Source organism: Musa acuminata, chromosome BXJ1-9 (genome assembly GCF_036884655.1).
Source record: "Musa acuminata AAA Group cultivar baxijiao chromosome BXJ1-9, Cavendish_Baxijiao_AAA, whole genome shotgun sequence".
Classification (NCBI taxonomy): Eukaryota; Viridiplantae; Streptophyta; class Magnoliopsida; order Zingiberales; family Musaceae; genus Musa; species Musa acuminata.
The window spans coordinates 18,184,326-18,256,414 of record NC_088335.1 but is presented as its reverse complement, the minus strand read 5'-3'; positions in this window follow the sequence as shown (position 1 = coordinate 18,256,414).

The following is a 72,089-nucleotide window of genomic DNA, read 5'->3' as shown; positions in this document are numbered from 1 at the left end:
TCACCGTCAAGGACAAGTACCCAATACCAGTGATGGATGAACTTCTTGATGAATTAAAAGGAGCTCGAGTCTTCACGAAGTTGGACCTCCGATCCGGTTAACACTAAATTCGGGTATGTGAAGATGACATTCCAAAAACTGCATTCTGCACACATGATGGTCATTATGAATTCTTGGTAATGCCTTTTGGACTCACTAATGCTCCTTCAACCTTTCAAAGTCTTATAAACGATATTTTTTGGAGCTTTCTTCATAAATTTGTGCTAGTATTTTTCGATGATATTCTCATTTACAACCCTTCTCTTGAGACTCACTTTCAGCATTTACGGATTGTTCTGACGATCCTTCGGGAGAATACTCTTTTTGTTAAGCAACTAAAGTGCAGCTTTATCCAGCAAAAAGTAGAGTACCTTGGGCACATAATATCAGAAGAAGGAGTGGCGGTAGACCCAACAAAAATTGAGATAATGCAAGGCTGGCCGAAACCTACAAACGTGAAATTACTATGTGGGTTCCTTGGACTAACAGGCTACTACCAAAAATTTGTTAAGGACTGTGGGAAGATCAGTGCACCACTCACTTCTCTACTGAAAAAAGATGCTTTCCAATGGTCGGACAAAGCCTCTGCTGTCTTCGACAAACTTAAGGTAGCCATGACAACGACGCCGGTGCTAGCTCTACCAGATTTCAACTGACCCTTCATCATTGAGACCGACGCAACTGGAGTCGGAATTGGAGCCATTCTCATGCAAGATGGTCGACCACTCACATACACTAGCAAGGCATTATCTCCCTCCCATCAAAACATGTCAGTATATGATAAGGAGATGCTCGCCATTGTACATGTAGTAATGAGGTGGAGACCCTATTTGATCGGCCGACGATTTCAAATTAAAACCGACCATAAAAGCCTCAAGTATTTTTTGGAGCAAAATATATCATCCCCTGAGCAACAAAAATGGGTAACCAAACTTTTTGGATTTGATTATGAAATTATTTACAAAAAGGGGAAAGAAAACGTTGTTGTAGATGCACTCTCACAGCTAAGGTTTCAGCCATCTCCCTTCCTACCACCGGTCTCCTCGAGGATATTAGAGAAGAATGGAAGAAGGATCCAGAGATCAGCAATATCATAAAAAAATTGGAGGAGGATCCAAGTGCAATAGCCCACTACACTTGGGATTCGAGGGATCTACGCTACAAAGGTCGCATTGTGCTTATACCTGACTCCCCTTGCATCACAATTATTTTGCATGAAATGCACTCCATACCTTCAGTAGGGCACTCTGGATTCCTAAGAACCTACAAAAGAGTGAAGCAAAATTTTTATTGGAGAGGATGAAAAAAATTATTGTTGAATATGTGGCACAATGTGATGTATGTCAACAGCACAAGGGTGAAATTGTGGCAAATCCAGGGAAACTACAACCACTACCTATACCGGACTCGGTGTGGACTGACATCTCCATAGACTTCATTGAAGGGCTGCCACTTGCCAAAGGTAAAAGCACAATTCTCGTGGTGGTTGATCGACTTACGAAATATGCTCATTTTTGTGCTATGAGAAGTCCCTACACTACTACTAGTATTGCCCAAGTTTTCATAGAAAATATTGTTAAACTGCACGAGATGCCAAGGTTCATTGTAAGTGATCATGATAGGATATTCACTAGTAAATTTTGGACCGAGTTATTCCAGTTACAAGGCACCAAACTCAAGATGAGCACAGCATATCATCCATAAACTGACGGCCAAACAGAGGTGGTAAACAGGTGTTTAAAGATGTACCTTCGATGTTTCGCTAGCGATCGACCAAAAGAGTGGGCAAAATGGCTTCTTTGGGCCGAATGGTGGTATAATACTACATATCATTTCATCTATAAAATGTGCCCCTTATGAAGCATTGTATGGTCGACCGGCCCCTATGATTCCAAAGTATGTAATTAGCTCGGCCAAGGTAGATCAGGTTGAACAAGAATTGATTGATAGGGACAAACTCCTACAATTGTTAAAAGATAATCTCTCTACAGCTCAAGCTAGAATGAAGCAGCAAGCCGACACACGACGAAGCGAAAGAGAATTTTCAGTAGGAGATTGGGTTTATCTTTGCCTACAACCATACAAGCAACTCTCCATCAACACTCGAGCCTCCATGAAGCTATCTCCATGATTTTTTGGGCCCTATCAGATCACAGAGTGTATTGGAGCAGTGGCGTATAGACTTAAATTACCTGAGGATGCCAAAATTCATCCTGTCTTCCACGTGTCATGCCTGAAGCCCAAATTGGGAGAACACGAGTCACCCCAGATCCAACTGCCCAACACTACTGAGGATGGAGTTATTCATGCTCAACCACAAGCCATCCTCGATCGTAAGATCGTGAAGCATCACCGACGTCCCTCTACTGAAGTACTAGTGCATTGGAATAATTTACCACTTGAAGACACCACATGGGAAACATATGAGGAGCTGAAGACCCGGTTCCCTGAGTTCATGGAATCTCAGCCTTAAGGACAAGGCTAATTTGAAGAGGGCGGGTCTGTTAGGACTCTAGCTAGAAGAGTCCTAATTGAGAAGGACATTCATGTAAAACCTACCTAAGCCGACCCCTATTAAAGAGATGAAGAGGCCGGCTAGGGTTAGGAGGTTTTTTCTTAGAGAAGAATTAGGAGTTGTAAGGGAATAGGAGTCTTGAGTAGGAGTCCTATTAGGAGTTGGTTAGAAATAAGAGTCTTAAGTAGGAGTCCTATTAGGAGTTAGGGTTTAGAAGCCCTATAAATATACATGTATTCCTCCTCTTTTCTTAAGCAATAGATGAATCTTTTCTGCAGCCATTGAGCAGCAACTTGGAGGGAGGAACCCCTGTAGAGTTCCAAGGAGGTCGATCCTCTAAAGAGATCAACCCCAATTTTAGAATCTGCAAGGGTTCTAACAGTATGCCATTGTTTTCTTAGTCAAAACCGTGCATTATCGTTTAAACTCGAAAAACAAGATTTATCATAAAAATCATCAAGATCAAAAGTGTAACCCATAATTCCAAAACATAAGATTTCAAATCATTATTACTTCAAATCCTCATGCATGATACCAAACCTTTTGACATTTTCATTATATTATTACATCATTATGCATCATTAAATCATCAAGCATGATTTTATTAAACATAAAGCATCTTCAATCAAAATTGAAAAGCAATATGAAAATCATTAATATACACATTATTGCTTCTTAAAAACATACATAGGATTAATCTCATTAGGTGTATAAGCATTAGATTTAAATCTAATATTTTGTTCCTTTATCATAAAGAAATACAATTGTCATGAATAATTTTTTTAATTTTCTTCAAAAACACTAAAAAAAAGTTATTAAGGCGTTGAAATGCATCAAGTAATTTCATAGTAAACTAAGGAGGTTTTGGTTACCTCGTCGTTGAAAGTCATTAAGGCATAGTTCGCCACCTTGTCTTTGTTGGTTTGCTTCTCGTCTTCGGATAAGCTTGATTCGTCCTAAGCGACCTTGAATACTTTTTTCTTTTTTGGTAGCTTCTTATTTTTAAGTTTATTTTTATTCTTTGATTCTTATTTTAGGAAACTTTTTAAGCTTTCTTGCGAGAAGTTTAAGGTCATCATCATCATCACTTGAGTTTTCACTCAAGTGATATTCTATTATTCGAAGTGTCAAATCCTTCATGTTCTTTGGAAGGTTATTATCATGTTTATCAAGTTCATCAAGTGCCTTACATATCATTTCATAGGTCATCAAAGACCCAATAAGTTCTTCAATCGGAAAGTGGTTCAAGTTCTTTGATTCTTGAATAGTCGTTACTTCAGGATCCTAATTTTTAGGAAGGGATCTTAGTATTTTGTTAATAAGTTCAAGGTTAAAAAAACTTTTACCAAGTGCTTTTAAACTATTCACAACATCCGTAAAATGGGTGTACATGTCAATAATAATTTCGCCCAGTTTCATTCGAAATAATTCAAAATCATACATCAAAAGATTAATTTTCATAATCTTTAACTCTACTAGTACCTTCATGTGTCATTTCAAGTGTGTGCCAAATCTCACAAGCCGTTTCATAAATAGAAACTTGATTCAATTCATTTTTATCCAAAGCACAAAATAGAGCGTTCATATATCTAGCGTTTAAAGAAAACATTTTTTTCTCTAGATCAATCCAATCATTCAATCTTCTAGAGGATTTTTGAAAGCCATTTTCAATAATACACTATAAATTTAAATCCAAAGAAAGTAAGAAAACTCTCATTCGAGTTTTCTAATATTGTGTAGTCTGTCCCATTGAACAAAGGAGGACGAATGATAAAGTGGCCATTTTGAAAGCTGAAAAGAGTCATTTTTCTTAAGTGTTAAGCCAAATGAGGGAAATGTGGCTCTGATACCAACTATTAGGATCGAGTCAGCACTAAGAGAGGGGGGGGGGGAGAATTAGTGCAGCAATAAAAACAACGTCGGTTCGATAATCTTTCATTCGATAAAAGCTCATATCAAAAATATGAGTTTAACTTGAAAGCGTTTGTAAGCATAGTGAAAGTATTAAGCAAGTAAGGCAGTTTGCAGTAAGGGAATGCAAATCAAAATAGAAATACAAACTGAGTTTTATAGTGGTTCGGTCATCGTGACCTACATCCACTCCTGATTCCTCTTCCGTCAAGGCCACTAGCATCCACTAACGATCTTCCTTTGATGGACGAAGATCAACTACCCTTTTACACTCTTTCTTCTTTTCATGGGTTTAGAAGACAACCCTTACAAGTCTCTCTTTCTTAGACCTCACTTCTCCCTTTAGACGAACTTTTAAATACTAGGAAGAAGTGATCCTAAATCCTAAGAGAGTTTCCTAATTTTTTTCAAGTATTCTTTCCCCATTTTTTAACTCAATTTCATGCTCAATTCTTGCTTTTCTATGCAGGAATAGCTAGGATATTTATAGACCCCAAATGGCTTCAAAATTGGAGCCAAAAGAGGTCTCATCCTAGGTTTTCCGGGTACTAGTGGTACCAACGCCTTGTTGGATAGTACCACTGCCTGTAGCACTAACATTAGGCAGTACCACCACCTGACACAATCTTGAAGACTATGTCTGGGTGGTACCACTGCCTAGTTTGGCGGTACCACTATTTGACACAATCTTGAAGATTTTGTCTGGGTGGGCGGTACCACCGCCAAGTCTGGGTGGTACCACCGCCAGACCTTATTATTGGACACTAAATGAGCTAAACAATAGGCCTAATTTAGCCCTAATTTAGGCCCAATTGTCCCCTAATTGAGTTGATATTGTTTTACCCCAATACCGACTCAATTAGACCTAAACTGACTCGATCTAGACAAATTATTACAAGCATGAATTTTATGTTGTCCAATATGTCATTGGTTCATTTGGTGCTTTGTCTGATCCTTCAGCGTGTTAGGATTAATAGCCTAAGAGGGGGGGTGAATTAGTGCAGCGGAGAAAATTATTTGTTCGTAAAATATTTCATTCATTGAAAACCAATTTCGAAAAGTGTTTGACTTTATAAAGAAAGAACTAGCAATTATATAAGAAAGTAATTACAGTAATGAAAAGTAGAAGGAAAATGAGTACACTGGAATTTATAGTGGTTCGATCGTTGTGACCTACATCCACTTCTGATTCCTTGTTTATCGAGATCACTGACGTCCACTAATAGTCTTCCTTCAATAGGCAAAGACTAACCACCTTTTTATAGCACTTTCTCCTTTTTATGGGTTTAGGAGATAACCCTTACAAGTCTCACACATCTCTTGAATGATCTCAACACTTAGAAAGGGAGGAGGGGGACTCTTTGCACTTTTACAACACTTTTAATACCCTTTGAATTCAAGAATATGTTCACACTTTCGTGCCCTTTTATGCAGAAAAGGGTGGGGCATTTATAGGCCCCAATGGCTTTACAATTGAAGCTAAAATATGTCATATCCCCGGATTTCGGGGTATTAGCGGTACCACCGTCATTATTGGACGGTATCATTGCTTGACTCTCTGACACTAGGCAGTACCATCGCCTAGTGTAGCGATACCACTACCTAACAAAGCTCTCGAAGACTACTCTGGCGGTAACACCGCCTGACAGGTGGTACCACCATTGGCAGGTAATAATTGTCGATGGTACCACCTCCCAGAGCACCTGAGAGATTGAGTCCCAAGTGGTGCCACTGTCGGCCATGACTTCAGGTGCTGAATTACCTATTCAACTAGCCTAGTTTAGCCCTATTAATGGCCCAATTGGTCCCTAACTGAACTAGTGAGATTACCTCCTAATCCTAACTCAATTTAAGGTCTAACTATAATAATTAAAACATTTAATAAGGCATTATTGTTCTTGTACGTCAATTATTCTTGTAGCGATCTTTCGATGAACTTCTGACGATCTCTAGGCAATGTTATGGTGGACTTCTGGCAAGTTGTTGGACTTCACGATGATCTTCTTGGCAAGTTCTGATGAGCTTCTTTGGCAAGTTCCTGGACTTCTCAATTAATTTTGGTAGAACTTCCGACGAACATCCAAACTTCCGATGAACTCTCAAACTCCCAACGAAATCTCGATCTTGACTCTGGTACAACATTTGCTTTATGTCTTACTACTATCGTAGTTAATCCTACATACTTTTCTTAACATATAGATTAGATCAAACAATTTACCAATTGACTTCATCATCAAAATCCGAGATTCAATAATCTTCCCTTTTTTTATGATGACAATCAATTGATGACGGAGTTAACCTTAACTCCCCCTATCTATATGCCATGCTTGAGAAAAGACATTCTTGAATTCAAGGCATTTGAATTCAAGCATCAAATCGATAAGTTATTTTCATTTAAACTTATCAACATGTACATCATGATACTTATCATGATTTACTAATTCAAAATACGATACCACGTATTTATCAATAAAAATGATGTCAAGGCATGTCCAATATTGAAAGATGATAATCAATCATCATTTTCAAATATGATATGAGTTTCGAATATAAAATTTATCAAGATGACAATTCTTAATAAAAGATAAAAATTCATCATTCCGTGGCAAGATATCAATTGTAAATAGCAAGTTAAGCTCATGATATCTTATCATAATGAAAGACATTTATTAAGCATTTATGAAACATTTCAAATATCTACGAAACATATGATGCATATGTAATACATTTTGATATGTTTCAAGTATTTGTAATGTATTTGATGATTCTAATTATATTTGAAGCATTCGTAAAACATTCAAGCATTTATGACAAGATATATTTTATACATTTGTCTCAAGCATTCATCATTCTAATTTGTCATCAATTTATCATGTTTCTCCCTCTTTGTTATCAACAAAGAAGAGAATAATTCAACAATGCAAGTGTGGTAAAAATTCAAGCAAGTTCCACACCTATTTTTCCAAGCCATAAAGGAAGGTAGGCAAAAACTTTGCATGATAACTTTTTGAAAAGCTAATATTTTTACTCAAGGGCTTTTTGGTTCTTTGTTAGTTGTGCAAGTTTCTTTCTTCCTTTGTCATAGAAAAATCAGAAAAGGAAGAAGAGTAAGGAAAGAATCCATCAAGAACCAAATGAAAAGGATCAAAATATCCATACGAAATCAAATCCCCATTCTTGCTAGTGATCATTGTTGAATCTCATATTTTGATGATGAAACTACTTGATATATGTTTATGATTTAATCTTCATTTTGAGTGACGCAGGATGCTTCGATCAGGATGAGACAATTAAAGCAGAAAAATCATGTTGTGCTAGAGGAACATGTCAGAAGATTGGACGTCGGGCCGGTGGATTAGTCGACGTATCGACAGAAGGCTTCGGGCCGTGGACTCGGGCATCGGGCTAAGAAGAGTGGGTATTGTGCCAAGGATATCGGAGTTACAAAGTCAAATGGCCGATTGGGTAATAGGCTGCAAGAGATGACGATGCGCCGAAGAATCGAACGAAGCATCGAGGGATCAATAACATGCCGGACAACTTGGTTAATTGCTTAGGATTAATTGTCTCGATCGAAGTTTTGTTTTAAGTGTGCAGGATTAACTACGATGGAAGAAAGACATGCAGCAGGAGTTGCACCGGAATCAAGACAATGATCACATTGGGAGTTCGAGAGTTCGATGGAAGTTTAGACAGTCGTCGGAGGTTCTGCGGGAACAAATCCGAGATGTTAGGATCGGAGCGGCACTAAGAGGGGGGGGTGAATTAGTGTAGCGGCTTAAAACGTTAGTTTCGACAAATCTTTCGTACAATAAAAATCGGAATCGGAAGTGCTTAACTTGAAAGCGTATTAGCAAAGTTGTGCAGTAAATGTAATGAGGAAATAAAGCAAGTAAGAGGGTTTGCAGTAATGTAAATAGCAGTAATGAAATGCAAACCAGAGATTACGCCGTTTTTAAAGTGGTTCGGTCAAGTGACCTACATCCACTTGCGAGGCCCCTCTTCGATGAGGCTCCCACCTTCCACTAGCAAATCTCTTGAAAGGGAAGAGTAAATACCCCTTTTACAACTTTTACAAGCGGTTCACTCTCTTACAGATTTTCAGCAAGAAAGAAGGAGGTGAACACTAGCAAATTGAAAACAAGAAAGGCAAAGACTCTTCTAAGACTTTTCTCTCAATCACTTGCTGCTCAAAAAGTTGTCTTCTCAGCTGAGACTTGAGGGGTATTTATATGCCTTAAGAGGATTCAAATTTGGGCTCCAAAAATTTGAATTCTCTTATGTTCCCGATGCTGGCGGTGCCACCGCCCAGCGCTCGGGTGCTAGGCGGTGCCACCGCCCAGCTCTCGGGTGATGGGAGGTGCTACCGCCCAGCCAGGCGGTGCAACCGCCTGGCTCTCCGATTCACTGGTTTAGCTTAATTTTAGCCCAAACCAAATCTGACTTTGGGCCTAGTTGGCCCCTAACCAGGATATAGGATTATCTCTTAATCCTAATCCTAATTAACATACTAACTATAAATTTAAAGACATTTTCTAAGCTATTACAAAGTCCGTAAGTCAAGACTTCTTCCGGTGAGCTTACGGCGAACTTCCAGCGGTCTTCCGTTAAACTCTCGGAAACCATTCTACGGACTCCCGGCAAGCTCCTAGATTTCACGATTTGATCTTGGCGAGTTCCGATGAGCTTCTTCGGCAAGCTCAGATCTTTCTCGGTGAGCTCCATGAACTTCCAATGAACCTTCCGGCGAGCTTCCTAAAAACCCTTCGGCAAGCTCCCTACTCATTTTTGTCACGCCCCTCAAAATATCCATGATTTTTAAAAATAATTCATCACAGACCAATCCAGGATCCAAACTAACGTTTGAGGACACTGAAAACATTCAATCAAATTCACATCCATAAAACCTGTGCATTTTAAAATCATATATCACATCACTCGATAATTCACATTTATGGCAACCCAAGCCAACTTGACAAACATGAACAACATTTATAAATCCACAAGCTAAATAAATTATACAATCAGAACTCTAACTATTCACCACAAGTTCATATCGTCATAAATTAGACTTAACATTCCGAAATTCCAAATAAGAGAGATCTTCTAACACTTTTACACAGTATATCCATTTCGATCATCAGAACAATTCATTACATACAAAATATGCTTATACAACAATAGCATAACAACCAACAAGACTTGCCCATAATTCTGAATAGCTATCCACTGCCTCAGCCCAAATCAAACATCTCGAAGAGTGACAAGCTGACCTGAAAGATTTATATAACAACGGAGTGAGCCAAAAACGGCTCAGCAAGTGACAAAACATATTCAGAACAAAAGGAACGGTTTCAAACGAGTAAGGTATCATAATGTAAGGCAGAATACAAGAATTCTTAAGGATACCATCTCATTAGATACAAAATCATATGTATCATGTCATTCAAACATATTTGATTCATAACAAATGGAGCACAGAGTAATTGGAACATATCAATGGCAGATAGGACATTTCAGAACATATCAGTTCATAGCAAATGGAGCACAGAGTAATTGGAGCATATCAATGGCAGATAGGACATTTCAAAACATATCAGTTCATAGCAAATGGAGCACAGAGTAATTGGAGCATATCAATGGCAGATAGGACATTTCAGAACATATCAGTTCATAGCAAATGGAGCACAGAGTAATTGGAGCATATCAATGACGTATGAAATGTTCCGGAGCATATCAACGGCATATGGAACATTTCAAAGCAAAAATCATCAATGAATGAAGCATTTCAGAGCATATCAGAAACAAATATCGTACAGAAGCTCAAACGTCGTCCTTGACGTTGCAATAATATCATACTTATCTAGAGCATGAACAGAAACAACTCACCAAAACTCTGGATGTCATATCAAACATATAGAAAGTGTAGTGGGATCTCAGTCAGAATGTGATTCATCCAGAATATCCCACATAGCGGGACCCCACATAGCGGGCAATAAGCGCATACCCTTTACCATTTCTGGCAAAGGTCCAGAATATCCCACATAGTGGGACCCCACATAGCGGGCAATAAGCGCATACCCTTTACCATTTCTGGTAAAGGTCCAGACAATCCCACACACCAGAGTACAAGAGGGTAGTTTTAACAATAAGTAGCATATAACGGAAGCACACGCGGAACAACAAGCGTACATGTGCCTTTACGAGTCAATCCGAAGTAAGCAATAATCTTTCACAAGTATATTCAGATTTGAAAGGAGTTGAAAGCAAGGGCACATATGGAATCCAAGCAATCACATATAACTCAATTCAATAAGAAGATTTGATGAATTCAATGTCCAAAGGAATGAAACTGGAATAGGCACATATCGAAAGCAAATGCAGAACAATAGGATATACATGTGCCTATATGAGTCAATACGATATAGCATAAACGTTACACAACAGTTTTCAAGAATGTAATAATTTTAAGGACAAGAGCATACAAGAATTCAAAGCAGTAATATAAAGCTCAATTGAATGAGAAAGCTAAAGGATATCAATTTCCAAAGGAATGAAACCAGAATATGAGAAATCGACCAAAGCTCGATTTCTGGCAGAATACAGAAGGCACATTGAACAAATGATTCAAACTATCAATCGTGCTCCAATTTACTCAGAAATAATCATTGGATAATACTTTCAGATAAGACAGGCTTCATATGAATTGAACTGTCCAACAGAGAGAGTTACAAATAATTTGGTAAGCAAGTGTCGTAGAACAAAATCTCTGTCGGCAGAATTCATAATGTCAGATTCAACAGATAACTGGACAGGTGTTTGGATTCCAAATCTTTCAATCCATATATCAAAGAAAGGTCTACGAGTCTAGTTTCCAATGAAATCAGTTTTGAACAAATCAGAGTTTCCAACAAAGACTTATAGGCAGCTCGGTATCCAAAGGTCAGAATCTCAGAAGTTGCATAGATTCAAATCGTTACGTCTAAACAAGAGATATATCAAATGCAAGGCTAGAACAATTCAAAGTTCCTCATATTCAAAGCAAATGTAGAGATAAAAATGACAGTGAGGAACGATCAGGGAACTTGCAAGAGAAAAGATTAGAAAGCTTGCAATAGAAAAGGTTAGAACACTTGCCTTTCAAATATTTTGATCTGAATATCCAAGGAAGGTGTCAGTCCAATCCTTCTACTTTTCCTCCGTGTCCTCTCTCTGTTTCGTTTTGTGCTCCCGTTTTCTTCCTTTCTTCGCAACTACACCACGTGTCGAACATCGAGGCACAGTCACCTGCTCTCTCTTACTCTCATTCCTTCTTTTTCTTTCCCAAACGCAGCTGCCACAGTCGTCGCCGCTGCCGCTGCCACAATCGCAGTCGCTGCCGCTGCCACAATCGCAGCCTCTTCTTCCTCCGCTACTCTATTTCCTCTCCTACTTCTCTTCCAACTGCAGCTGCCACCCCTTCTCCTCTTCCTCTCTTCTTCCTCTCCTTCCCTTTCTCTTCTTCTTCCTTTCCTTCTCTTCTTTCCCAGCCACAGCTGCAGCTGCCATCGCCGCAGCCGCAGCCCCTTCTCCTCTTCCTCTCTTCTTCCTCTCCTTCCCTTTCTCTTCTTCTTCCTTTCCTTTTTCTCTTTCCCTGCCACAGCTGTAGCTACCATCGCCGCAGCCGCAGCCCCTTCTCCTCTTCCTCTCTTCTTCCTCTCCTTCCCTTTCTCTTCTTCTTCCTTTCCTTTTTCTCTTCCTCTTTCCCTGCCATAGCTGCAGCTGCCACAACCGCAGCCGCAGCTACTTCTTTCCCTTCTCCTCTTCCTTCTCCTTCCTTTCTTCTTTTTCTCTCCCCGCTGCAACTGCTGTAGTCGCGGCCGCAGCCACGGCCGCAACCTCTCCCTCCTCCCCTGCTCATCTTCCTCTTCTTCTTCTCTTCCAGCTACAGTTGCCATCGCCGCAGCTGCAGCCCCTTCTTCCCCGGCGTCACACACACCCTCTCCTCTGTTTCCTCTGCAGGAAACAGAGGTATCACAACCTCTTCTCCTGCTTCCTCTTCTTCTTCTCTTCCTCTTCTTCTTCTTCTCCTCTTCGAACGCCCCACACCTCTCCTCTGTTTCCACCTGCAGGAAATAGAGGTGCTGCAGCCCTAGCTGCTGCCACCTCTCGCTCCTCTCCCCCGTCCCTCTCTTTTCCCTCTTCTTCTCCTTCTCTTCTTCTCCTCTTCCCTTTTCCTCCCCAACGCCACACACCTCCTCGCTGCAGCCTTGCCGCAGCTATCTTCTTCTTCTTCTTCCCTTTTCATCCTCAACGACCCACACATCCTCTCCTCTGTTTCCACCTGCGGGAAACAGAGGTGCTGCAGCTGCCTCTCTTTCTCCTCTCCATCTTCCCTCTCTTCTACTTCTTCTTTTCTTCTCTTCTCCCTCTTCTTCCTCTTCTTCCTCTCTTCTTTTCCCTCTTCTTCTCTTCTCCCTCTACTTCTCTTGTTCTTCTCCCCACGCCCCACCGCTTCTCTCTGTTTCTCGAAGAAACAGAGAGAGCGTGGGAGGCGGTGGGATAAAACCGAAATTTTCGATTTTCTTTATTTTCTTCTTTTTACAACTTAACAGTTTAGTCCTTGAAATTTTCATATTTACATATAGGTCCCCCGATTTATAAATAAATCTTTATTAATAATTTTCAAAAGCGAGGGATATTACATTCTTGGCTACTTCCGGCAGCATTCCCGATGAACCTTCGGACTTCCGTCGAACTCTCGAACTCGCAATGAATCCTTCGTGCTTGACTCCGACACTTTGTTTTGCTTTATGTATTCGTCGTTATCGTAGTTAATCCTGCACACACAAGCAAAAACTCTACTCTGATCTAGACAATTATTATAAAGCGAATTGACATTCTATTGCCCGACATGTCATTGGTTGGCGCTTCGTCCGATTCTTCGGCGCATCGTCCTCTCTTGCGGCTTGTTGCCCAATCGGCGGTTGACCTCCGCAATGCCGATATCCTTGGCGCAATTCCGCTCTTGGCCCGATGCCCGACGTCCGAAGCCTTCTGCCATCCAATATCCTAATGTGATCTCCTTCGGCGCAACGTCAATTCCTCCTGCCTTAATTGTCTAATCCTGATCGAGTAGACCTGCATCACTCAAAATGCAGTTAAACATAAACATAATTATCAATTGGTTTCATCATCAAAATACGAGATTCAACAATCTCCCCCTTTTTGATGATGACAACCAATTGATGACGGAGTTAAACTTGACTCCCGGAGTTTAAACAAACTCCCCCTATCAATATGCCATATTGATAGAACCTTGAATTCAAACTGAATTCAAATCATTGCAATATTCATCATGAATACTTGCAACACGTCATTATGAACTCATGCATAGACTTATACATATCATGTCATCAACATACTTCTCCCCCTTTGTCATCAACAAAAAGGAGAAGTACAACTATTCTTTGTGTTTGTAATATAAGTTCAACTCATTGCATGAAAAAAAACATAATATTAAGTTTTATCATCATGTAGTTTTGAAGCTAGAAAATTTAGCAAGTAATGCATCATGCTTAGGACATTCAAGCTATCAAGTTTTAGATATGCAAGTTTTACAGCATACAAGATAGCACTTTTGGTAATGTTCAAATAGCAAGTTCTACATCATGCAAGCTAGCAATATTGAGATGTTCAAGAAAGCAACTCTTGCTTCTTGAAATATGCAAATTTGTCAAGTTTTGCTAGATGTGCAAGTTAGCATTTTTGCCTCTTAAGATAGGCAAGATAGCACATTTGCTTCTTTTGAGATAGCAACTTTTTGCTTCTCTTTAGACTACAAGCTAGCAATTTTTACGATATGTAAGTTTCACAATATACAAGCTAGCAAAAATTTCGAAAGCAAATGCAAGATAGCTTTCTTGTGTAAGCTCATAATTCTTGCTTCCTATTGCAATGTGCAAGTTGCAAGTTTTGCTTCTTGAGATAGGCAAGATAGTACTTTTGTAATTTTTGTTTCTTAAGATAGGCAAGCTTGTGATGTTCAAAATAACAAGCTCTTTCTTCTAGAAGTGTCATTTTTGCTTTCTTTGCAAAGTGTAAGCTAGCAAAATGTTTGAAAAAGTGATCAAGTTTTGCAACATACAAGCTAGCAAAAATGCCAAACTAGCAAGAGATAATGTTTTATATGAGGCACGCAAACAATTTGGCAAATGTTACATTTGCATCTTCTCTTTTGAGAAGTGCAATTTTTGCTTTCATCTTGAATTGTGCAAGCTAGTTAGTTTGCCTCTTTTCATGATGTCCACGCTAGAAATTCTTGCTCCCTCTTTGTCATTGTCAAAAAGAAGGGAAGATCCTTATATCAATTTTCATATTATGACAAAGGTAAGTATCATTCTTATTTATGCAACATTATATATTCAAATTAAAACATATACAATTTCAATAACCTTATTTTTCATGCACGATACCGAAAAATAAATCAATCATCATTAATAAGCATATCATACATGATACTCAAACATTAAAATTTTTAAGCATTTATCAACATGTTGATCATGATACCAAACATTCATCATTTAACGTATTCATGATACACATCATATGCAATAAATACATCATGTACATTATTATCATAAGTATTACATACATCATTTTAACTTTATGAATATTTCATCATTGCATGCATTATACCAAAACATTTCAAGCCATGCAAGCCATAAATACAAAGAAATCATGTCATGAAGGATAAAATCATTTGAATACCAAAAGACATGATTCATATAGTAAATATCTTCTTTAAATAAAATATCAAGAAAAATCATAGGAGTACAAAGAAGAGATCTTGTTTTAAAAGAAAAATCAAGTAATAACTCCAAGAACTCACAAGGAAAAATCATGATTCATTTAGAAAATCTCCTCTCAAGAGAATAGCAAGTAAAATCGTAGAAGATCGATTAATGAGAAATTTTGATTTATAATAAAATCTCATGTATCGAATGTTGAGAAATCAAAATGATGATTTATGTAAAAAATATCACAAGTTATATTCAAGAGAAAAATCATCATTCATTTTCAACTTATTCAAATTGTCACATCAATATTTCTTAGATATGCATGATACCAAAACATGGTTTTAAATCTTTAACATATAACATGCATAAATTGAAAGGAGAAGGGAAGAATTCAAATATACAAAGATTTCAACCATCTCATAAACAAATGTAAGACCAAGTCATTAATCCAAAATTCCATGAATCAAAATGATCATCAAAGGTAATCTCATGTTATTCCAAGAAATCAATATCATGATTTTGATAAAACTCATTTCAAATTTAAATCATCAAAATCATCAAAATATCAACATTACTTTCAAGAGATTCAAAATGGTATACATAGATTTATCATAATAAACATCAAGATCAATAGGATAGAGAAAAATAATTTTTCAAGGAAAAAATATTTTCCTCTTTTTAGTTGTTTCAATTCATATGATTTTATTTCACTTATGCCAAATAAAAACATGTATAATGTTTAAAACCGAAAGTGTAAGATTTATTACAACAAAGATTAATAAGGCACTTTCATTATGGTAAAAATCAATAATCCATAAATCACAAGATTCATATGCATAATTTCGAAATTTATTAAGCATGATCATTATGCATGACACTAAAATATGGTTTCAAAATGTTTAATATTTTCATTACATCATTATGCAATGGTTTCATTGAACATAATTTTGAATGATACTTATAGATAACTAAGACTTCTTTAGTTTTAATTTATGTGATTGACTTTATATTAGCATGCTCAAGTTTTGTTCTTATGTCAAATGTTGAATCTCATATTTTGATAATGAAACTACTTGATATATGTTTATGATTTAATCTGCGTTTTGAGTGACGCTGGATGCTTTGATCAGGATGAGACAATTAAAGCAGGAAAATCATGTTGTGCCGGAGGAACATGTCAGAAGATTGGACGTCGGGCCGGTGGATCGGTCGACGTATCGACAGAAGGCTTCAGGCCGTGAACTCGGGCATCGGGCCAAGAAGAGTGGGTATTGTGCCAAGGATATCGGAGTTGCAGAGTCAACTGGCCGATTGGGCAATAGGTTGCAGGAAAGGATAATACGCCGAAGAATCGGACGAAGCGTCGAGTGACCAATGACATGCCGGACAACTTGGTTAATTGCTTGGGATTAATTGTCTCGATCGAAGTTTTTGTTTTAAGTGTGCATGATTAACTACGATGAAAGTTAGACAAGTAGCAGGAGTTGCGCCGGAGTCAAGTTCATGATCACGTTGGGAGTTCGAGAGTTCGACGGAAGTTCGGACGGTCGTCGGAGGTTCTGCGAGAACAGATCCGAGAAGTCCAGAAGCTTGCCAAGCGAAGCTCGTCGGAACTCGCCAAGTGGATCGTCGCAAAGTGCAGGAGTTTGCCGGAAGTCTGCAGGAGCATCACCGAGGATTCATCGGATGATCGACGGAAGTTCGCCGGAAACTTGCCGGAAGAAGCGATTGACGCACCGAAGCAAAGCTGCAGAAATTGTCTTAGATTTAATCGTAGTTAGCACGTTGATTAAGTTGGAAAATGGGAGGTGATCCCATTGGCTTAATCTTGGTGCAATTGAGCCCCTGAAAGTTTGAAATTGGGCCGAATGGAGCTAACCATTCGGACCCTGATTGCACCAAGAGGTGCAACCGCCCAGGCCAGGAGGTGGCACCGCCTGGGCTAAGCCTCCCAGCGAGACTGGGCGGTGCAACCTCCCCAGCCAGGAGGTAGCACCGCCTGAGCTCAGTCTTCGAGCAAGACTGGGCGGTGCAACCTCCCTGACAGAGAGGTAGCACTACCTGAGCTCAGTCTTCGAGCAAGACTGGGCGGTGCAACCTCCCTGACAGAGAGGTGGCACCGCCTGAGCTCGGTCTTCGAGCTCTGGCAGAGAGGTGCAACCGCCTCGATCAAGAGGTGGCACCGCCTGGGCTCAGTCTTCGAGCTCTGCCAGGCGGTGCAACCTCTCCAGTCAGGAGGTACAACCGCCTGATCCCGGAATTCCGAGATTTGATTGTTTTGAGCTCCAAATTTGAACTGGGTTGGGGCCTATAAATACCCCACCCATTCAGCACTGAAAGCACAGAACACACATTCGAAATCTTGCTATCTTTCTGTGTTTCTTAGAGCTCAAAACTGCTAGTTCTCCTCTTTCTATTCTTCAAGTTTGAGTTGTAAAGAGAGGAGAGAAAACTTCTATAAGGGTTGTCTCCTAAGCCCATCAAAAGGAGTGAATCTGTAAGAGGGTAGTTGGCCTTCGCCTATTGAAGGAAGGCTTCTAGTTGACGTCGGTGACCTCGTCGGTGGAGGAAGCCAAAAGTGGAGTAGGTCAAGACTGACCGAACCACTCTAAATCTCTGGTTTGCTTTCATTTTGAGCACTTTATCATTACTGCAAACCTCCTACATAGCTACTGCTCTCTGCGCTTTTACGAACAAGTTTCTAAGTTCTGTTCTTTTCAAATCTGCATTCAGACGTAAATCGGTGTTTTCGTACGATCTCTACATTGCGGTTTACACTTACGTTTTGATTCTATTTATAACTGTAAACTGTCTTCTGCGCTTTTACGAACGAGTTTCTTTGTAGTTTACGTTTACGTCTTGATTCTGTTTATAACTGCAAACTGATTTCTGCGAACGAGTTTCTTTGCAGTTTACGTTTACGTCTTGATTCTGTTTATAACTACAAACTGATTTCTGCGAACAAGTTTCTTTGCAGTTTACATTTACGTCTTGATTCTGTTTAGACGTAAAACTGTGTTTTAGACGTAAACTACTTTTAGACGTAAAACTGCGTTTAGACGCAAACTGCACTGCGCTCAGACGCAATCCGATCTTAGACGCAAACTTCGCTTAAACGCAATCTGCGCTTAGACACAAACTGCGGTTAGACACAAACTGCGCTTAGACGCAATCTGAGTTTAGACGTAAACTGCGCTTAGACGCAAACTGCGCTTAAACGCAATCTGAGCTTAGACGCAAACTGCGCTTAGATGCAAACTGCGCTTAGACGCAATCTGCATTTAGACGCAAACTGCAAACTGCATAAATTACGCTTAGACGCAAACTGTGTTTAGACGTAAACTACACTTAATCATAAGTAATCTTAGAATCGGCTTTTGCATTAAAATAGTTTTTATCGAAAGAACGCAGCTTTCGTTTTTAATCGCTGAAAGATTTCCGCTGCACTAATTCACCCCCCCCTCTTAGTGCTCTCGATCCTAACAATTGGTATCAGAGCGGGGTATTTCTCACTTCGGATTTACACCCGAGAGAAATGGCTCTTCAAGAGGGCTTTTCGGTCTTTCGTCCACCGTTCTTTAACGGATTAGACTATACTTATTAGAAAACTCGAATGAGAGTTTTCTTGATTTCTCTAAATCTGGATTTATGGAATATCGTTGAAAACGGTTTTCAACTTCCCTCTAAACCGATGAACGAATGGTCGGATTTAGAGATGAAGTATTTTTCTTTAAACGCAAAAGCTATGAATGCCTTATTTTGCGCTTTGGACAAAAATGAGTTCAATCGGGTTTCTTTGTGCGAAACGGCTTTCGATATTTGGCGCACTCTTGAAATCACGCATGAGGGAACTAGTAGAGTCAAAGACTCGAAAGTTAATATTTTACTACATGATTTTGAGCTTTTTCATATGAAACCAAGTGAAACCGTTGTTGACATGTACACCCGTTTTACGGATGTCATCAATGGTTTAAAATCACTTGGTAAAAACTTTTCGGATTTTGAACTCGTTAACAAAGTTTTGCGCTCACTTTCTAAAACGTGGGATTCAAAAGTAACTGCAATACAAGAAGCTAAAAACCTAAACAACTTACCACTTGAAGAACTAATTGGTTCATTGATGACATATGAAATGGTGCACAATGCACATGATGAACATGTTGAACATAATTACCTTCCAAAGAACAGGAAGGATTTGGAACTCTGGACAAATGAATGCCACTTGAGCAATGACTCAAGTGATGAGGACAATGATGAACAAAACAACCTTCCAAAGAACAGGAAGGATTTGGGACATAGAACATTTGAAGACCACTCGAGCATAAGCTCAAGTGATGGTGAACTTAAACTACAAATGAAACGAAAATTAAAAAGCAAAAAGAATCGAACTACTTGCTTTAAACGCAAGAAGAAGAACAAAAATTGGGATGAATCGAACTCCTCCAAAGAAGAGAAAATCAACAAAAGCAAGGCGGCAAACTACGCCTTAATAGCCTACAATGATGAGGTAATCGAAATCCCCCTAATTTATTTTGAAATTACTTGATGCTTTCATGATGTATTTTTCTCTTTTAGTTTAGAATTAATTTTCTTAAAAATTACATGTTAAAAAAAAAAAATTATTATGATCATACTAAGTAATTTCGAAAATGATAATATTGCATATTTTATGATAAACAAATAAAATGATCTTGATTGAAAATATGAAATCATGGTTAAGAAGTAATAATGTGTATTACGTTGATTTCCATTGTTATTTCTCGATTTTGATTAAAGATCATGCTTGATTTGAAGAAATGCATAATGATGAAATTAAATATTTTGATTAACAATTTTATGCATGAGATTTTAAACCAATGATAAGCATGTGTTATTCTCATGAGTATATTTGAAAAACTATGGCAAAAATGTGCTCGAATGCATGAACGTGTTAAGATTATTTTTCGGACATTCTTGATTCAATGTTCAAAACACTTAATTGCCATGATGATTTTACACTATAACATGTTGGAAATTATATGTTTTGGATACATAAATTTTTATGATCATGAGCATGTTTTATCTTCATAATTGAACTTGAAAATCTATAGCAAAATCTTATCCGAATGCATGAAAGTACTAATTTCATTTTCGGATTCACTTAACAATTGGTTTCCTAACAATCGGATTTTCGCATACACTTTTGAAAAATATTTTTCTAAAATGGATTTGATGAAATGATTCTTGCTTATAAATTCCATCTTGAAATATGAATGATAGTGTCTCTGCTTGCAAAGATTTGTTTCACATACATATCTCCTATGATTCATGTGCAGAAAAAGAATTTATAAATCATAATACAATGAGATTTCTTATGCAAAAATAAAGTGCTTTTGTGATTCTTTGCTAAAGAGAATAATTATTAAAATCATGATCTTGATAATTATAACATGAAGCTCTTTATAAATCAAGATCGTTCATTATGCTCCCTACATTTATCAAAAAGGAGTTCTTCAAATGAAATGCAACTTGTCTTTTGATTTCATGATATTTTGTGAATTTCAAAATTAATTTTAATGACTTGATTATGAGTTTCAAGTTGACGATTTGATTTGAATAAGTTATGTCTAAATCATAATCATGATCTTGCAAAATTGAAATCACAAATAATATTTTTTGGTATTCATGAATTGATACTCACAATATGAAAGTATTGGTATTCATGACTTGATTTTGATTGAAACATTACATGCTTAAATGAATCATTCTTCTATGTTTCAAAAATTCTTTAAATGCCTTATGTGATGACTGAAAATTAATTTGCTTTATGATGAATCACGAATCATGACTTGATCTATGATATTGAAATATTTTAATCATGATTCTTGGTTATATAATTCCTTTGCCCTATTAAAAGGATTTGTTGAATGGATCATGTCCTTCTTGAACTTTCTTGATATCATGACAAGATTTTGTAATATGGCCTGTATAATAATTAAAAATTTTTGGCCATTGATTTCTCCCTTCTTTTCGACAAAAACAAAGGGGAGAAAGCTTTTGCTAGTTAGAACATGCAAAGAAAAGCAAGTGCAATCTTGCACATGAAGCAAGTGTTGAATTGCCATGATTGAACCTAAGAATCTTGTTATGCTTTTGTGCTTATATGGTGTGATGAAAATATAGCTTCATGTTATAAAAACTTGCATATATTTTAAAATAGCTAGAGCTACTTCTCCTTTTGTTGATGATAAAGGGGGAGAAATATATGAATTGATACTATAAGTGCCATATTTGAATTTTCATCATGTTAAGATATCAAGAACTTGCATCGTAATTCTACTTGATGATATCTTGCCATGTGATGAAATGCTACGATTTGTTGCTAAAATGATGCATGCAATACTTATGCTTTCTACGTAATGTATTGCATATGATATGAACCTTGATTAAAATTGCCTTGATTTGAATTCAAGGTTTATCTCAATTATGGAATTCAGAAATAAGAATGATTGCTCACCTTTGTCATGATTTAGAAATTGACAGAAAGGGTTTTTTCCTTCTTTTTGACAATGACTAAGGAGGAGATAACTTGCATGCACAATTCAAGAAGAAAGCAAATTTTCACTTCCCAAAAGAGAAGAAATTGCTATCTTGAACATCTTAAGAAACAAAAAGAACAAAGGTGCTATCTTGCCTATCTCAAGAAGCAAAACATGCTAACTTGCGCATCTAGCAAAGTGGACAAAATTTTCATATTTCAAGAAGCAAGAGTTGCCTTCTTGAACATCTCTAAATTGCTAGCTTGCATATTATAAAAGTGCTATCTTGTATGCTGTAAAACTTGCATATCTAAAACTTGATAGCTTGAATGTTCTAAGCGTGATGTTACATTTGCTATATTTTCTAGCAAAATTGCATGATGATAAAACTTGATATTATGTTTTTCATGCAATGAAGTGAACCAATATCACAAACACTTGATTGTGATACTTCTCCTTTTTGTTGATGACAAAGGGGGAGAAGTATGTTGATGACATGACATGTGATGCATAAGTTTATGCATATGTTCATGATAACGTGTTGCAAGTATTCATGATGAATATTGCAATGACTTGAATTCAGTTTGAATTCAAGGTTCTATCAATATGGCATATTTAAAGGGGGAGTTTGTTTAAACTCCGGGAGTTAAGTTTAACTCCGTCATCAAGTGGTTGTCATCATCAAAAAGGGGGAGATTGTTGAATCTCATATTTTGATGATGAAACTACTTGATATATGTTTATGATTTAATCTGCGTTTTGAGTGACGCAGGATGCTTTGATCAGGATGAGACAATTAAAGCAGGAAAATCATGTTGTGCCGGAGGAACATGTCAGAAGATTGGACGTCGGGCCGGTGGATCGGTCGACGTATCGACAGAAGGCTTCAGGCCGTGGACTCGGGCATCAGGCCAAGAAGAGCGGGTATTGTGCCAAGGATATCGGAGTTGCAGAGTCAACTGGCCGATTGGGCAATAGGCTGCAGGAAAGGATGATACGCCGAAGAATCGGACGAAGCGTCGAGGGACCAATGATATGCCGGACAACTTGGTTAATTGCTTAGGATTAATTGTCTCGATCGAAGTTTTTGTTTTAAGTGTGTAGGATTAACTATGATGAAAGTTAGACAAGCAGTAGGAGTTGCGCCGGAGTCAAGTTCATGATCACGTTGGGAGTTCGAGAGTTCGACGGAAGTTCGGACGGTCGTTGGAGGTTCTGCGAGAACAGATCCGAGAAGTCCAGAAGCTTGCCAAGCGAAGCTCGTCGGAACTCGCCAAGTGGATCGTCGCAAAGTGCAGGAGTTTGCCGGAAGTCCGCAGGAGCATCACCGAGGATTCATCGGATGATCGACGGAAGTTCGCCGGAAACTTGCGGGAAGAAGCGATTGACGCACCGAAGCAAAGCTACAGAAATTGTCTTAGATTTAATCGTAGTTAGCACATTGATTAAGTTGAAAAATGGGAGGTGATCCCATTGGCTTAATCTTGGGGCAATTGGGCCCCTGAAAGATTGAAATTGGGCCGAATGGAGCTAACCATTCGGACCCTGATTGCACCAAGAGGTGCAACCGCCCAGGCCAGGAGGTGGCACCGCCTGGGCTAAGCCTCCCAGCGAGACTGGGCAGTGCAACCTCCCTAGCCAAGAGGTAGCACCACCTGAGCTCAGTCTTCGAGCAAGACTGGGCGGTGCAACCTCCCTGACAGAGAGGTAGCACCGCCTGAGCTCAGTCTTCGAGCAAGACTGGGTGGTGCAACCTCCCTGACAGAGAGGTGGCACCACCTGAACTCGGTCTTCGAGCTCTGGCAGAGAGGTGCAACCGCCTCGATCAAGAGGTGGCACCGCCTGGGCTCAGTCTTCGAGCTCTGCCAGGCGGTGCAACCTCTCCAGTCTGGAGGTACAACCGCCTGATCCCGGAATTCCGGGATTTGATCGTTTTGAGCTCCAAATTTGAACTGGGTTGGGGCCTATAAATACCCCACCCATTCAGCACTGAAAGCACAAAACACACACTCGAAATCTTGCTATCTTTCTGTGTTTCTTAGAGCTCAAAATTGCTAGTTCTCCTCTTTCTATTCTTCAAGTTTGAGTTGTAAAGAGAGGAGAGAAAACTTCTGTAAGGGTTGTCTCCTAAGCCCGTCAAAAGGAGTGAATCTGTAAGAGGGTAGTTGGCCTTCGCCTATTGAAGGAAGGCTTCTAGTTGACGTCGGTGACCTCGTCGGTGGAGGAAGCCAAAAGTGGAGTAGGTCAAGACTGACCGAACCACTCTAAATCTCTGGTTTGCTTTCATTTTGAGCACTTTATCATTACTGCAAACCTCCTACATAGCTACTGCTCTCTGCGCTTTTACGAACAAGTTTCTAAGTTCTGTTCTTTTCAAATCTGCATTCAGACATAAATCGGTGTTTTCGTACGATCTCTACATTGCGGTTTACACTTACGTTTTGATTCTATTTATAACTGTAAACTGTCTTCTATGCTTTTACGAACGAGTTTCTTTATAGTTTACGTTTACGTCTTGATTCTGTTTATAACTGCAAACTGATTTCTGCGAACGAGTTTCTTTGCAGTTTACGTTTACGTCTTGATTCTGTTTATAACTGCAAACTGATTTCTGCGAACAAGTTTCTTTGCAGTTTACGTTTACGTCTTGATTCTGTTTAGACGTAAAACTGTGTTTTAGTCGTAAACTACTTTTAGACGTAAAACTGCATTTAGACGCAAACTGCACTGCGCTCAGACGCAATCTGATCTTAGATGCAAACTGCGCTTAAACGCAATCTGCGCTTAGACGCAAACTGCGCTTTGACGCAAACTGCGCTTAGACGCAATCTGAGTTTAGACGTAAACTGCGCTTAGACGCAAACTGCGCTTAAACGCAATATGAGCTTAGACACAAACTGCGCTTAGATGCAAACTGCGCTTAGACGCAATCTGCATTTAGACGCAAACTGTAAACTGCATAAATTGCGCTTAGACGCAAACTGTGTTTAGACGTAAACTGCACTTAATCATAAGTAATCTTAGAATCGGCTTTTGCATTAAAATAGTTTTTATCGAAATAACGCAGCTTTCGTTTTTAATCGCTGAAAGATTTCCGCTGCACTAATTCACCCCCCCCTCTTAGTGCTCTCGATCCTAACATCAAAAACATACATCATGTTTGAAAACCAAAGACAAGGTTTAAAAAAAAATCATCAAGCCTTCCATATAAAAACCATGCATCATCATTGAAGGTTAATATGGAAATCATCAAAATACATATTCTTGCTTCTCAAGCACATATATATGATTATTTAAATCTAACATTTTATTCTATTAACATAAAACATACAATTTTCAAGAAAAATAATTATTCAAAAGAAAAGAGAAAATGCATCATGGAAAACATCAAGTAATTTCAAAATAATTCAAGAGAGTTGAGTTACCTTGTAGTCGAAGCCCGTCAAAGCCCAATTCACCGTTTCACCTTTGGAAGTTTTTGATTCATCCTTGGTTGCCTTCTTTTTCTTTGGCCTCTTCCTCCGTTCAAGTTCATTGTTTATTTTAGATTTTTGTTTAATGAACTTCTTAAGATTTGGTGTCCGAAATTTAAGTTCATCATTGTCCTCATCACTTGAGTCATCGCTCAAGTGGTATTCATTTGTCCAGAGTTCCAAATCCTTCCTATTCTTTGGAAGGTGGTTCAAGTGTTGATTGTGTTCATCATGTGCATTGTGCACCATTTCATATGTCATCAATGAGCCGATAAGTTCTTCAAGTGGAAAAATATTCAAATCTTTTGTCTCTTGTATTGCCGTTACTTTTGATTCCCAAGCTTTAGAAAGTGATCGTAAAACTTTACTAACAAGTTCAAAATTCGAGAAACATTTGCCAAGAGCTTGTAAACCATTGACGACATCCGTAAAACGGGTGTACATGTCAACAATGGTTTCGCTTGGCTTCATTCGAAAAAGCTCGAAATCATGTATTAAAATGTTGATTTTTGAATTTTTGACTCTAGAAGTTCCTTCGTGTGTGATTTCAAGAGTGTGCCATATGTCGAAAGTCGTTTCGCACAAAGAAACCCGATGGAACTCATTTTTGTCCAAAGCGCAAAATAAGACATTCATAGCCTTTGCGTTTAAAGAAAATATCTTCTTCTCCAAATCATTCCAATGGTTCATTGGAAGAGAAGACATTTCAAATCTATTTTCGACTATGTGCTATAAATTCAAATCCAAAGAAAGTAAGAAAACTCTCATTCGAGTTTTCCAATAAGTGTAGTCTGTCCCATTGAAAAAGGGAGGACAAATGAGAGAGTGACCCTCTTGAAAGCCGTAAAGAGCCATTTCTATTTGGGTGTTAAACCAAGGTAGAAACACGTGGCTCTGATACCAATTGTTAGGATCGGAGCGGCACTAAGAGGGGGGGGGGGTGAATTAGTGCAGCGGCTTAAAACGTTGGTTTCGACAAATCTTTCGTACGATAAAAATCGGAATCGGAAGTGCGTAACTTGAAAGCGTATTCGCAAAGTTGTGTAGTAAATGTAATGAGGAAATAAAGTAAGTAAGAGGGTTTGCAGTAATGTAAATAGCAGTAATGAAATGCAAACCAGAGATTACGTCATTTTTAAAGTGGTTCGGTCAAGTGACCTACATCCACTTGCGAGACCCCTCTTCGATGAGGCTCCCACCTTCCACTAGCAAATCTCTTGAAAGGGAAGGGTAAATACCCCTCTTACAACTTTTACAAGCGGTTCACTCTCTTACAGATTTTCAGCAAGAAAGAAGGAGGTGAACACTAGCAAATTGAAAACAAGAAAGACAAAGACTCTTCTAAGACTTTTCTCTCAATCACTTGCTGCTCAAAAAGTTGTCTTCTCAACTAAGACTTGAGGGGTATTTATTGGCCTCAAGAGGATTCAAATTTGGGCTCCAAAAATTTGAATCCTCTTATGTTCCCGATGCTGGCGGTGCCACCGCCCAGCCAAGCGGTGCCACTACCCAACGCTCGGGTGCTGGGCGGTGCCACCGCCCAGCTCTCGGGTGCTGGGCGGTTCTGCCGCCCAGCCAGGCGGTGCCACCGCCTGGCTCTCCGATTCACTGGTTTAGCTTAATTTTAGCCCAAACCAAATCTGACTTTGGGCCCAGTTGGCCCCTAACCAGGATATAGGATTATCTCTTAATCCCAATCCTAATTAACGTACTAACTACGAATTTAAAGACATTTTCTAAGCTATTACAAAGTCCGTAAGTCAAGACTTCTTTCGGCGAGCTTCCGGCGAACTTCCGGCGGTCTTCCGATAAACTCTCGGAAACCATTCTACGGACTCCCGGCAAGCTCCTAGACTTCACGATTTGATCTTGGCGAGTTCCGATGAGCTTCTTTGGCAAGCTCCGATCTTTCTCGGTGAGCTCCGCGAACTTCCAACGAACCTTCCGGTGAGCTTCCGAAAAACCCTTCGGCAAGCTCCATACTCATTCTTGGCTAGTTCCGGCAGCATTCCCGATGAACCTTCGGACTTCTGTCAAACTCTCGAACTCGCAATGAATCCTTCGTGCTTGACTCCGACACTTTGTTTTGCTTTATGTCTTCGTCGTTATCGTAGTTAATCCTGCACACACAAGCAAAAACTCTACTCCGATCTAGACAATTATTATAAAGCGAATTGACATTATGTTGCCCGGCACGTCATTATGTTGACCTCCGCAACGCCGATATCCTTGGCGTAATTCCGCTCTTGGCCCGATGCCCGACATCCGAAGCCTTCTGCCATCCAATATCCTAACGTGATCTCCTCCGGCGCAACGTAAATTCCTCCTGCCTTAATTTTCTAATCCTGATCGAGTAGACCTGCATCACTCAAAATGCAGTTAAACATAAACATAATTATCAATTGGTTTCATCATCAAAATATGAGATTCAACACGAGAAGTCCATGAGCTTGCCAAAGAAGCTCATCGGAACTTGCCAAGTGGATCGTCGCAAGTCCAGGAGTTTGCCGGAAGTCCGCAGGAGCATCACCGAGGGTTCATCGGATGATCGACGGAAGTTCGCTGGAAGCTCGCCGGAAGAAGCGATTGACGCACCGGAGCAAGTTGTAGTAAATGTCTTAGGAAATATCATAGTTAGCACAATGATTAAGTTGGAAATGGGAGGTGATCCCATTAACTTAATCTTGGGACAATTGGGCCCTTGAAAAACCCAAATTGGGCCGAATGGATCAACCCATTCGGACCCTAATTTTTGCCAGGCGATTGAACCGCCCCAGCCAGGCGGTGGCACTGCCTGGGCTCAGTCTCTGAGGCCGACTAGGCGGTGCAACCGCCCCTGACAGGAGGTGGCACCACTTGGGCTCGGTCTCCGAGCTCTCGCTGAGCGGTTCAACCGCCTCAGTCAAGCGGTGGCACCGTCTGAGCTCAGTCTTCGAGCTCTGGTAGGAGGTGCAATCGCCCCTGACAGGAGGTGGCAACGCCTAAAGGCTCAGTTGATAGAACCCTTGTAGATTCTAAACTTGGGGTTGATCTCTTAAGGGGATCGGCCTCCTTGGAACTCTATAGGGGTTCCTCCCTCCAATTTGCTGCTCCAAGGCTGTAGAAAAGATTCATCTATTGCTTATGAAAATAGAAGGAATACATGGCTATTTATAAGGCTTCTAAACCCTAACTCATAATAGGACTCCTACTTAAGACTCTTACTTCTAACCAACTCCTAATAGGACTCCTACTCAAGACTCCTATTCCCTTACAACTCCTAATTCTTCTCTAAGAAAAGACCTCCTACATGAATGCCCCTCTCAATTAGGACTCTCCTAGCTAGAGTCCTAACAGAATGTCCCTCTCAATTAGGACTCTCCTACCTAGAGTCCTAACAGTTTTACATGAATGTCCCTCTCAATTAGGACTCTCCAAGTTAGAGTCCTAACAGACCTGCCCTCTTCAAATCAGCCTTGTCCTCGAGGCTGATGATTTGTGAATTCTGGGAATTTGATCTTAAAGTCATCATAGTTCTCCCAAGTGGCATCTTTTATTAGTAGGTTCGCCCACTGTATTAGCACTTCATTAGTGGGTCATCGTCGTCGAGTCACGATCCGTCGATCAATAATGGCACTTGGCTGGGTCTGAAGTTCTCTTTGGGTAGTCATATTTGGTGGGTGGCTTTGGGCTGTCTCCAAGCACCTATTTAAAACTTTCATCTGGCTGTTGGTTTGTGGGTGATATGTCGTATTCCTTTTCAATTTAGTACCCTACATATGGAATAACTTTGTCCAAAATCTACTCTTGAAGATGCAAGTATGGTCGGTCTTGATTTGAAAGTCTCGCCTGATCAAGTACGATCTCCACCTCATTGCTGCGTGCACAATGGCGAGCATCTCCTTATCATATGTTAACATGTTTTGATAGGGGGGAGACAATATCTTGCTAAAGTATGTGAGTGGTTGACCATCTTGCATGAGAACGTCTCTTATTCTGTCTCCAGATGTATAGGCCTTAATGATGAAGGGTCGATAGAAATCTGGTAGCGTTAGCATCGGCGTCGTCGTTATGACTGCCTTAAGTGTGTCGAAGGCAGTGGAGGCTCTGTCCGTGTTAGAACTCTAGCTAGGAGAGTCCTAATTGAGAGGGACATTCTGTTAGGACTCTAGCTAGGAGAGTCCTAATTGAGAGGGACATTCTGTTAGGACTCTGTTAGGACTCTAGCTAGGAGAGTCCTAATTGAGAGGGACATTTTGTTAGGAGATTTTTTCTTAAAGAAGAATTAGGAGTTGTAATGAAATAGGAGTCTTGAGTAGGAGTCCTATTAGGAGTTAGGGTTTTGAAGCCCTATAAATAGCCATGTATTCCTTCTCTTTGAAAAGCAATAGATGAACATTTTCTGTAGCCTTTAAGCAGCAACTTGGAGGGAGGAACCCCTATAGAGTTCCAAGGAGGCCGATCCCCTAAAGAGATCAACCCCAAGTTTAGAATCTGCAAGGGTTCTAACACCTGGTATCAGAGCAGTGTTCTTGGCATCTCGCTGCCCTTCCACTGCCATCCATCAGCCCTCCACAACCGCCCAAAGTAATTCCCACAATTGCTTAAAAGATCGTCGCCGAATTCCGCCATCATCTCCACCACCGCGGATCATCCTTTGATCTCCCAGTGAATTGCAATAAGTTCCAGTTTCCTACCTTACTGCTGCTGCAATTTAGTTATCCCTATCCAAAAATCCAAAAAAAAAAAAATTTTCGTTCCTATATTGCTGCAAATTTTCATCGTAAGTTGCTGAAATTTTTTGACGAGAATTCTGCTATCGCAACTTACACCAATTTTCTTACTGTTACTGCCGAAATTTTCTTGATTAAATTGCACATCCTTATTGTCATATAAACTGAGATATTGTTGTCAATTCCCTCCTCTAATCTCTCAAATTTTTGTGGAGATTTCGTCGAGAAACCGTTGTTTCTTCGACGATAATTCTGCTCTTACAAGACAACACAATTCTACAGCAAACTTTCACGGATTTCTATCAAATTTATACATGCCTTTAACCCATCAAAAAAAGAGAGATCTTAATATCACAGATTTGGAGTCATATACTATGGCATCTGAGAAGGCAATCAATGCAAAATTTGAAGCCTTTGAGGCACGAATGGAGGATAAGATTCGGACTCTCCTTACCGAATTCAGTTTGGGCCAACCACCAAGCCCGAAGAAATCACATAAAGGAGAGATCTCTAACCAATCACATCATGCCCAAAGAGATGACTTCCAAGAGAGGGGAGGCTCTATGACCGACCCCAAATATTCGCGCATGAGAGTGGACTTCACTAGATGGGAAGAAGGAGACCCAATTGGTTGGATCTCGTGCGCGGAGCGATATTTTCGATACCATAAAACTGCGGATGCATCCATGGTGGAAATTGCAGCTATACATCTTGAAGGGGATGCCATACAATGGTTTGACTGGTTTGAACACACTTATGGAGTCCTTTCATGGCGACAATTCAAAGAAGGACTACTGATCCGCTTCGGACCAACTTATTACGAGAACATTGACGGACAACTAGCAAAGATCCGACAAACCTCCACCATTCAGGAGTACCAGACTAAGTTTGAAAGGTTATCTAATCAAACTCGTGATTGGTCTGAAAAATAGTTATTGGGGACCTTTATTGAGGGCTTAAAGCCGGAGATCCGGGGAGAGTTAAGGTGCGACAACCTTACACGCTTATGGCAGCCATCTCTTTCGCACGACTACAAGAGGAGCGATTGAACTATGAAGCCCAGAGGACTAGGATCACTCCATGACCTACAATACTAAAGCCCTCAGCCCCCCTACTATCAACCGAGTCCCTGCACCGAAAAAGTTAACAAGAGAAGAACTTCGGGAGCGATCTGCGAAGGGGTTATGTTGGCATTGTGATGAGCCGTGGAGCCGCGAGCATCGCTGTAAAAAAGGTAGACTTCTTATGATTGAACCAGTAGAAGAAGAGGTCATTGAACATCTAGAAGAGAGCCATGAACATGAAGAAGAAGATATGGAAGAAGAGCCACAGCCGACCGACATTACGGTATACGCACTAGCTGGCTACTCAAATCCGCAAACGATAAAAGTTGGAGGCCTTCTCAAACAACCGCCAATCACTGTTCTCATCGACACGGGTAGCACTAATAGCTTTCTTTAAGTGAAAAAATATTCGAATCTTTTGTTTCTTGTATTACCGTTACTTTTGATTCCCAAGCTTTAGAAAGTGATCGTAAAACTTTACTAACAAGTTCAAAATTCGAGAAACATTTGCCAAGAGCTTGTAAACCATTGATGACATCCGTAAAACGGGTGTACATGTCAACAATGGTTTCACTCGGCTTCATTCGAAAAAGCTCGAAATCATGTATTAAAATGTTGATTTTTGAATCTTTGACTCTAGAAGTGCCTTCGTGTGTGATTTCAAGAGTGTGTCATATGTCGAAAGCCGTTTCACACAAAGAAACCCGATTGAAATCGTTTTTGTGCAAAGCATAAAATAAGACATTCATAGCCTTTGCGTTTAAAGAAAACATCTTCTTCTCCAAATCATTCCAATGGTTCATTAGAAGAGAAGACATTTCAAATCTATTTTCGACTATGTGCCATAAATTCAAATCCAAAGAAAGTAAGAAAACTCTCATTCGAGTTTTCCAATAAGTGGTCCGTCCCATTGAAAAAGGGAGGACAAATGAAAGAGTGACCCTCTTGAAAGCCGTAAAGAGCCATTTCTATTTGGGTGTTAAACCAAGGTAGAAAAACGTGGCTCTGATACCAATTGTTAGGATCGGAGCGGCACTAAGAGGGGGGGGTGAATTAGTGCAACGGCTTAAAACTTTGGTTTCGACAAATCTTTGGTACGATAAAAATCGGAATCGGAAGTGCTTAACTTGAAAGCGTATTCGCAAAGTTGTGTAGTAAATGTAATGAGGAAATAAAGTAAGTAAGAGGGTTTGCAGTAATGTAAATAGCAGTAATGAAATGCAAACCAAAGATTACATCGTTTTTAAAGTGGTTTGGTCAAGTGACCTACATCCACTTGCGAGGCCCCTCTTCGATGAGGCTCCCACCTTCCACTAGCAAATCTCTTGAAAGGGAAGGGTAAATACCCCTCTTACAACTTTTACAAGCGGTTCACTCTCTTACAGATTTTCAGCAAGAAAGAAGGAGGTGAACACTAGCAAATTGTAAACAAGAAAGACAAAGACTCTTCTAAGACTTTTCTCTCAATCACTTGCTGCTCAAAAAGTTGTCTTCTCAGCTGAGACTTGAGGGGTATTTATTGGCCTCAAGAGGATTCAAATTTGGGCTCCAAAAATTTGAATTCTCTTATGTTCCCGATGCTGGCGGTGCCACTGCCTAGCGCTCGGGTGCTGGGCGGTGCCACCGCCTGGCTCTTCGATTCACTGGTTTAGCTTAATTTTAGCCCAAACCAAATCTGACTTTGGGCCCAGTTGGCCCCTAACTAGGATATAGGATTATCTCTCAATCCTAATCCTAATTAACGTACTAACTACGAATTTAAAGACATTTTCTAAGCTATTACAAAGTCCGTAAGTCAAGACTTCTTCCGGCGAACTTCCGACGGTCTTCCGATAAACTCTCGGAAACCATTCTACGGACTCCCGGCAAGCTCCTAGACTTTACTATTTGATCTTGGCGAGTTCCGATGAGCTTCTTCGGCAAGCTCCGATCTTTCTCGGCGAGCTCCGCGAACTTCCAACGAACCTTCCGGCGAGCTTCCGAAAAACCCTTCGGCAAGCTCCCTACTCATTCTTGGCTAGTTCCGGCAGCATTCCTGATGAACCTTCGGACTTCCGCCAAACTCTCTAACTCGCAATGAATCCTTCGTGCTTGACTCTGACACTTTGTTTTGCTTTATGTCTTCATCGTTATCGTAGTTAATCCTGCACACACAAGCAAAAACTCTACTCCGATCTAGACAATTATTATAAAGCGAATTGACATTATGTTGCCCGGCACGTCATTATGTTGACCTCTGCAACGCCGATATCCTTGGCGTAATTCCGCTCTTGGCCCGATGCCCGACGTCCGAAGCCTTCTGTCATCCAATATCCTAACGTGAACTCCTCCAGCGCAACGTCAATTCCTCCTGCCTTAATTTTCTAATCCTGATCGTGTAGACCTGCATCACTCAAAATGCAGTTAAACATAAACATAATTATCAATTGGTTTCATCATCAAAATATGAGATTCAACACGAGAAGTCCATGAGCTTGCCAAAGAAGCTCGTCGGAACTCGCCAAGTGGATCGTCGCAAGTCCAGGAGTTTGCCGGAAGTCCATAGGAGCATCACCGAGGGTTCATCGGATGATCGACGGAAGTTCGCTGGAAGCTCGCCGGAAGAAGCGATTGACGCACCGGAGCAAGTTGTAGTAAATGTCTTAGGAAATATCATAGTTAGCACAATGATTAAGTTGGAAATGGGAGGTGATCCCATTAACCTAATCTTGGGACAATTGGGCCCCTGAAAAACCCAAATTGGGCCGAATGGATCAACCCATTCGGACCCTGATTTCTGCCAGGTGATTAAACCGCCCCAGCCAGGCGGTGGCATTGCCCGGGCTCAGTCTCTGAGGTCGATTAGGCGGTGCAACCGCCCCTGACAGGAGGTGGCACCGCTTGGGCTCGGTCTCCGAGCTCTGGTTGAGCGGTTCAATCGCCTCAGTCAAGCGGTGGCACCGTCTTATCTCGGTCTTCGAGCTCTGGTAGGAGGTGCAACCGCCCCTGACAGGAGGTGGCAACGCCTAGAGGCTCAGTTGATAGAACCCTAGCAGATTCTAAACTTAAGGTTGATCTCTTAAGGGGATCGGCCTCCTTGGAACTCTATAGGGGTTCCTCCCTCCAATTTGCTACTCCAAGGCTGCAGAAAAGATTCATCTATTGCTTATGAAAAGAGAAGGAATACATGGCTATTTATAGGGCTTCTAAACCCTAACTCCTAATAGGACTCATACTTAAAACTCTTACTTCTAACCAACTTCTAATAGGACTCCTAATCAAGACTCCTATTCCCTTACAACTCCTAATTCTTCTCTAAGAAAAGACCTCCTACATGAATGCCCCTCTCAATTAGGACTCTCCTAGCTAGAGTCCTAACAGAATGTCCCTCTCAATTAGGACTCTCCTACCTAGAGTCCTAACAGTTTTACATGAATGTCCCTCTCAATTAGGACTCTCCAAGTTAGAGTCCTAACAGACCTGCCCTCTTCAAATCAGCCTTGTCCTCGAGGCTGATGATTTGTGAATTCTGGGAATTTGATCTTAAAGTCGTCATAGTTCTCCCAAGTGGCATCTTTTATTAGTAGGTTCGCCCACAGTATTAGCACTTCATTAGTGGGTCATCGTCGTCGAGTCACGATCCGTCGATCAATAATGGCACTTGGCTGGGTCTGAAGTTCTCTTTGGGTAGTCATATTTGGTGGGTGGCTTTGGGCTGTCTCCAAGCACCTATTTAAAACTTTCGTCTGGCTGTTGGTTTGTGGGTGATATGTCATATTCCTTTTCAATTTAGTACCCTGCATATGAAATAACTTTGTCCAAAATCTACTCTTGAAGATGCAAGAATGGTCGGTCTTGATTTGAAAGTCTCGCTTGATCAAGTACGATCTCCACCTCATTGCTGCGTGCATAATGGCGAGCATCTCCTTATCATATGTTAACATGTTTTGATAGGGGGGAGACAATATCTTGCTAAAGTATGTGAGTGGTCGACCATCTTGCATGAGAACGTCTCTTATTCTGTCTCCAGATGTATCGGCCTTAATGATGAAGGGTCGATAGAAATCTGGTAGTGTTAGCATCGGCGTCGTCGTTATGACTGCCTTAAGTGTGTCGAAGGCAGTGGAGGCTCTGTCCGTGTTAGAACTCTAGCTAGGAGAGTCCTAATTGAGAGGGACATTCTGTTAGGACTCTAGCTAGGAGAGTCCTAATTGAGAGGGACATTCTGTTAGGACTCTAGCTAGGAGAGTCCTAATTGAGAGGGACATTCTGTTAGAACTCTGTTAGGACTCTAGCTAGGAGAGTCCTAATTGAGAGAGACATTTTGTTAGGAGGTTTTTTCTTAAAGAAGAATTAGGAGTTGTAAGGAAATAGGAGTCTTGAGTAGGAGTCCTATTAGGAGTTAGGGTTTTGAAGCCCTATAAATAGCCATGTATTCCTTCTCTTTGAAAAGCAATAGATGAATCTTTTCTGTAGCCTTTGAGCAGCAACTTGGAGGGAGGAACCCCTATAGAGTTCCAAGGAGGCCGATCCCCTAAAGAGATCAACCCCAAGTTTAGAATCTGCAAGGGTTCTAACACCTGGTATCAGAGAAGTGTTCTTGGCATCTCGCTACCCTTCCACTGCCATCCATCAGCCCTCCACAACCGCCTAAAGTAATTCCCACAATTGCTTAAAAGATCGTCGCCGAATTCCGCCATCATCTCCACCACCGCGGATCATCCTTTGATCTCCCAGTGAATTGCAACAAGTTCCAGTTTCCTACCTTACTGCTGCTGCAATTTAGTTATCCCTATCCAAAAATCCAAAAAAAAAAAAAAAAATTTCGTTCCTATATTGCTGCAAATTTTCATCGTAAGTTGCTGAAGTTTTTTGACGAGAATTCCGCTATCGCAACTTACACCAATTTTCTTGCTGTTACTGCCAAAATTTTCTTGATTAAATTGGACATCCTTATTGTCATATAAACTGAGATATTGCTGTCAATTCCCTCCTCAAATCTCTCAAATTTTTATGGAGATTTCGTCGAGAAATCGCTGTTTCTTCGACGATAATTCTGCTCTTACAAGACAACACAATTCTGTAGCAAACTTTAACGGATTTCTATCAAACCTATATATGCCTTTAACCCGTCAACAAAAGAGATATCTTAATATCACAGATTTGGAGTCATAAACTATGGCATCTGAGGAGGCAATCAATGCAAAATTTGAAGCCTTTGAGGCATGAATGGAGGATAAGATTCGGACTCTCCTTACCGAATTCAGTTTGGGCCAACCACCAAGCCCGAAGAAATCACATCAAGGAGAGAGCTCTAACCAATCACATCATGCCCAAAGAGATGACTTCCAAGAGAGGGGAGGCTCTATGACCGACCCCAACTATTCGCGCATGAGAGTGGACTTCCCTAGATGGGAAGAAGGAGACCCAATTGGTTGGACCTCGTGCGCGGAGTGATATTTTCGATACCATAAAACTGCGGATGCATCCATGGTGAAAATTGCAGCTATACATCTTGAAAGGGATGCCATACAATGGTTTGACTAGTTTGAACACACTTATGGAGTCCTTTCATGGCGACAATTCAAAGAAGGACGACTGATCCGCTTCGGACCAACTTATTACGAGAACATTGACGGACAACTAGCAAAGATCCGACAAACCTCCACCATTCAGGAGTACCAGACCAGGTTTGAAAGGTTATCTAATCAAACTCGTGATTGGTCTGAAAAATAGTTATTAGGGACCTTTATTGAGGGCTTAAAGCCAGAGATCCGGGGAGAGTTAAGGCGTGACAACCTTACACGCTTATGGCAGCCATCTCTTTCGCACGACTATAAGAGGAGCGATTGAACCATGAAGCCCAGAGGACTAGGATCACTCCACGACCTACAATACTAAAGCCCTTAGCCCCCCTACTATCAACCGAGTCCCTGCACCGAAAAGGTTAACAAGAGAAGAACTTCGGGAGCGATCTGCGAAGGGGTTATGTTGGCATTGCGATGGGCCGTGGAGTCGCGAGCATCGCTGTAAAAAAGGTAGACTTCTTATGATTGAACCAGTAGAAGAAGAGGTCATTGAACATCTAGAAGAGAGCCATGAACATGAAGAAGAAGATATGGAAGAAGAGCCACAGCCGACCGACATTACGGTACACGCACTAGCTGGCTACACAAATCCGTAAACGATAAAAGTTGGAGGCCTTCTCAAACAACCGCCAATCACTGTTCTCATCGACACGGGTAGCACTAATAACTTCCTAAATAGTAAGGTTGTTGCTCGGATGACACTGCATATTGAATGTTGCAGCAAGTTCGTTGTAAAGGTTGCTGACGGTAGAATCCTAAAATGCGACCAAAGATGCCCGCAGGTGAAACTGTTACTGCAAGACCAAGAAATTATCACCGATTTCTTCCTCCTACCACTTGATGAAATTCTACCAAGAAATTAAGACCAAGAAATTAATTATGAAATTCTATTGTAAGGGCAAACAGATCATCCTACGCGGGAAGCGCGGAAGCAACGTTACCACTGTTTCGACCCAACGAATGGAGAAAGTTTTGCACAAGGTAAATAGTGGCTTTTTGATGCATCTCTAGCCACAACAAGAAGAGAAGAAAATAGAAATTGAAGATCAAAATCATGCCCAATTGCTTACTGAATTTGCCGACATATTTGTTGAACCGCGCGGTCTTCCTCCTTCTCGGCAACATGACCATCGAATTCCAATCCTTCCGAGCAAGCCACCAGCGAACACTCGACCGTACCAATATCCTCACCTCCAGAAAGATGAAATTGAAAAGATCATAAAGGAGATGCTTGAAACAGGGGTGATACGACTAAGTTGCAGCCCCTATTCCTCACCGGTGCTACTTGTACGCAAGAAGGACGGAACTTGGCGAATGTGCATCGACTACCGAGCTTTAAATGTCATCACCGTCAAGGACAAGTACCCAATACCAGTGGTGGATGAACTTCTTGATGAATTAAAAGGAGCTCGAGTCTTCACAAAGTTGGACCTCCGATCCGGTTACCACCAAATTCGGGTATGTGACGATGACATTCCAAAAACTGCATTTCGCACACATAATGGCCATTATGAATTCTTGGTAATGCCTTTTAGACTCACTAATGCTCCTTCAACCTTTCAAAGTCTCATGAACGATATTTTTCAAAGCTTTCTTCGTAATTTGTGTTGGTATTTTTCGATGATATTCTCGTTTATAGCCCTTCTCTTGAGACTCACTTTCAGCATTTACGGATTGTTTTGACGATCCTTCGGGAGAATACTCTTTTTGTAAAACAACCAAAGTGCAGCTTTCTCCAGTAAAAAGTAGAGTACCTTGGGCATATAATATCAGAAGGAGTGGCGGTAGACCTAACAAAAATTGAGGCAATGCAAGGCTGGCCGAAACCTACAAACGTGAAATTACTACGGGGGTTCCTTGGACTAACGGGCTACTACCGAAAATTTGTTAAGGACTATGGGAAGATCAGTGCACCACTCACTTCTTTACTAAAAAAATATGCTTTCCAATGGTCGGACAAAGCCTCTACTGCCTTCGACAAACTTAAAGCAGCCATGACAACGACGCCGGTGCTTGCGCTACCAGATTTTAATAGACCCTTCATCATTGAGGCCGATGCATCTGGAGTCAGAATTGGAGCCGTTCTCATGCAAAATGGTCGACCACTCGTATACACTAGCAAGGCATTATCTCCCTCCCATCAAAACATGTCAGTATATGATAAGGAGATACTTGCCATTGTACACGCAGTAACGAGGTGGAGACCCTACCTGATCGGCCACCAAACTTCTTAGATTTGATTATGAAATTATTTACAAAAAGGGGAAAGAAAACGTTGTTGCAGATGCACTCTCACAGCTAAGGTTTCAGCCATCTCCCTTCCTACCACCGGTCTCCTCGAGGATATTAGGGAAGAATGGAAGAAGGATCCAGAGATCAGCAACATCATAAAAAAATTGGGGGAGGATCCAAGTGCAATAGCTCACTACACTTGGGATTCGAGGGATCTACGCTACAAAGGTCGCATTGTGCTTATACCTGACTCCCCTTGCATCACAATCATTTTACATGAAATACACTCCATACCTTCAGTAGGGCACTCTGGATTCCTAAGAACCTACAAAAGAGTGAAGCAAAATTTTTATTGGAGAGGGATGAAAAAAATTATTGCTGAATATGTGGCACAATGTGATGTATGTCAACAGCACAAGGGTGAAACTGTGGCAAATCTAGGGAAGCTACAACCACTGCCCATACCAGACTTAGTGTGGACTGACATCTCCATGGACTTCATTGAAGGGTTGCCATCTTCCAAAGGTAAAAGCACGATTCTCGTGGTGGTTGATCGACTTACGAAATATGCTCATTTTTGTACTGTGAGAAATCCCTACACTGCTGCTAGTATTGCCCAGATTTTCATAGAAAATATTGTTAAACTACATGGGATGCCAAGGTCCATCGTAAGTGATCATGACAGGATCTTCACTAGTAAATTTTGGACTAAGTTATTTCAGTTACAAGGCACCAAACTCAAGATGAGCACAGCGTATCATCCATAAACTGACGACCAAACAGAGGTGGTAAATAGGTGCTTAGAGACGTACCTCCGGTGTTTCGCTAGCGACCGACCAAAAGAGTGGGCGAAATGGCTTCCCTAGGCCGAATGGTGGTATAATACTACATATCATTCATCTACAAAATGTGCCCCTTATGAAGCATTGTATGGTTGACCAGCCCCTGTGATTCCAAAGTATGTAATTGGCTCAGCCAAGGTAGATCAGGTTGACCAAGAATTGATTGATAGGGACAAACTCTTACAACTGTTAAAAGATAATCTCTCTACCGCTCAAGCTAGAATGAAGCAGCAAGCCGACACATGACGAAGTGAAAGAGAATTTTCAGCAGGAGATTGGGTTTATCTTCGCCTACAACCATATAAGCAACTCTCTATCAACACTCGAACCTCTATGAAGCTATCCCCACGTTTTTATGGGCCCTATCAGATCACAGAGCGTATTGGAGCCGTGGCGTACAAACTTAAATTACCTGAGGATGCTAAAATTCACCCTGTCTTCCACGTATCATGCCTAAAGCCCAAGTTGGGATAACACGAGTCACCCCAGATCCAACTACCCAACACAACGGAGGATGGAGTTATTCAAGCCCAACAACAAGCCATCCTCGATCGCAGGATCGTGATGCGTCGCCGACATCCCTCTACTGAAATACTAGTGCATTGGAATAATCTACCACTTGAAGACGCCACATGGGAACCATATGAGGAGCTGAAGACCCAGTTCCCTGAGTTTATAGAATCTCAGCCTTGAGGACAAGGCTGATTTGAAGAGGGCGGGTCTGTTAGGACTCTAGCTAAGAGAGTCCTAATTGAGAGGGACATTCTATTAGGACTCTAGCTATGAGAGTCCAAATTGAGAGGGACATTCTGTTAGGACTCTGTTAGGACTCTAGCTAGGAGAGTCCTAATTGAGAGGGACATTCTGTTAGGAGGTTTTTTCTTAGAGAAGAATTAGGAGTTATAAGGGAATAGGAGTCTTGAGTAGGAGTCCTATTAGGAGTTAGGGTTTAGAAGCCCTATAAATAGCCATGTATTCCTTCTCTTTGAAAAGCAATAGATAAATCTTTTCTGCAGCCTTTGAGCATCAACTTGGAGGGAGGAACCCCTATAGAGTTCTAAGGAGGCCAATCCCCTAAAGAGATCAACCCCAAGTTTATAATCTGCAAGGGTTCTAACAGTTCGACCATTGAAAGACATATTTTTCTAGTAAGGAAGTAAGTGGTGCACTGATCTTTCCATGGTTTTTCACGAACTTACGGTAGTAGCCTGTTAAACCCAAAAAGCCATGTAGCAATTTTATGTTCCTCGGGGTAGGCCAGTTTTGCATTGCTTCAATTTTGAAGGGGTCCATCGTCACACCTTCCTCTGATATGATATGCCCAAGATATTTCATCTTTTGTTGCAGAAAGTAAAAATTCGTAGTGGCCGTTGTGTTTTCGAAAGGCGGTTTTCGGTATGACTTCTTCATACACTCGTATTTGATAATACCCGGATCGAAGGTCCAGCTTTGTGAAGATTTGTGCTCCCTTTTATCTACCAATTCATCTGCTATTGGAATAAGGTATTTCTTCTTGATGGTTATGCCATTGAGAGCTCGGTAATCAATGCATTTTCGCCATGTTCCGTCCTTCTTGTGTACAAGTAGCACCGGTGAAAAGTAGAGGTTGCAACTTGGCCGAATAACTCCTATTTCAAGCATCTCTTTTAAAATCCTTTCTATTTCATCATTCTGGAGATATAGATACTGATATGGCTGAGTATTTGCTGGAGATTTGACTGGAAAAATCATTATACAATGATCATGCCGAAGAGTAAGAGGTAGGTTGTGCGGCTCGTCAAATATATCTGAAAATTCAGCAAGCAAAGGAAATAGGTTTGGATCTTCAAATTCTATTGGCTCTCCTTTACTTTGCTGCTCAAGTTATACCAAAATGCCCCTGCATGCTTTATGCAAAACCTTCTCCATTTGTTGTGTGCATATCATCGTTACGTCGCGCTCACGTTTCCCATGCAGTATCACCTGTTTCTCTTTACTATAAAATTTTATAAATAGTTGTATAAAATTCTAAGAAATATCACCTAATGTCATCAACCATTTAATTCTGAGTATGGCCTCATGATCATTAAGAGGGAGGAGGAAAAAATCTGCAATTATCTCTTGGTCCTGCAGCAATAGTTTCACCTATGGGCACCTATGATCACACTTCAAAATCCATCCGTTGGCGACCTTAACGACAAACCTGTTGCAATTCTCAATAAGTAAGTTCATATGGATAGCAACCTTACTATTTAGGAAGTTATTAGTGCTGCCCGTGTCGATGAGAACAGTGATCGGTTGTTGTTTGAGAATGCCTCCAACTTTCATCGTTTGCGGGTTTGAGTAGCCAGCCAGTGTATGTACCGTAACTTCAGTCGGTTGTGGCTCTTCTTCTGCATCTTTTTCTTCATGTTCAAGGATCTCTTCTGAATATTCAATGACCTCTTCTTTTATCGGTTCAATCATAAGAAGTCCTCCTTTACTACAGCGATGCTCACGGCTCCACGGCTCGTCACAATGCCAACATAACCCCTTCGCATATTGCTCCCAAAGCTCTTCTCTTGATAACCTCTTTGGTGTAGGGACTTGGTCGACAGTAGGGGGGGCTGAGGGCTTCAATATTACTAGTTGAGGAGTGACCCTAGTCCTCCGAGCTTCATGGTTCAAATCCTTCTCTTGATGTCGTGCGAAAGAGATGGCTGCCATAAGCGTATACGGTTGTCGCGCTTTAACTTCTCCTCGGATCTCCGGCTTCAAGCTCTCAATGAAGGTCCTCAATAGCTGTTTTGGAGACCAATCATGAGTTTGATTAGATAATCTTTCAAACCTGGTTTGGTACTCTTGAATGGTGGAGGTTTGTCGGATCTTTGCTAGTTGTCCGTCAATATTCTCGTAATCGGTTGGTTTGAAGCGGATCAGCAGTCATTCTTTGAATTGTCACCATGAAAGGACTCCATAAGTATGTTCAAACCAGTCAAACCACTGTATAGCATCCCCTTCAAGATGTATAGCTGCAATTTTCACCATAGATGCATCCGCGGTTTTATGGTACCGAAAATATCGCTCCGCGCGCGAGATCCAACCAAACGGGTCTCCTTCTTCCCATCTAGGGAAATCCACTCTCATGCATGGATAGTTGGGGTTGGTCATAGAACTTCCTCTCTCTTGGAAGTCATATCTTTGGGCTTGGTGTGATTGGACAAAGCTCGCTCCTTGATGTGATTTCTTCAGGCTTAGTGGTCGGCCCAATCTGAGTTCGGTAAAGAGCGTCCGAATCTTATCCTCCATTTATGCCTCCAAGACTTCGAATTTAGCATTGATTACCTCCTTAGATGCCATAGTATATGCCTCCGAATCTATGATGTTAAGATCTCTCTTTTGTTGTTAGGTTAAAGGCATGTATAGGTTGAGAGAAGTGATGGTCAAAAGGGTTGGTGGATCAGTGGATGTAGGCTACGATTTAGGCTTGTTTTGTGGCAGTTTTGGGTGCAGTTTGAGTGTGTGGTTTAGTGGAGTTTTAGGGCTATGGATGAAAGTTTTGGATCTATGGTAGATGGCAGCAAAGGTTTGATAGAAATCAGTGGAAGTTGCAGCAAGTATGTGCTGTCTTGTAAGAGTAGAATTGTCGTCAAAGAAACAATTGTTTCTCGATGTAATTTCTAACAAAAACTTAAGAGAATTGAGGAGGGAATTGATAGCAAAATCATAGATTATATGACAGCAAGGATGTCTAATTTAATCAAGAGAATTTTGGCAGTATAACAGAATGAAAATTGGTGCAAGTTGCGATAACAGAATTGTCGTCGAAAAATTTCAGTGGGTTATGATGAAAATTTGCAGCAACACAAAATCATTTTTAGAGATGAATTCTTTAATATATCAATCTTAGATGGAAGCCAAGATGATCTATGAAGTGTATAAGAAATTTTATTCAAAAAAGATTGCAAATAGATGGGTTAAGGCAACAATATGCCGCTGAAATTTTCTGCAGCACAGATTTTTAAGTATAACAGATTGGACGTAAAAGATCAGTGGTTTATATTGAGAATTTTTGACGAAACCAAAGGGAAATCCACTTTTAGGAAGTGTCAAAGCTATCATAAAAATTTCGTAGAGATTTGGATAGAAACAATATAGTATCAAAATCAAACAAACAGTGCTATGCGGCTGAAATTTTACAGTGCAGATTTTCAAGTATAGCAGATGAGACATAAAAGATCAATGGTTTATATTAAGAATTTTTTGAAAAAACCAAAGGGAAATCTGCTGTTAGGAAGTTTCAAAGATGTCATAAAAATTTCATAGAAATTTGGAAAGAAAAAGCACAGTAGCAAGATCAAACAGATAGTGCTATGCGGTTGGAATTCTGCAATGTATCTTTCATCGTAGAGATGAAAACTTTGTGACGAAAGGTTTATGCAGCAATATAGGAACAGTTTTTTTTAGATTTTCAAATAAGGATAACTAAATTGCAGCAGCAGTAAGGTAGGAAACCAGAACCTATTGCAATTCACGGAGAGATCAAAGGATGATCCGCGGTGGTGGAGATGATGGCGGAATTCGGCGACGATCTTTTAAGCAATTGTGGGAATTGCTTTGGGCGATTGTGGAGGGCTGATGGATGGCAGTGGAAGGGCAGCGAGATGCCAAGAACACTGCTCTGATACCAGGTGATAGAACCCTTACTGATTCTAAACTTGGGGTTGATCTCTTTAGGGGATTGGCCTCCTTGGAACTCTATAGGGGTTCCTCCCTCCAAGTTGCTGTTCAAAGGCTGTAAAAAAGATTCATCTATTGCTTATGAAAAGATAAGGAATACATGGCTATTTATAGGGCTTCTAAACCCTAACTCCTAATAGGACTCCTACTTAAGACTCTTACTTCTAACCAACTCCTAATAGGACTCCTACTCAAGACTCCTATTCCCTTACAACTCCAAATTCTTCTCTAAGAAAAGACCTCCTACATGAATGCCCCTCTCAATTAGGACTCTCCTAGCTAGAGTCCTAACAGAATGTCCCTCTCAATTAGGACTCTCTTGCCTAGAGTCCTAACAGTTTTACATGAATGTCCCTCTCAATTAGGACTCTCCAAGTTAGAGTCCTAACAGTAATCTTCGAGCTCTGCCAGGCGGTGCAACCGCCTCAGTCAAGCGGTACAACCGCCCGATCCCGGAATTCCGAGAATTGACAGTTTTGAGCTCCAAATTCAAACTGGGTTGGGGCCTATAAATACCCCACCCTTTCAGCACTGAAAGGGCACCTAGAAACCACCGAAATTCTGATTTTACTTTATGATTTTTAGAGCTCAAAAGTGTTGTATGAGTTGAAAGTTCTTCTTCCACTTTCTTCCAAGTTCTAATCTGATAAGAGAGGAAAGAAAATTCTGTAAGGGTTGTCTCCTAAGCCCGTTAAAAGGAGCGAAACTGTAAAAGTGTGTTTGGCCTTCGCCTATTGAAGGATGGCCTCTAGTGGACGTCGGTGACCTCGTCGGAGGAGGAAGCCAAAAGTGGATGTAGGTCAAGATTGATCGAACCACTCTAAATCTCGGTTTGCATTTACTTTGAGAATCTTATCTTTACTGCAAACCTCCTCAAAAGCTCACTGCCTTCTGCGCATATACGATCGTGTTTCAAGCTCTGCATTTTCCAAATCGGCGTTTAGACGTAAATCGTTTTTATCGTATGAACATCATATTTCAGTTTACGTTTACGTTCTGATTTCTATCATAACTGCAAACTACCTTTATATCTTTGCTTTAACTGCATCTTGCTTGGTTACAAGTTAAAGTGATTTACGAATCGGATTTTCTACCGAAATCGCTCTTATCGTACGAACGCGATTTCAATCGTCGAAAGTTTTCTACTGCACTAATTCACCCCCCCCCCCCCCCCTCTTAGTGCTTTTGATCCTAACAATTGGTATCAGAGCCTAGTATTTCTCATTTCAGATTTACACCTGAGAGAAATGGCTCTTCATGGCTTTCAAGAGGGCTTATTGGTTGTTCGTCCACCGTTGTTTAACGGATTGGACTACACTTATTGGAAAACTTGAATGAGAGTTTTCTTGATTTCTATGAATTTGGATTTATGGAATATCATTGAAAATGGTTTTCAACTTCCCTCCAAACTGATGAACGAATGGTCGGATTTGGAGAAAAAGTATTTTTCTTTAAACGCAAAGGCTATGAATGCCTTATTTTGCGCTTTGGACAAAAATGAGTTCAATCGGATTTCTACGTGCGAAACGGCTTTTGACAATTGGCAAACACTTGAAATCACGCACGAGGGAACTAGTAGAGTTAAAGACTCGAAAGTTAACATTTTATTGCATGATTTTGAGCTATTTCGAATGCAACCAAGCGAGACTATATGCGACATGCACATCCATTTCACGGATGTCGTCATTAGTTTAAGAGCTCTTGGAAAATGTTTTTCGGATTTTGAACTCGTAAACAAGATTTTGCATTCTCTTTCTTGTTGAATCTTGTATTTTGATGATGAAACTACTTGATATATGTTTATGATTTAATCTGCGTTTTGAGTGACGCAGGATGCTTCGATCAAGATGAGACAATTAAAGCAGGAAAATCATGTTGTGCCGGAGGAACATGTCAGAAGATTGGACGTCGGGCCGGTGGATCGGTCGACGTATTGATAGAAGGCTTCGGGCCGTGGACTCGGGCATCGGGCCAAGAAGAGCGGGTATTGTGCCAAGGATATCGGAGTTGCAGAGCCAACTGGCCGATTGGGCAATAGGCCGTAGGAAAGGACGATGCGTCGAAGAATCAGACGAAGCGTCGAGGGACCAATGACATGCCGGACAACTTGGTTAATTGCTTAGGATTAATTATCTCGATCGAAGTTTTTTGTTTTGAGTGTGCAGGATTAACTACGATGAAAGTAAGACATGCAGCAGGAGTTGCGCCGGAGTCATGACAATTATCACATTGGGAGTTCAAGAGCTCGACGGAAGTTCGGACAATCGTCGGAGGTTATGCGGGAACAAATCCGAGAAGTCCAGAAGCTTGCCAAAGGAGCTCGTCGGAACTTGCCAAGTGGATCGTCGCAAGTCCAGGAGTTTGCCGGAAGTCCGCAGGAGGATCACCGAGGGTTCGTCGGATGATCGACGAAAGTTCGCCGGAAACTCGTCGGAAGAAGCGATTGACGCACCGGAGCAAGCTGCAGAATATGTCTTAGGAAATAATCATAGTTAGCACATTGATGAAGTTAGAAATGGGAGGTGATCCCATTAGCTTAATCTTGGGGCAATTGGGCACCTGAAAGAATCAAATTAGGTCGAATGGATTAACCCATTCGGACCCTGATTGCTGTGGGAGGTGCAACCGCCCAAGCCAGGAGGTAGCACCGCCCAGGCTATGTCTCCCAGCGAGACTGGGCGGTGCAACCGCCCCAGCTAAGAGGTGGCACCGCCCCGGGCTCAGTCTCCGAGGGAGACTGGGCGGTGCAACCTCTTCTGTCAAGAGGTAGCACCGCTAGAGCTCAAGTTTCGAGCTCTGCCAGGCGGTGCAACCTCCCCAGTCAAGCGGTGCAACCGCCTGAGCTCGGTCTTCGAGCTCTGGCAGAGAGGTGTAACCGCCCCTGACAGAGGTGGCACCGTCGACAGGCTCAGTCTTCGAGCTCTGCCAGGCGGTGTAACCGCCCCAATCAGGAGGTGCAACTGCCTAATCCCGGAATTCCAGGAATTGACAGATTTGAGCTCCAAATTTGAACTGGGTTGGGGCCTATAAATACCCCACCCATTCAGCACTAAAAGCACAAAACACACACTCGAAATCTTGCTGTCTTTCTATGGTTCTTAGAGCTCAAAACTGCTAGTTCTCCTCTTTCTGTTCTTCAAAGTTTGAGTTATAAAGAGAGGAGAGAAAACTTCTGTAATGGTTGTCTCCTAAGCCCGTCAAAAGGAGTGAATCTGTAAGAGGGTGGTTGGCCTTCGCCTATTGAAGGAAGGCCTCTAGTTGACGTCGGTGACCTCGTCGGTGGAGGAAGCCAAAAGTGGAGTAGGTCAAGATTGACCGAACCACTCTAAATCTCAGTTTGCATTTCCTTTGAGCATTTTACCTTCACTGCAAACTTCTCAATAGCTTACTGCCTTCTGCGATTTTACGAACGAGTTTCTAAGTTCAGAACTTTCTGAATCTGTGTTTAGACGTAAATCGGCTTTTTTCGTACGATCATCATATTTCAGTTTACGTTTACATTTTGATTTCAATCATAACTGTTTACAGCCTTCTGCGATCTTACGAATAAGTTTCTAAGTTCAGAACTTTCTAAATCTGTGTTTAGACGTAAATCGGCTTTTATCGTACGAACGTCGCATTTCAGTTTGCGCTTGTATTCTGCTTTCCATCATAAACTGCAAACTGCCTTCATAGATCTACTTTAACGTCATCTCGCTTAATCTCAAGTTAAAGTAATCTTAAAATCGGCTTTCACATCGAAATCGTTTTTATCGAACAAACGCAACTTTCGTTTTAATCGTTGAAAAATTTCCGCTGCACTAATTCACCCCCCCCCTCTTAGTGCTCTTGATCCTAACAATTGGTATCTGAGCCCGGTATTTCTCATTTCAGACTTACACCCGAGAGAAATGGCTCTTCATGGCTTTCAAGAGGGCTTTTCGGTTTTTCGTCTACCGTTGTTTAACGGATTGGACTACACCTATTGGAAGACCCGAATGAGGATCTTTCTTATTTCTATGGATGTTGAACTTTGGAATCTTGTCAAAAACGGTTTTTTGAAGTCTTCTCTTCCAATGATCGAATGATCGGATTTAGAGAAGAAGCATTTTTCTTTAAACGCAAAGGCTATGAATGCCTTATTTTGCGCTTTGGACAAAAATGAGTTCAATCGGGTTTCTTTGTGCGAAACGGCTTTCGATATTTGGCGCACTTTTGAATTCACGCACGAGGGAACTAGTATAGTCAAAGACTCGAAAGTTAATATTTTACTACATGATTTCGAGCTTTTTCAAATGAAGCCAAGCGAAACCATTGGTGACATGTACACCTATTTTACGGATGTCGTTAATGGTTTAAGAGCTCTTGGCAAATGTTTTTTGAATTCTGAACTTGTGAACAAGATTTTGCGTTCTCTTTCTAAGAAGTGGGATTCAAAAGTAATGGCTTTACCAGAAACAAAAGATTTAAATATTTTTCCACTTGAAGAACTAATTGGTTCATTGATCACATATGAAATGACGTGCAATGCACGTGAAGAACTTGAGAACCACCTTCCAAAGAACAGGAAGGATTTGGGACATAGAACATTTGAAGACCACTCGAGCATAAGCTCAAGTGATGGTGAACTTAAACTACAAATGAAACAAAAATTAAAAAGTAAAAAGAACGGAACTACTTGCTTTGAACGCAAGAAGAAGAACAAAAATTAGGATGAATCGAGCTCCTCCGAAGACGAGGAGAAAATCAACAAAGGCGAGGTGGCAAACTACGCCTTTACGCCTTTCGACGCTGAGGTAATCAAAATGCCTTTAATTTACTTTGAAATTACATGATGCTTTTCATAAAGCATTTTTCTTTTTTATTTAATTTTCTTGAAAATTGCATGTTTAATAATTTTATAATGAAAATACAAACAATTAGGAATCATGCTTATCATTCTAGTAATTTTGAAAATAATCATGAAAATTGCATGTTTATGATAAACAAAATGATTTTGAATAAAAATACCTTATGAAATCATGCTATATGTGGTTGAGAAGTAATAATGTGTATCATGTTGATTTCCATTGTTATTTCTCGATTTTGAGTATATGAAATCATGTTTAATTTGAAGTTATGATTAATGAGTATATATTTTTGAAATTATGTATGATGATTCTTGATATTTATGGATTATCGATTTTCATGATAATAACAGTGGCTTTAAAAAAAAAAATTGATGCATGTTTTCATAAATGAAAAGGCATGCTAACATGAAATCGACCACTTAAAATGAAACACTTAAAAAGGGGGAAAATATATTATCAATGAAATCATGAATCTGTTTATGTTATAAATTTTATGAGCCATAATAATTATTTTTATGATTTAAATTTGAAATGAGTTTTATCAAAATCATGATCTTGATTTATCAAATTGAATGAATTGAAAATGAATGATGATTTTTCTCTTGAATGATTGTGACTTGTATTCCTTGTATTCATGATATGATTTTTATGCAATTCTTTGTATTCATGAAATATTTATCACATCACCCAATTATTTCTTTTCAATATTCCTCAAGTGATGATATGAATGCATGAGATATTCATGAATTTATTTTGATGTATGCAAATGAGAAGTTTCAATCATGCATGGTAGGATGCAATGTGACAAATTAATACCATGATGATTTGAAATATTTATGATTTGGAATGATGCATATGCTTTTTATTATGATAATGTATGATGTATATCATGAATGCTTAAAAAAAAAAAATCAAATAAATAAATGTTTATATCATGTTAGATGGTTTTACATATTATGCATAATAAGCTATAGTGATGAGTGAAACAACGATTGAAATAATATGAATGATGATTTGGAATCATGCATATAATAATGAGTTTATGTTTTGAAAACGTGCATGTTTTAATTTGAAAATATAATGATGTACAAATGAGATTGATACTAACCTTTGTCATGATTTAAAAATTGATGTAAAGGGTTTTTCCCTTCTTTTTGACAATGACAAAAGGGGAGATAGCTAGCTTGCACAATTCAATAAGAAAGCAAAAATTGCACTTCTCAAAAGAGAAGAAATTGCTATCTTGAACATCACCAAGAAGTGCTATCTTGCAAATCTCAAGACACACAAATGCAATCATGCAAAATTTGTAATTTTGCACATCATTAAAATTTATGATGCTTTGGTGATCATGCATGTTCTAAATGTTATAAAATTCACTAGCTTGCATGATGTAGAACTTAGCTATATTGAACATCACCAAGGAATGCTATCTTGCCTATCTCAAGAAGCAAAAAGTTAACTTGCACATCTAGCAAAACTTATATTTCAAGAAGCAAGAGTTGCTTTCTTGAACATCTCAAAATTGCTAGCTTGTGGGCCTTAAAATGTAAAAATTTTTTGCTAGCTTGTATATGGTAAACTTGCTATCATACTACCATGATGATGAGCATGCCTTATCTTCATGATTATATTTGAAAAACTATGGTAAAAATATGTCCGAATGATTAAACTTGTTAAAATTATTTTTCGGACTTTTTTGATTGAATGATCAAATCACTTGATTGCCATAATGATTTTACACAATTAATTGCCATGATTACATGTTGGAAATTATGTGCTTGAATACAAAAATTTCCATGATAATAAGCATGTTTTACCTTCATGATTGTAATTGAATATCTCTAGTAAAACCCTGTCCGAATGTACGAAAGTGTCAAATTTCATTTTCGGATTTTCTTGATCCTAACAATTGGATTTTCTTGATACATTATCCTCTTCCGAACTTAACAAGCATATGTCATATCAAGTTTAATTCACATCATTGATTTTTGACATATGGAATCATCTAGCAAATGCACTTATCATGTGAAAAATATTTTTCGAGAAACATATTTGATGATTCCCTCTTATAAAAGGAAGATATTTTTACATACAAGGATTTGACTCACATATCTTAATCCTTGCAAAAATGAAGTGTGCTTTAATATCTTATCAATTTGAACTTCACACATGGCTTTCTTCCTTCATGTAAAAAGATAACAAATAAAAAGAAAGAAGCAATAAAAGCAATCTCCATGTTATGTTTTCCTCGAGATGTTTGCATAATTGGTATCCTATCACTCACTGTTGGAAAATGACATAAACCAACTTATGGCATTGCACTTATATTTAAAATTTGCTTATATCGTTCTCCTTGTTGTTGATGACAAAGGGGGAGAAATATATAAATTGATACTATGAGTGCTATATATGAAGAATATGAATAGATGTCATGAATGCCATATTATGATGAGATATCAAAAGCAGCATTCATATGAATAGGTGCTATGAATGTCATATCATGTTAAGATATCAAGAACTTGAATCATAATTTTACATGTTGATATCTTACCATTTGATGATAGCAAACTTGCATGATGATAACAATAGATATTATGTTTTTCATGCAATGAGTTAAACTTATATCACAAACACTTGATTGTGGTACTTCTCCTTTTTGTTGATGACAAAGGGGGAGAAGTATGTTGATGACATGACATGTTATGCATAAGATTATGATGACATGTTGCTTAGATTTTTGAATCTAAGAGTTTCTATCAATATGGCATATTGATAGGGGGAGTTTGTTTAAACTCCGGGAGTTAAGTTTAACTCCGTCATCAAGTGGTTGTCATCATCAAAAAGGGGGAGATTGTTGAATCTCGTATTTTGATTATGAAACTACTTGATATATGTTTATGATTTAATCTGCGTTTTGAGTGACGCAGGATGCTTCGATCAGGATGAGACAATTAAAGCAGGAAAATCATGTTGTGCCGAAGGAACATGTCAGAAGATTGGACGTCGGGCCGGTGGATCGGTCGACGTATCGATAGAAGGCTTCGGGCCGTGGACTTAGGCATCGGGCCAAGAAGAGCGGGTATTGTGCCAAGGATATCGGAGTTGCAGAGCTAACTAGCCGATTGGGCAATAGGCCGCAGGAAAGGACGATGCACCGAAGAATCGGACGAAACGTCGAGGGACCAATGACATGCCGGACAACTTGGTTAATTGCTTAGGATTAATTGTCTCGATCGAAGTTTTTTGTTTTGAGTGTGCAGGATTAACTACGATGAAAGTAAGATATGCAGCAGGAGTGTTAGGACTCTAGCTATGAGAGTCCTAATTGAGAGGGACATTCATGTAAAACCTACCTAAGCTGACCCCTATTAAAGAGGTGAAGTGGCTGGCTAGGGTTAGGAGGTTATTTCTTAGAGAAGAATAAGGAGTTGTAAAGGAATAGGAGTCTTGAGTAGGAGTCCTATTAGGAGTTGGTTAGAAGTAGGAGTCTTGAGTAGGATTCCTATTAGGAGTTGTTTAGAAGTAGGAGTCTTAAGTAAGAGTCCAATTAGGAGTTAGGGTTTAGAAGCCCTATAAATAGTCATGTATTTCACCTCTTTCCATAAGCAATAGATGAATCTTTACTGCAGCCTTTGAGCAGCAACTTGGAGGGAGGAACCCCTATAGAGTTCCAAGGAGGCCGATCCCCTAAAGAGATCAACCCCAAGTTTAGAATCTGTAAGGGTTCTAACACCTGGTATCAGAGCAGCGTTCTTGGCATCTCGCTGCCTTTCCACTACCATCCATCAACCCTCCACAACCGCTCAAAGCAATTCCCACAATTGCTTAAAAGATCGTCGCCAAATTCCACCGTCATCTCCACCACCGCAGATCATCCTTTGATCTCCCTGTGAATTGCAACAGGTTCTGGTTTCCTACCTTACTGCTGCTGCAATTTAGTTATCCTTATTCAAAAATCAAAAAAAAAAAAAACTGTTCCTATATTGCTGCATAAACCTTTCATCACAAAGTTTTCATCTCTACGACGAAAGATACATTGCAGAATTCCAACCGCATAGTACCATCTGTTTGATCTTGCTACTATGCTTTTTCTATCCAAATTTCTATAAAATTTTTATGACATCTTTGACACTTCCTAACAGCAGATTTCCCTTTGGTTTTTTCAAAAAATTCTCAATATAAACCATTAATCTTTTACGTCAAATCTGCTATACTTGAAAATCTGCACTGTAAAATTTCAGCTGCATAGCACTGTTTGTTTGATCTTGATACTACATTGTTTCTATCCAAATCTCTACGAAATTTTTATGATAGCTTTGAAACTTCCTAACAGTGGATTTCCCTTTGGTTTCATCAAAAAATTCTCAATATAAATCACTGATCTTTTACGTCCAATCTGCTATACCTAAAAATCTGTGCTGCAGAAAATTTCAGCCACATATTGTTGCCTTAACCCATCTATTTGCAATCTTTTTTGAATGAAATTTCTTATACACTTTATAGATCATCTTGGCTTCTATCTAAGATTAATCTATTAAGAAATATTCATCTCTAAAAATGATTTTATGTTGCTTCAAATTTTCATCGTAACCCGCTGAAATTTTTCGACCAGAATTCTGCAATTGCAACTTGCATCAATTTCCTTGCTGTTATACTGCCAAAATTTTCTTGATTAAATTATATATCCTTGCTGTCATATAAACTGTGATTTTGCTATCAATTCCCTCCTCAATTCTCTCAAGTTTTTGGTGGAAATTACGTCGAGAAACCATTGTTTCTTCGACGACAATTCTACTCTTACAAGACATCACATACTTGCTGCAACATCCACGGATTTTTGTCAAACCTTTGCTACCATCTACCACAGATCCAAAACTTTCATCCACAACCCTAAAATCTGTCAAACCACACCCTCAAACTACACCCAAAACAGCCACAAAACAAGCCTAAACCGCAGCCTACATCCACCAATCCACCAATCCTTTCAACCATCACTTCTCTCAACCTATACATGTCTTTAACCCAACAACAAAAGAGAGATCTTAACATCATAGATTTGGGGGCATATACTATGGCATCTAAGGAGGTAATCAATGCTAAATTTGAAGCCTTGGAGGTGCGAATGGAGGATAAGATTCGGATGCTCTTTACCGAACTCAGATTGGGCCGACCACTAAGCCCGAAGAAATCATATCAAGGAGAGAGCTTTGCCCAATCACACCAAGCCTGAAGAGTTGACTTCCAAGGGAGGGGAGGCTATATGACTGACCCCAACTATCCATGCATGAGAGTGGACTTCCCTAGATGGGAAGAAGGAGACCCGATTGGTTGGATCTCGCGCGCGGAGCGATATTTTCGGTACCACAAAATCGCGGATGTATCTATGGTGAAAATTGCAGCTATACATCTTGAAGGGGATGTTATATAGTGGTTTGACTGGTTTAAACATACATATGGAGTCCTTTCATGGCGACAATTCAAAGAAGGACTGCTGATTCGCTTCAGACCAACCGATTACGAGAATATTGACGAACAACTAGGAAAGATTCGACAAACCTCCACCATTCAGGAGTACCAAACCAGGTTTAAAATGTTATCTAATGAAACTCGTGATTGGTCTCAAAAACAACTATTGAGGACCTTCATTGAGGGCTTGAAGTCGGAGATCCGAGGAGAAGTTAAAGCGTGATAACTGTATACGCTTATGGCAGCCATCTCTTTCGCACGACATCAAGAGGAGCAATTGAACCATGAAGCTCGGAGGACTAGGGTCGCTCCTCAACCAGTAATATTGAAGCCCTTAGCCCCCCCTACTGTCAACCAAGTCCCTACACCAAAGAGGTTAACAAGAGAAGAGTTTTTGGTACAACTTGAGCAGCAAATTAAAGGAGAGCCAATAGAATTTGAAGATCCAAACCTATTTCCTTTGCTTGCTGAATTTTCAGATATATTTGACGAGCCGCACAACCTGCCTCTTACTCGTCGGCATGATCATTGTATAATGATTTTTTCAATCAAATCTCCAGCAAATACTCAACCATATCGGTATCCACATCTCTAGAAGGATGAAATAGAAAGGATTGTAAAATAGATGCTTGAAATAGGAGTTATTTGGCCAAGTTGCGACCTCTACTCTTCACCGGTGCTACTTGTACGCAAGAAGGACGGAACATGGCGAATATGAGTTGATTACCGAGCTCTTAATGGCATAACCATCAAGGATAAATACCCTATTCCAGTAGTAGATGAATTGCTAGATGAAAGGGAGCACAAATCTTCACAAAGCTGGACCTTTGATCCGAGTATCATCAAATACGAGTGTGAGAAGAAGGCATACCGAAAACCACCTTTTGAACACACAACAACCACTACGAATTTTTGCATTCTTCAATAGAAGGTGGAATATCTTGGGCATATCATATCAAAGGAAGGTTTGGCAGTGGACCCCTTCGAAATTGGAGCAATGCAAAACTGGTCGACCTCGAGAAACATAAAATTGCTACATGGCTTTCTGGGTTTAACAGGCTACTACCGCAAGTTCATAAAAAACTATGGAAAGATCAGTGCACCACTTACTTCCTTACTGGAAAAAGATGTCTTCCAATGGTTGGATAGAGCCTCCGCTGACTTCGACAAACTTAAGGCAGCCATGACGACGACGCCGGTGCTAACACTACTAGATTTCAACCAACCCTTCGTTATTGAGGCCGACACATCTGGAGTCAAAATTGGAGTCATTCTCATGCAAGATGGTCGACCACTCGTATACACTAGCAAGACATTATCTCCCTCTCATCAAAATAAGTCAACATATGATAAGGAGATGCTCGTCATTGTGCGCGCAGCAACGAGGTGGAGACCCTACTTGATTGGTCGACGATTTCAAATTAAAACCGACCATAAAAGCCTCAAGTACTTTTTGGAGCGAAAGATATCATCCCCTGAGCAACAAAAATGGGTAACAAAACTTCTTGGATTTGATTATGAAATAACTTACAAAAAAGGGAAAGAGAATATTCTTGCAGATGCGCTTTTGCAACTACCTGAGCAAGCTGAAGTTTCGGTCGTTTCACTTTCGACCAGCGACTTTCTTGAGGATATTAAGATGGAATGGCAGGAAGATTCAGTGACTAGTAAGATTATAAAAAATTTGGAGGAAGCACCAAGCTCCGTGGCTCATTACAATTGGGACTCAAAAGAATTACACTATAAGGGACGCATTGTGCTAATGATAAATTCTACTTGCATCTTCACAAGCATATTTTGGACAAAGTTATTCCATATGCAGGGTACTAAATTGAAAAAGAGTATTGCATATCACCCACAAATCGGCGGCCAGACGGAAGTTGTAAATAGGTGCTTGGAGACAGCTCAAAGCCACCCACCAAATATGACTACCTAAGGAGAACTTCAGACTCAACCAAGTGCCATTATTGATCGACGGATCGTGACTCGACGATGACAATCCACTACTGAATCACTAATACAGTAGGCAAACCTACTAATAGAAGATGCCACTTGGGAGAACTATGATGACTTGAAGATCAAATTCCCAAAATTCATGAATCGTCAGCCTCGAGGACAAGGCTGATTTGAAGAGGGCGGGTTTGTTAGGACTCTAGTTAGGAGAGTCCTAATTGAGAGGGACATTCATGTAAAACCTACCTAAGCCGACCCCTATTAAAGAGGTGAAGTGGCTGGCTAGGGTTAGGAAGTTATTTCTTAGAGAAGAATAAGGAGTTCTAAAGGAATAGGAGTCTTGAGTAGGAGTCCTATTAGGAGTTGGTTAGAAGTAGGAGTCTTGAGTAGGAGTCCTGTTATGAGTTGCTTAGAAGTAGGAGTCTTAAGTAAGAGTCCTATTAGGAGTTAGGGTTTAGAAGCCCTATAAATAGTCATGTATTTTACCTCTTTTCATAAGCAATAGATGAATCTTTACTGCAGCCTTTGAGCAGCAACTTGGAGGGAGGAACCCCTATAGAGTTCCAAGGAGGCCGATCTCCTAAAGAGATCAACCCCAAATTTAGAATCTGCAAGGGTTCTAACAAGGAGTTACGCCGGAATCAAGACAATGATCACGTTGGGAGTTCGAGAGTTTGACGAAAGTTCGGACAGTCGTCGGAGGTTCTGCGGGAACAAATCCAAGAAGTCCATGAGCTTGCCAAAGAAGCTCGTCGGAACTCACCTAGTGGATCGTCGCAAGTCCAGGAGTTTGCCGGAAGTCCGCAGGAGCATCACCGAGGGTTCATCGGATGATCGACGGAAGCTCGCCGGAAGCTCGCCGGAAGAAGCGATTGACGCACCGGAGCAAGTTGCAGTAAATGTCTTAGGAAATATTGTAGTTAGCACAATGATTAAGTTAGAAATGGGAGGTGATCCCATTAACTTAATCTTGGGGCAATTGGGCCCTTGAAAAACCCAAATTGGGCCAAATAGATCAACCCATTCGGACCCTGATTTCTTCTAGGCGTTTGAACCGCACCAGCTAGGCGGTGGCACCGCTTGGGCTCAGTCTCCGAGCGAGACTGGGCGGTGCAACCGCCCTTGACAGGAGGTGGCATCGCTTGAGCTCGGTCTTCGAGCTCTAGTAGGAGGTGCAACTGCCTTAGTCAGGCGGTGGCACCGCCTGAGCTCGGTCTTCGAGCTTTGGCAGGAGGTACAAACGCCACTGACAAGAGGTGGCACCGCCCAGAGGCTCAGTCTTCGAGCTCTACCAGGCGGTGCAACTGCCAAATCCTAGAATTTCGGGAATTGATAATTTTGAGCTCGAAATTCAAACTGGGTTAGGGCCTATAAATACCCCACCCTTTCAGCACTGAAAGGGCACCCAGAAACCACCGAAATTCTGATTTTACTCTGTGATTTTTATAGCTCAAAAGTGTTTTATGAGTTGAAAGTTCTTCTTCCTCTTTTCTTCCAAGTTCTAATCTGATAAGAGAGGAAAGAAAATTCTGTAAGTGTTGTCTCCTAAGCCCGTCAAAAGGAGTGAAACTGTAAAAGGGTGGTTGGCCTTCGCCTATTGAAGGAAGGCATCTAGTGGACGTCGGTGACCTCGTCGGAGGAGGAAGCCAAAAGTGGATGTAGGTCAAGATTGACCAAACCACTCTAAATCTCGGTTTGCATTTACTTTGAGCATCTTATCTTTACTGCAAACCTCCTCAAAAGCTTACTACCTTCCGTGCATATATGATCGTGTTTCAAGCTCTGCATTTTCCGAATCGGCGTTTAGACGTAAATCGTTTTTATCGTACGAACATCATATTTCAGTTTGCGTTTACGTTCTGATTTCTATCATAACTGCAAACTACCTTTATATCTTTGCTTTAATTGCATCTTGCTTAGTTACAAGTTAAAGTGATTTACGAATCAGATTTTCTACCGAAATCGCTCTTATCGTACGAACGCGATTTTAATCGTCGAAAGTTTTCTACTGCACTAATTTGTTAGGATCGAGAGCACTAAGAGGGGGGGGGGGGGGGTGAATTAGTGCAGCGGAAATCTTTTTAGCGATTAAAAACAAAAGCTGCGTTCGTTCGATAAAAATCAGTTTTGAAGCAAAAGCCGATTCTAAGATAACTTATGATTAAGTGCAGTTTACATCTAAACGTAGTTTATGTCTAAACACAATTTACGTTTAAATGCAGTTTGCATCTAAACGCAGTTTTACGTCTAAACGCAGATTTACGTTTAAACGCAGATTTATGTCTAAACGCAGATTTACGTCCAAACTCAGTTTACGTCTAAAACGTAGTTTTACGTCTAAACGCAGATTTACGTCTAAACGCAGATTTACGTCTAAACGCATATTTACGTCTAAACTCAGATTACGTCTAAAACGTCTAAACACAGTTTGGACAGTTTTACATCTAAACGCAATTTTACGTCTAGACGCAGTTTCAAATGGATCTGAACTTAGAAACTCGTTCGTAAAAGCGCAGAAGACAGTTTTGCAGAATCAAGGCGTAAACGTAAACTGCAATATAAATATCGCACGAAAACACTGGTTTACGTCTGAAAACAGATTTGGAAAGATCAGCACTTAGAAACTTGTTTATAAAGACGCAGAAAGCAATAGTTATGAAGGAGGTTTGCAGTAATGATAAAGTGCTCAAAATAAACGCAAACCAGAGATTTAGAGTGGTTCGGTCAATCTTGACCTACTCCACTTTTGGCTTCCTCCACCGACGAGGTCACCAACGTCAACTAGAGGCCTTCCTTCAATAGGCGAAGGCCAACTGCCCTTTTATAGTTTCTCTCCTTTTGACAGGCTCAGGAGACAACCTTTACAGACCTTTCTCTCCTCACTTTACAACTCAAGAACTTGAAGAACAGAAGGAGGAGACTTAAAGGCTTTACAACACTTTTGAGCTCTTACAATCACAGAAAAGATCAAGATTTCGGTGTAGGTCTGTATCTTTTCAGTGCTGAATGGGTGGGGTATTTATAGGCCCCAACCCAATTCAAATTTCGAGCTCAAAACGATCAAATCCCGGAATTCCAAGATCAGGCGGTTGCACCTCTTGACTGGAGAGGTTGCACCGCCTGGCAGAGCTCGAAGACCGAGCTCAGGCGGTGCCACCTCTCTGTCAGGGAGGTTGCACCGCCCAGTCTTGCTCGAAGACTGAGCTCAAGCGGTGCCACCTATCTGTCAGGGAGGTTGCACCGCCCAATCTTGCTCGAAGACTAAGCTCAGGCGGTGCCACCTCTCGGCTGGGGAGGTTGCACCGCCCAGTCTCGCTGGGAGGCTTAGCCCAGGCGATGCCACCTCTTGGCCTAGGCGGTTGCACCTCCTGGTGCAATCAGGGTCCGAATGGTTAGTTCCATTCGGCCCAATTTCAGTCTTTCAAGGGCCCAATTGCCCCAAGATTAAGCCAAAGGGATCACCTCCCATTTTCAACTTAATCAATGTGCTAACTATGATTAAATCTAAGACAATTTCTGCAGCTTTGCTTCGGTGCGTCAATCGCTTCTTCCGGCGAGTTTCCGGCGAACTTTCGTCGATCATCCGATGAACCCTCGGTGATGCTCCTGCGGACTTCCGGCAAACTCCTGGACTTTGCGACGATCCACTTGGCAAGTTCCGACAAGCTTCGCTTGGCAAGCTTCTGGACTTCTCGGATCTGTTCTCGCAAAACCTCCGACAACCGTCCGAACTTCCGTCGAACTCTCAAACTTCCAATGTGATCATGAACTTGACTCCGGTGCAACTCCTGCTGCTTGTCTAACTTTCATCGTAGATAATCCTGCACACTTATCTCAACACATAGATTAGACAACAAATGACAATTGACTTCATCATCAAAATCCGAGATTCAACAATCTCCCCCTTTTTGATGATGACAATCAATTGATAATTGAGTTATCCTTAACTCCCCCAGTCTATATGCCATAGTTGAGATAAGTCAATCTTGAATTCAAGACCTAAGAATTCAAGTGACGTATTGATAAGTTAGATCAATACTCCCATCATGATACTCATCATGATGTATCTCTTCAAAGATGATGTCAAGGCTTGACATACATCAACAAGTTTGTATGATTGTGTTTATAACTATTCATCATGTAGTTTAAACATTATCATATAAAGCTATGAAACACTATTACATGATGCACACATTTGAAGTATTCTAGCAAGTTTTGCATTTTCTTCACATGATCAATTTAGGGCATAATGCAAACTTCAGCACATGTTCATATGTTCATATATTTCTTGATGATGCAAGGATGGCATAATCATAGCAGTGTTTATCAATTCATATATTTCTCCCCCTTTGTCATCAACAAAAAGCATAGTAATTATGATACCAGGAAAATAAATATTAGCAAGCTTATAGAGGAATTTTTCGTAGATTGCTTTAAAAAACTTCTTCCCCCTTTATAAAGATTGCTTTAAAAGCTTATAGAGGAATTTTGGAGTACATACATATCACTTCATCAAATTTATTCATGAAAGTGTACGAGAAAATCTGTTTTATAGCATTTGAATAAATAAGATGCATTCGGACAAGATTTTGTTGCAGATTTTCACATAGAAACATGGCAATCAAGTGATGCAATATAGTCCGAAAAATAATTTTAGCAAGTTTATCTATTCGGACATATCAACATTCCTAATTCTCTTCTTATGAAATCAAATTGTTCTTCACTTAGAGGTTTTGTAAAAATGTCAGCTAGTTGATGTTTAGTGTCAATGAATTCTATGGTTACGTCATGATTAGTGACATGATCTCGTATAAAGTGATGTCTAATATCAATATGTTTTGTTCTTGAATGCTGTATTGGATTCTTGGTTAAGCAAATTGCACTCGTGTTATCACATTTAATGGGAATATCTTTAAGATTAACTTTGTAATCTTCTAAAGTGTTTTTCATCCATACAACTTGTGCACAGCATGCACTTGCTGCAATATATTCAGCTTCGGTTGTTGATAGTGCAACCGAGTTTTGTTTCTTTGATGACCAGGAAACAAAGGCATGTCCTAAGAATTGACATGATCCTGATGTGCTTTTTCTATCTAATCTACAACCAGCAAAGTCTGCATCAGCATAAGCAATTAACCCAAAATTCTCTGATTTTAGGTACCATAATCCTAGATTTGTGGTGCCATTAAGATATCTAAATATTCTTTTAACTGCTTTGAGATGAGATATCTTAGGGTTTGATTGAAATCTAGCACAAAGTCCTACACTGAACATGATGTCTGGTCTAGTTGTAGTGAGGTAAAGTAAACTTCCTATCATACCCCTATAAGTTTTTTGATCAAAGCTTTCTCCACTTTCATCAATTTCTAACTTAGTGGAGGTGCTCATAGGAGTGTTACTAGCCTTTGAGTTGTTCATATTGAACCTTTTTAATACACTCATGGCATATTTAGTTTGACTAATAAAGATGCCATTGCTTAGTTGTTTGATTTGTAAACCTAAGAAGAATGTTAATTCTCTCATTAAGCTCATTTCGAATTCAAGACTCATAGTTTTAGCAAAAGATTCACAAAGAGATTCATTTGTAGAGCCAAAGATAATATCATCAACATAAATCTGAACAATAAGAAAATTATTTTCAAAATTCTTGATAAATAATGTAGTATCAACCTTGCCTTTTGTGAAGTTATTTTTGATAAGAAAAGAACTAAGTCTCTCATACCAAGCCCTTGGGGCTTGTTTTAAACCATAGAGAGCTTTAGTTAATCTGAACACATTATTAGGGAGGCTATTATTTTCAAATCCAGGAGGTTGTTCAACATAAACTTCTTTGGAAATAAAGCCATTTAAAAAAGCGCTTTTAACATCCATTTGAAATAACTTAAAATTATTACTACTAGCGTAGGCAAGGAGCATCCTTATGGCTTCCAATCGAGCCACAGGTGCGAAGGTTTCTTCGTAATCGATACCTTCTTCTTGGTTGAAACCTTTGGCCACTAATCTAGCCTTGTTTCTAACCACGATACCATTTTCATCTTGCTTGTTTCTAAACACCCATTTAGTACCAATTACTAAATGGTCATTTGGCCTAGGAACAAGCGTCCACACCTCATTTCTCTCAAACTGATTCAATTCATCTTGCATTGCGATAATCCATGAATCATCTTTCATGGCTTCATCAACACATTTGGGTTCAATTTGGGAGAGAAAGGCGGCGTTGGCACAAAAATTTTTAAAAGAAGATCGTGTTTGAACCCCCTTTGATGTGTCTCCTAATATTAGCTCCTTAGGATGAGCATCTACATACTTCCAATTCTTGGGTACGGATGTTTCGGAAGTGGATGCATTCAAGTTGCTAGTTGGAGAAGGGGTTTCATTTAAGTTTAAGGAATCAAAATTAACATCATCATCAAGATCATTTTTCATAATTTCTGAAATCTCATTAAAAACAACATGATTGGATTCTTCAATAATTAAGGTTCTTTTATTGAAGATACGAAAAGCTTTAGAAACCAAAGAATAACCAAGAAAGATTCCTTCATCGGATTTAGCATCAAATTTTCCTAAGTTATCCTTTTCATTTAAGATAAAACACTTATACCCAAAGACTTTAAAATATGAAACATTGGGTTTTTTGTTATTCCATAACTCATAAGGAGTTTTGGTGAGTAAGGGTCTTATTCAAAATATAGCATGCAGTGTTTACGGCTTCGGCCCAAAAGTATTTGGGTAGGCTGTGTTCATTCAACATGGTTCTTGCCATTTCTTGTAGATTTCGATTTTTTCTTTCTACTACCCCATTTTGTTGAGGATTTCTTGGAGTAGAGAAATTATGGTTATATCCATTGAGTTCACAGAATTCTTGGAAATCGTGGTTTTGAAATTCTCCACCATGATCGCTTCTTATTGACGAAATCATAGAACCTTTCTCATTTTGAACAAATTTACAGAACTTGGTAAAATATCTAAAGCATTCATTTTTTTGTTTTAAGAAGTAGGTCCATGTATATCTGCTATAGTCATCAACAATGACAAAGGCATATTTGCTACCTCCTAGACTTGATGAAGAGATTGGTCCAAACAAGTCCATATGGATCAATTGTAAGGGCCTAGAGGTGCTTATTTGATTTTTAGTCTTGAAACTACCCTTAATCTGTTTACCTAATTGGCAAGCATCACATACATTATCTTTGATGAACTTGATATGAGGAATTCCTCTTACAAGTTCTTTAGATGATATTTGAGTGATTAGTTTCATGCTAGCATGACCTAATCTTCTATGCCATAGCCAAGCATCTTCATTTAAAACTGAAAAACACATTTCATTACACAAGTCATTGATGTCAATAGTGTATATGTTATTTTGTTTTAATGCAATCATAGACATGTTTTTATGGGGTTTTTCAATAATACAAGCATTGGATTCGAATTTGACAATGTATCCTTTATCACATAATTGACTAATGCTCAAGAGGTTATGTTTTAAACCATCAACTAACAAGACATCTTCAATAAAAAAGTTGGATTTGTTACCTATGGTTCCTTTGCCAATGATTTTACCCTTGTTGTTGTCTCCGAAGGTAACATAGCCTTCATCTATGCTAGAGAGCTTAGAGAATTGAGATGGATCTCCGGTCATATGCCTTGAGCATCCACTATCAAGATACCATCTCTTGCTCCTAGCTTGGGATGGTGTGGGTTTCTCCTCTCCAATAGCCATTAAGGCGTAATGAGCAACTTGCTCGATGTTGGACTCCTCTTCCTTAGATGCGCTCGAATCATCCCATGTTGCTTTGAGTGCTTTCTTCTTTGTTGTTCTCTTTTTGGCTTGGGGACAATCACTCTTGTAGTGTCCCGGCTTTTTGCACTCATAGCAAATAACTTGATCCTTCTTGGGTTCAAGTTTATTTTTAGTATCATTCTTAAACTTGTTTCTTTTAATGAATTTTTTAAATTTTCTAGTTAGAAGTGCCAAGTCGTCGTCACAGTCCTCATCACTTGAGTTTTCTCTCAAGTGATCTTCAGAAGTTTTGAGTGCCATATCCTTCCTGTTCTTTGGAAGGATGTCTTCTTGCTCTTCATGAGCTTTACAAGTCATTTCGTAGGTCATTAATGACCCAATTAATTCTTCAAGAGGGAAATTTCGCAGATCTTTTGCCTCTTGAATAGCCGTGACTTTAGGATCCCAACTCTTAGGAAGGGATCTTAGTATCTTATTAACAAGCTCAAAATCCGAAAAGCTCTTTCCGAGTCCTTTTAGACCGTTAACGACATCCGTGAAACGGGTAAACATGTCGCCAATGGTTTCACTCGGTTTCATCCGAAAAAGTTCGAAAGAATGTAACAGCAAATTGATTTTTGACTCCTTTACTCTACTTGTGCCCTCATGGGTCACTTCAAGTGTGTGCCAAGTATCAAATGTAGTTTCACAAGTTGAAACACGGTTGAACTCGTTTTTGTCAAGTGCACAAAATAAGGCATTCATAGCCTTTGCATTAAGAGCGAAAGCCTTCTTCTCCAATTCATTCCAATCGATCATTGGAAGAGAAGACTTTGAAAAACCGTTTTCGACAAGGTTCCACAGTTCAAAATCCATAGAAATAAGAAAGATCCTCATTCGGGTCTTCCAGTAGGTGTAGTCCGTCCCACTGAACATGGGTGGACGAGTAATAGAATGCCCCTCTTGGTTTCCGGCATATGCCATTTCTCTTTGGGTTTTAATCCGTTAGAGAGTTAACCTTGCTCTGATACCAATTGTTAGGATCGAGAGCACTAAGAGGGGGGGGGGTGAATTAGTGCAGCGGAAATCTTTTTAGCGATTAAAAACAAAAGCTGCGTTCGTTCAATAAAAATCAGTTTTGAAGCAAAAGCCGATTCTAAGATAACTTATGATTAAGTGCAGTTTACGTCTAAACGTAGTTTACGTCTAAACATAATTTACGTTTAAATGCAGTTTGCGTCTAAACGCAGATTTACGTTTAAACGCAGATTTACGTCTAAACGCAGATTTACGTCCAAACTCAGTTTACGTCTAAAACGTAGTTTTACGTCTAAACGCAGATTTACGTCTAAATGCAGATTTGTTAGGATCGGAGCGGCACTAAGAGGGGGGGGTGAATTAGTGCAGCGGATTAAAACTTCGATTTTAATCAAAATCTTTCGTACGTTAAGAACGAAACTTGAGAAATTTAACTTGAAGGCGTATTCTTGAAGTTGCGCAGCAAGAGTAATAAGGAACTAAAGCAGTAAGAAGATTTGCAGTAATGTAAATGACAATAATAAAAAGCAAACCAGAGATTACGCCAATTTTTAGAGTGGTTCGGTCAAATGACCTACTCCACTTGCGAGGCCCCTCTTCGATGAGGCTCCCACCTTCCACTAGCAAGTCTCTTGAAATGGAAGGGTAAACACCCCTCTTACAACCTTTTACAAGCAGCTCAACCTCTTACAAATTTTCAATAAGAAAGGAGGAGGAGAACTCTCTAGCAAATTGAAAACAAGACTTGCTAAGACTTTCTAAGACTTTTCTCTCAATCAAAATGCTTTTCAAAAGTTGTAACCTCAGCTGAGATTTGAGGGGTATTTATAGGCCTCAAGAGGATTCAAATTTTGGGCTCCAAAATTTGAATTCTCTTAGGGTTCCCGGTGCTGGCGGTTCCACCGCCCAGCCAGGCGGTGCCACCGCCCAGCGCTCGGGTGCTGGGCGGTGCAACCGCCCAGCCAAGGAGGTGTCACCGCCCAGCACTCGGGTGCTGGGCGGTTTCACCGCCCAGCCAGGCGGTGCCACCGCCTGGCTCTCCAATTCATTTGTTTGGCTTAATTTTAGCCCAAACCAAATCTGACTTTGGGCCTAGTTGGCCCCTAACCAGGATATAGGATTATTTCTTAATCCTAATCCTAATTACAGGTGAACTACATAACACAAAAAAAACATCCTAAGCAAGTTTTTTTAACCGCGAACGTCGAGTCTTGTTCCGGCGAGCTTTCCGACGAACTTCTTCCGACGGACTCCCTGCAAGCTCCTAATCTTTGTGATGACTTTAACGAGTAGCCGAGCCTTCTTGGTGATCTCCGCGAGCCTCCGACGATTTCTTCGACGAACTTCCGACACGTTCCCGATTTCTTCTCGGATGGTTCCGGCAGCATCTCCGATGATTCTTCGGTCTCTTAAACGTCCATCGAGCTCGACTCCGGTATTCTTGCTATATGTTTTCTGGTTATCGTAGTTAATCCTGCACACTTAACTCAATAATATGGATTAGATCAATTAACCCACCAATTGATTACATCATCAAAATCCGAGATTCAACAATCTCCCCCTTTTTGATGATGACAATCAATTGATGACGGAGTTAAACGTAACTCCCCCTATCTATATGCCATATTATGAGAAGATAAAACACTTGAATTTCATCATTGAATTCAAGTATAAACTGATAAGCTCTAACCGTAGAACTTATCGTTATTCTCATTAAGCATAATGTAAATGCGAAACTTTGATGAAAATCTTTTTCAAGTCGAAAGATAAGAGACAAATTTTACTATGACAAGAGATAAAGATTTTCAACTTGAATTGCATGATTATACATTTTAGACATGCATTCAATATGATCAATCAATCTTACGATATTTTCAAGGATTTTGCAAGGCATATAAGATAATCATCGATCGATCACTTTTCTCAAGGATTTTGCAATTCATATTTTGTCATGCTATTAAGAATGATATAAGTCATCACTTTTCTCCCCCTTTGTCATCAACAAAAAGGAAAATGAGACTTGAAGCACATATTTTGTCATACAACGATTTTATCATTGAAAATTAAGTATGCAAAAATATTTACGCAGAGTTCATTTTAGAGGAAAATTCAGCATGCATTCATATTATCTAATCTCTTCTTTCTATGAATAACAGAAATTGTAAATGTATAAGAGAGAGATTGGGATAAAAAAAAATTCAAGTAGTAATTTCACGAAGTCAAGATCATAATTCGAATACAAACTCATTCAAATCGTCAAATTCATGAAAATCTCAACATTACTTTTTAATCATCACATAAGGCATTTAAAGAATTTTTGAAACATAGGAGAATGATTAATTTAAGCATACAATGTTTCAATCAAATTCAAGTCATGAATGCCAATACTTTCATATTTGTAAGTATCAATTCATGAATGCCAAAAGATATTATTTGTGATTCCAATTTTGCAAGATCAAGATTATGATTTAGATAAAACTTATTTAAATCAAATCGCTAACTTGAAATTCATAATCAAGTCATCAAAGTCGATTTCGAGATTTCACAACATGTCATATGGAATTTGAAGTAGAATGAGAGATGGAAAGAAGATGAAAAACTTTACAGAAAATCCAATCAAACAAGTTTATTGTTTAGGGACAATTTAACATACCTAATTCCCTTCTAATGAATTCAAATTGGTCTTCATTCAAGGCTTTTGTGAATATATCTGCTAATTGATGCTTTGTGTCAATGAATTCTAGAACAACATTATTGTTAAGGACATGATCGCGTATGAAATGATGCCTAACGTCGATGTGCTTAGTTCTAGAATGCTTAATTGGATTTTTAGTAAGACATATGGCACTAGTATTATCACATTTTATGGGAATATTTTTAAAGTGAATTCCATAGTCTTCTAATGTATTTTTCATCCAAATGACTTGTGCACAACATGCACTTGCAGCTATATATTCGGCTTCTGCCGTAGATAGTGCAACTGAATTTTGTTTCTTGGAAGTCCAAGAAACAAGTGCATGTCCTAAAAATTGGCATGTTCCGGATGTACTTTTTCTATCTATTCTGCATCCGCCAAAATCGGCATCCGCATAGGCTATTAAATCAAATTTTTTAGATTTTGGATACCATAATCCTAAATTTGGAGTTCCTTTAAGATACCTAAATATTCTTTTAACACTTTTGAGATGAGATAATTTAGGATTTGATTGAAACCTAGCACAAAGTCCTACACTAAACATAATATCCAGTCTAGTCGCAGTGAGGTAGAGTAGACTACCTATCATTCCCCTATATGTTTTTTGATCGAAACTTTCACCATTTTCATCCATATCTAACTTAGTCGCAGTACTCATAGGAGTGTTTATTGCTTTTGAATTATCCATGTTAAATCGTTTTAACAATTCTAATGTGTATTTAGATTGGTTAATAAATATACCATCCTTAAGTTGTTTGATTTGTAATCCTAAAAAGAAAGTTAATTCCCCCATTAAACTCATTTCGAATTCATGACTCATAGATTTGGCAAATGATTCACATAGTGATTCATCTGAAGAGCCAAACACAATATCGTCAACATAAATTTGCACAATAAGAAAATTATTTTTAAAATGTTTAATAAATAATGTAGTATCAACCTTGTCTTTGGTAAAATTATTTAAAATAAGAAAGGAACTAAGCCTTTCATACCAAGCTCTAGGAGCTTGTTTTAAGCCATAGAGAGCTTTAGTCAATTTGAATACATGATTAGGAAGAAGAGAATTTTCAAATCCAGGAGGTTGTTCGACAAATACTTCTTCGGAAATAAAGCCATTCAAGAAAGCACTTTTAACATCCATTTGAAATAGTTTAAAATTATTACTACTAGCATAGGCAAGGAGCATCCTTATGGCTTCTAATCGAGCCACGGGAGCGAAGGTTTCTTCGTAATCGATACCTTCTTCTTGGTTGAAACCTTTGGCCACTAATCTAGCCTTGTTTCTAACCACGATACCATTTTCGTCTTGCTTGTTTCTAAAGACCCACTTAGTACCTATGACTAAGTGGTCACTTGGTCTAGGAACAAGCTTCCATACCTCATTCCTCTCAAATTGGTTCAATTCTTCTTGCATTGCAATGATCCAAAAATCATCTTTTAAGGCTTCGTCAATGCATTTAGGTTCAATTTGAGAAAGGAAAGCGGCGTTAGCACAGAAATTTTTGAAAGAAGAACGAGTTTGAACCCCTTTTGATGTATCTCCTATAATTTGCTCTTTTGGATGAGCATCTACATACTTCCATTCTTTTGGTAAAGAAATTTCGGAAGAAGATGCATTCAAAAGGCTATTTTGAGGAGAGGGTTCATTTAAATTCAAATTATCAAAACCAAGATCATCATCAAAATCATTTTTCTTTAAATCAGAAATTTCATTAAAAACTACATGAATAGACTCTTCAATTACTAAAGTTCTTTTATTAAAAACCCGAAAAGCTTTAGAAACGGAAGAGTAACCAAGAAAGATGCCTTCATCGGATTTAGCATCAAATTTTCCTAAAGCATCCCTTTCATTTAAAATAAAGCATTTGCAACCAAAAACTTTAAAATAGGAGATGTTTGGTTTTTTGTTATTCCATAATTCATAGGGAGTTTTGGATAAGGATGGTCTTATTAGGACTCTATTCATGATGTAGCAAGCCGTATTTACGGCTTCGGCCCAAAAGTACTTAGGTAAACTATGTTCATTCAACATAGTTCTTGCCATTTCTTGTAGGTTTCTATTTTTCCTTTCAACTACTCCATTTTGTTGAGGATTTCTTGGAGTTGAGAAGTTGTGATTGTACCCATTACTTTCGCAAAAATTTTGAAAGTCACGGTTTTGGAATTCACCACCGTGATCACTCCGAATTGATGAAATCATGAAGCCTTTTTCGTTTTGAGTGAGTTTACAAAATTTAGAGAAACACTTGAAGCAATCACTTTTGTGAGCTAAGAAATAGGTCCAAGTGTATCTAGAGTAGTCATCCACAATCACAAAAGCATATTTGCTTCCACCTAGACTTGTTGTATCAATTGGTCCAAATAAGTCCAAATGGATCAATTGTAATGGTCTAGTAGTGCTAATTTGATTTTTTGGTTTGAAGCTTGTTTTTATTTGTTTGCCTAGTTGACATGCATCGCATACTTTGTCCTTAATAAACTTTATATTTGGAATTCCTCGTACTAATTCTTGAGATGAGATCTTAGATATTGTTTTCATGCTTGCATAGCCTAATCTCCTATGCCAAAGCCAAGCATCATCATTTACGACGGAGAAGCACATTTCATTACCTAGTTCATCAAGATTGATGGTATAGACATTATTTTGTTTTAAAGCAATCATAGTCATGTTATGATTTGGTTTTTCAATAATGCACATATTTGATTCAAATCTAACGATGTAACCTTTATCGCATAGTTGACTAATACTCAAGAGATTATGTTTCAATCCATCAACTAGTAAGACATCATCAATGGAAAAATTAAATTTGTTACCAATAGTTCCCTTGCCAATGATTTTGCCCTTGTTGTTGTCTCCGAAGGTAACGTACCCTTCTTCTTTGCTAGTGAGCATAGAGAAATGAGATGGATCTCCAGTCATATGTCTTGAGCATCCACTATCGAGATACCATCTCTTGCTCCTAGCTTGTGGGTTTGTCTACAAAAGAGGATGATTTTTAGGTACCCATTTGATTTTGGGTGCCTCAAAAATTGACCCACTAACTTTGTTATTTATGATTGAATTCTTTATAGTTCCTTTAGGAACCCATATTAATTTTTGTGAACTAATTTTCCTAAATGGGCATTTGTAGGCAATATGTCTGGATTTGCAACAAAAGTTGCATTTCATATAAGAGGAAACATGTAATGTAGGTCCTTTTATGAAAGTGGTAGGATTTTGATGTAATCCTTTTACAAATCCAATTCCATTTCTATTTGCGATGTGACCCTTGTGTGCAAGGATCATATCTAATCCTTTGCTACCAACCTTAAACTTGTTTAAGGTTTTCTTAAGAAGCAAATTTTCATTTTTTATTGCTTCTAAGTGCTCACACTTAGAGCATGGAGGAGTTTGAAGACTATCAAACTTATCTTGTAGCAAAGCATGCTCTTTCTTTAAGATACTTAACTTTTTGCTAACAGTTCTACATTCATCAAATAATTCATGAAAAGCGATAGATAGTTCTTCAAAAGATAAGTCTTCATTAAATAAATCACATACCTCTTCTCCTAACGCCATTAGCGCGTAATGAGCAACTTGCTCGGTGTTGGACTCCTCTTCTTCGGATGCGCTTGAATCATCCCACGTTGCCTTGAATGCCTTCTTCTTTGATGTTCTTTTTTTGGCTTGAGGATAATCGTTCTTATAGTGTCCCGGTTTTTTGCATTCGTAGCAAATCACTTGGTCCTTCTTTTGTTCAAATTTATTTTTTGTATTATTTTTAAATATGTTCTTTCTTAAATATTTTTTAAACTTTTGAGTCAAAAGTGCAATGTCATTGTCACTGTCCTCATCACTTGATGTTCCTTTCAAATGGTCTTCTTGTGATTTGAGTGCCATATCCTTCCTGTTCTTTGGAAGGGGGTTCTCGAGTTCGTCATGAGCTTGACATGTCATTTCGTAGGTCATTAGAGACCCAATGAGTTCTTCAAGAGGGAATGCTTTAAGGTCTTTGGCCTCTTGAATGGCCGTAACTTTTGGATCCCAACTTTTAGG